A 72089-nucleotide genomic window follows, 5' to 3' on the forward strand; every position below is an offset into this window, starting at 1 on the left:
ACACCACACAAAATGTATGTCAATCGAAAGAGGAGATTCTAATGAATCTCTAGGTATATAAAAAGTGACCAATTTGAGTTCAAATTTTAGAGAAATCACGCTAACAAAATCGCGTAAACCCACCGACACGAGGGGGAGTTTGAAAAATGACAAAAAAGATGTGAGTTTCATTACCATATACTGAACAACTGAGATTTTTGAGGAACCAACTATGTTCTACGAAAATAATAATAAAGTTAACGAAAAAAAACTAAAATTTGAATTTAGAGAATCGATCCATTGGTAAGCGAGATACAGCAATGCAAAGCCAAAATTGGGTGACTTTTTTGAAGTAAGATTTTTTTCTACCGGAAGTTCCGGAATAGCGGCCAAAACTTCCTTTGGATCACCAAAACTTTATACATCCATGGATAGGTTTATGCTTGACAATTCCAAATATTATAAAATCAGCGCAATATTTGGAACCTGTCTCAAGTTATAGGCATTCTAAAAAGAGCTCTTTTTCGGGACTTTTTTCATTCGGAATCAGCTGCTGGCGATTTCGTAAAATATTTCGACTTTATTTTTCAATATTGAGAAACTAGAATAAATTATCTATACAATGAATTAAAATTCATCGAAATCGGTCAATATTTGCGGCCAGGAGAACGTACGTAAACTGCAGGTCAAATTTATCAAAAATAGATTTGTACGGAAATTTTGCGAACGGCTTTGGAAGGTTAAACTTGAAAACACAATTTTTTAAGAAACATCTGGTAGCAGAAATTTGGACAATTTCAGTAGTTTTGATATTATAACCCAACCAAAAATCCGGGTCTATATGACCCTAACCGGCTATTTTTTTTGCTAGGTGACTCTGGTAACCCTATTCAAAAATCTAAAATAAGAAAGTGTAGATCTCATTTCAGGAAAACAGAAATATCCCTTCGAGAAAGCACAGTTCGGGTCATATAGACCCTAACCGCAAAGGAAGGTTAATTACCTAAATCAACTTCAATGACGACATGACATTTTGCAGGATCAGTGATGGAGTGGCTACGTTCGGCATATGTTGGTCGGTGTTAATTTTCAACCCCCTTTTCCGATATTTTTTTTTTCAAGAGACTCCAACGGGTCGAGTAGCTACGAACCAATGGATGATGAGAAATTTTGCGAATTCATACACAAATGCATCATTCTTTGACGTTTTTATCAGCTGAAGATCTTACCTTCATAGGCGTCCAGATCTGAACAAATCTTTAACTCCTTTTCAAACCTTTTTCTTCGAAAAACCATTTGCTAGTATCGTTTACAGGAAATTATTTCATAACCAAGGACACACTTTCGGACGCTTTAGTTCAACTGAACCAGAAGCATTGTTGTTTAACCATGTAATAATATCATCATTTATTTTTTTCAACAACATCTTACGCCGTACTCTGATTATATACAAATCAGTTACATACATTACACATGTAACTTCCCAATTTGACAGCTACAACTGCTGTTATTTTTCTCATTTTCATTATCCTTGAAGTAACTTGAAGGGTATGGTGTTTGATTGAGCTTATTCTACCATCAACCTATTACACATTAGTAGGTTTCGACGAAAGAATTGAACGAACACAAAGCTATAACACTTTTTACAATAATATTCTCGTCGGGGGATCCTTCGATCCTTAATAAATTATAATGGGCTGGTTAGGTTTTTGTTTTGAAGATCAATAAATAAGATATAGGAGATGGCGGATGCGTTTGAGATAGAAAAGTTTAGGTTGATAGGAGAAGATATTTCTTTCAAAAGGGATAGGGATGGGGTCTTTCATGAGAGAAACACGCAAATACACAGACAGAAGAGTAACAATCGAGTCACACAAACGCACATTACCATACAACATGAGTGAACTTGGGATGAACTGGAGTGATTAAGGTGATAACGATTGTGTTTTGTGGTGGTGGAATTTAAGCGTATTTCGGATTCGAAATTTCCATTTTTTTAAGGGGAGGTGTTTCATTTCTGAATGCTAGCTTCGATTTGGGCTTGGATTTGTTTGACCGCAGAACTACCACCGATGGTGCTTCCGGTCGATCGCTTCAGGTAGGAGTTGATGGACTTCATCGAGCGGTTTTCGACGGCTTCCACCGAGTCCCAGTCGACGGAAAGGCTTCGAACCTTCATGGTGTTTTTCAGATTGTTGGTCGATTCGGTTTCCGTGTGATGGCTCATCATGCTGTGAACGCTGTTTTTGTGGACCTTCTTGACGATGAGGTCATCCTTGGGTAGGGTCGTGAAGCGGGACTCGGTGGAGATTAGTCTGTTCTGTTCGAGGTATCGCTTGGCCACGTTGTTCATCGCAACCGGAACATCTCGACTGCTCATTTGATTGACGCGGAACTTGGTTCGCTTGACGGTGGCCGTTTCTTGGGAAAGTTGTGGCTGTACGGTGGCTGAAGTCGTTTTGGGTTTCGGAGGCTTGGTCTTGCCGTCGGAGGAGGATTCTTCTTCGGTGATCTTTTTCTGTTTTACTATGGTTTTCCGAACTGTAACGGTTTTCGTGCCATCTGGGCCGATTTTGCTACTCTTGGTCGTCTTGGTGACGATCACTTTGGTACCTTCCGAGATTTGCTGAGTCTTCGACGAGCTGGTGCTGGTCGTTATTTCTTGTTGCATCTGTTGCTGGGTTTTTTCGGATGTTGTCGACGACTCTGCGATGACCCCACCGCAGGACTCGGCTGATGGCGATGATGGATCTTGAAGGTGGGAGGGTGTTTGAATTGCATTTCGATCACAAAACTTGGTGTAGTTTTCTTTAAATACGGAATCGTCGTTACAGAGGCTGATCGATTTGGGCAGGAACTTGAAGGTCGGAACCTTGAAGGTTTCGTTTGATAGGAAGTCCGGCTGCTGTGCTAGCTCGTTTAGCTTGTCCTGTGCCTTGGACGTTTTGAACTTGACTTTCGACTTGAGACTCTCGAGGTCCGAGTCCAGATCGGCAGTGCTCAGAGTTGGACTCAGGGGTGTTTGGGGCTGTGGGGATCCACTCGGGATGCTGTTGTTTTTCAGTGTACTGGTGGTGTTGTTGTTGTTGGTGGTGGTATTGTGCTGAGGGACTTGTGAAGGTTGTTGCGTGTCGTACTTTGTTGGATCCTCCTTGTTTTGGATTGTGGTAGACAGTTTTAGTAAGTCGGATAGCATTCGTAATTCATCACATACCTTCGTTTTGGATGATTTAAGCAACTCGGTGGTCGGCTCGCCTGGCCGATTACCGACAACGGACGGTCCGGGCTGAACTTGGAGTTGAAGTTGCGAATGATCTGAGAAGAATGAACGAGAATGATCAAATGGTGACGGCGCAATGACTGATGACGTTCGCTCAAAGCTTCTGTTGATGAGTTCGCTACTAGTATCACTAAAATGACTGGCAATGGCAATGGAAGTGCTAGTGCTATTGTTACTGCTATCATGATAGAAGCCATTCTTGTTGCAGTTACTGTTGTTATTGGAAACTAATTCTAGGGGTGCTAGTGCAGGTCGCAATGCAGTGACAGTTGCCGTGAAATTCTCACTGTTGTTGTTCGACTGACTTTCGTTTTGGTTAGTGCTAGTAGCGGCCACTTCCGATGATGATTGGTGGGGATTGGACGAGATCGACGAACAACAGGACGTTGTCGTGGATGATGGGGACAGTAGCAACGGTTCATCGTCGCCTGCGAAAAACGAGAAACGGAAATACCAATGGATTTTAGAGATTTTGATCTGCCAATTATCGGTTGTTGATGAATGTTTTGAATGTTGTTTTTTTTGTGATGGTGGGAAAATTTCGTTCTGCTTCGTGTGTTTCTTCAGGTTCCCGCTAGACTTGTCCTCTTCTTGTAAGCTTCAGTTCAGAGGGTTATCAGCAGATTAGTGGTGTTGTTTGCAGGGTTAGAAAGGGCCAACAGGAGCATAAAATAGAAAGAAAACATGTTAGTTCTTCTTCATTCGTTAGTCTCATCTGTTTTATTTCGCTCATAATTAACCACCTATTTGCGCACTTCTTTTAGCCATAGATTTTAAGTTTTTTTTTACATTTGTACACTAGAAAGTCTACCGATATCGGTGAACTTTCTCTAAACCTTAAATGTAATAATACTAGTGAGGTTGTGATATACGCTAAACATTTTAGGAAAAGGTTTCGCAAAATTTAAAGTACACTGCTCAGTAGAAGTTAGGCTGTTCGTTCAGGTCGGGTAGTTGTAGTTGCAGTTTCAATAATTCGACGATGTTGACGTCCGAGACACGTGCAAATATTCCGGAAGGATATGCAATTAATAGTAAAAAATATTTACGAGTTATTACTGAAGCCTTACAAGAATGAATAAAACTGGATTAAAAACAAACACTGGCTTCATGCCTTGTTGTACCAAGCAATGATTGTTGTAAGTAACACAAACTATTTATGAAAATAAATGATTTTTTTAAAGTTTATTTATACACAGTAAATTATTGCCTCAATTTCCAGCAAAAAAATTGCTGGAAGTTCCAAATTTTTGAAAACATGATTAAAAAAACCGCGGGACAAAAACCAGCAAAATTTTGCTGGTTTCCAGCTATAAACCATTTGCTGTGTAGGTATGGAAAGATATCGGAATACTGTGATGTGCTTATCATGTGCTTATGAATGATTCTAATCCTGATTCTAATTTTGATTTTCACCATATTTCTTAAAACAGTCATCATCCATTTTTGATCCAAAAACTGATCTTGAGATCTTGATCTTGTGTCTGATATTGATATTGTTCTTTAAGGTTATCCTGAATCTGAAACAGGATAAGGATTATTACAAGGATCATTGTAATAATCCTTATCCTGTTCCAGATTATAATTTTGAACCTGAATCTGAACCTGGCTCTAATCCTGATCGTGATTATCATACATATCCAATTCTTGATAATGATGCTTATTCTGATTCCTATTCTGTTTTCATAAATTCTTCACAAAAAAGTTCATTTTTTTCGAAAAGAAACGGTAATAAAAGCTTCCATTTACACTTCAAGAACTGCATACTAACTTAATTTAAACGCCTGAATGTTGGCAACAGTAAAAACGTCCTAAAGTTATTTCACAAAAGGTTTATAAATTTATGACAAAAATGACTATTTGTTCAAAGTCAAGCGCGAAACACAAATAAGCAAATAATAGCAGACAGAGCTTGAAGTAAAAAAAAAGTTAACTCTACTGTGAGGCTTTTTTGCAAGTACTACTCTCTGGAGCCACTACCAGAAATAACTTATCGAACCTTTCATCGGTGATTCGTACTTTGGCTGAACATTTTTTAACTTAAGCTGTATGAATATTCAGAGTCTTAAACATAAACATAGAATTTACGAAGATTTCGTGTTGTTCGCTAGAGTAGAGACGCTATTTACAGTAGAGTCCTTAAAATACTGATATCATTTCTGGCAGCCTTTCAATTTTTACATGCTGCCTACTCTCATTCAGTTAACTCCCGCTGCCAAGACTGTCCTATATGTAAAAACAACGAATCGAGAAAAACGGCTTTAAATATTTTTATAAAGTTTCGTGATATTAAGATAATTGTTGTAAAATATCGTCCATTGTTTTTTTTTGCTTTTGAATGTGCTGATGCAGAGGAGAAAATGGGCCTTATTCTGCGAGGCGAATGAAGTGACTCGTAGTCACATTAGTCGTAGTCACATGACTCTAGCCGGGGTATTCCGAGAGGCGACTCACTCACGGTGACTAGTTCATTGCCTCGATGGCTTGATGTTCATTTTGACGTTCCAGAGGCAATGAACCAGTTTCATCGGGTTCACCATGCGAACTGTCAAACATGTAAGGAACATTCAAAGCAGGTAGTGTGATATTCAAATTCTTGGATGACGTCACATTCATGAAGAATTTGAATATAACAAATGCATGAAAAAAAATCAAACCAATCTTTTTCGAGTATGCCCGTAAATCCCTTAGCGGAATTGAAATTGTCTTCCGCTCTAGTACATGATGAGAATTGAGATTTTCATTTTTGTGCGTGATAAATTTTCAGATTTAGATTTAAAAAATAAGAATTAAAAAGTAAAATAGCTATAGAGAATTCCAAATTCAAAGATCCAATTCAGATTGAAAACTGAAATTTCATTCTATATTATCGATTGTCAGGTTTATGTTAATGTTTATTTCTATATTAAGAAAAGGATTTTTTTTAAGGATTCAGTTCTTTTAAAGACTGAATTTCATTTTTTATTTAATTGTTTGTTTGAAATTTAAACTTTTAATCTGAAATATGTTTTATGAAGGTTTTTGTATTTGGAATTAGTTCTCTGTGGAATTAGCATGACGTTTAATCGAAAAATTCCTTTTCTTAATATAGAAATAAACATATGCAATTGTTCTGTCTCAATAACTTGAACAAATTAACATATATGTAGGTAAAATAGAAATTTATTTCTTAACATAATAGTTTTCAATAAAATAACCTCCTAGCCTTGAACATTTACAAATGAATAAGAACACCAACAATCTTTGAAAATTGTGTAATTTTACATCTTTAAACTTCTATTTCTCAAAAAACAGGAAATCTACGAAAAATATACATTTTTGGTTTTTAACAAGGATATGAATTTAAATAACAAATGAACTGAAATTTCAATTTCGGATTTGAACATGTTGAAATTTGTTTTTTTTTTAATTATTTGAACATGAAAACCTTTTCTATGCTGTATGAGGCCAGAACAAAGTTAAAATACTCGGAGATGAAACATTAAAAATAATAACCTAAGCAACCAAAAGTCGCGTTTTTACTTAACTCCGAACTCTGAAGTTCACATTTGGCTGAAAAAATGTATTACGGGAACTTCAGGTGACTCTTGTCGCGTAAAAGTTACTCAGGAACTTCCATCGCTCTTTGAAAGGTTAAACTATCGATAACGGAACTTCTAAGCGCTTTTAATGGAACTTCTTTCAAGAAGGTCGATAACGTTCGCGTAACATTCCAAAACGAACCATTAAGATACTTGAAGGTGTTTTCAAGAACCTATATGGGAAATCTAAGCGACATGTCAAAAATGTTTTTCAAGAAGGTCGATAACGTTCGCGTAACATTCTAAAGCGCACGATTAAGATACTTGAAGGTGTTTTAAAGAACCTATATGGGAATTCTAAGCGACATGTCAAAAATGTTTTTCAAGAAGGTCGATAACGTTCGCGTAACATTCTAAAGCGCACCATTAAGGTACTTCAAGGTGTTTTAAAGTACCTATATGGGAATTCTAAGCGACATGTCAAAAATGTCTGTCAATTTCTTGTCATGGTATTTGTTTTGTTTATATCTGTACTGATATTTACAAATGGAATTCAAGATTTTGTCGAATTTTTCTTATAAATGTTAAATAAGATATTCGAGTAAATTTTTGATGATGCGAATTTTTGTTATGATTCTTTTTGTTATGATATATTATGATATGTTATGTTATGTTATGTTATGATATGATGTTATGTTATGTTATGATATGTTATGTTATAATTTTGTTATGATATTGTGTACTGAAAGTCCTTTGAACGAAATAAGGTACCTTCTTATTGACCAACCCACTCAATCATCTCAAATGACATTAAGTTGAAAATCGGATGATACAAAAAAGGGTCGTTTATTTAACTTTTTGATATTTTTGCCATTATTTTATTTTTATGCCTCTGAAAATGACGTAGATTCGTACTCCTTTTTTGACGGATAAACAATTTCTATTCTATTCAATTCTGAAATATGAAATTAATTAAATTAATAAAATAAATGAAATTAATAAAAACTGTTAACGAAAGATTTCAATAATTATATTACTATAAAAATTCAGTTTTTAATCATTATAACTAACACATGTGCAAGCGCTAGAATCTTGTACCTTAGAAATCTGGCTATCTTATTGGACTGACATTATTTCGAAATTCATCAGAGATGAATTTTGCCTAAGATGCGTATATACTCAGGTGATGCAAATCTGATCGATTTCTTGCAAAATTATGTATATTAAATTAAACATTTTTAGTACAGTCGTGTTTTGATTTGTTTGCTTATTTTTTTATTGTGTTTCAAATTGTTGAAAATGTATGTTCCGACATTAAAAAAAAGTATCTTTAGTCTGTTTTGGTTGCCACAAAATTTTAACATAAAAATAAGCATCACCTTCTCTTGTATTTCATTTGGATTAACCACTGAGTTCATTCGTAAATGCGAGAAAAATTCATCCGAGCTGTCAAAAATCGTTACCGAAAACAAAATTGGAGGCCTCAAGATAGGTAATTTTCTTAAATTGATTTGAATTTATGTTTTTCATGCTAATTTTATTTCAGAACGCAATGGCTGGTACCCTGTACACTTATCTGGATAACTTCCGCGTCTACAAGGCCCTGATTGCTGCCTTGCTGCCCAGTTCTCTGGTTTCGCCAAATTTCGTGTTCGGCGAAACGAACAAGAGTGCCGACTTCTTGAAGAAGTTCCCACTTGGAAAGGTTCCGGCTTTCGAAACCGCCGATGGCAAGGTCCTGACCGAGAGCAACGCTATCGCGTATTACGTTTGGAACGAGCAGCTGCGATTCTGTCGTTCCTGTCGTTCGCGGACAATGAGCTGCTGCCAGCGGTGCATGCCAGGGATTTCCCGTTCATCGGAATAATCCAGTTCCAGAAGAACAATGTGGAACGTGCTAAGCAGGATCTGAAGGCTGCCCTCAATGCCCATTTGATCCATCAAATCTTCCTAGTAGGCGAGAGCCTGATTCTGGCCGACATCGTATTCGCCACCGGTACAAAGAATTCAAATACCCCGAAGACTGTTCACGGTATTCATGAGCTGCAACCTGATCTCCGGCATGTATCAGCGATTGGACAAGATGCGTAAGCGGGCCTTCGCTTCCATGTGTCTGTTCGGTGAGGACAACAACACCACAATCTCCGGCATCTGGGTCTGGCGCGGACAGGAGCTGGCTTGTGTTTTCTGGCCAGTACAGCAGCAAAGATGTGCTTATAGAAAGGGAAAAGAAATCAAACACGAATCCCAACCCAAACCAAGGACAAAATTTAAAATTAAATTTAGAAAAATGAAATAAAAAACGTATTTATAATCCTATTATTTTGAGTCACCAACAAAATTCGAATCTCCTCAATCGTTGGACAAATGACAGCTTAGACCGATCGAATCAGTTAAGAAATTTTTGCTTGAGTGACATAGGCTCGGTTGTGCCAAGATAAATCTTTAAAAAAAATATAGATTTTTCAACGTTCGTCAATGCTCATGCACATATTTCCAACGGACACTCACACATTTTCAGAAATGTTTAAAATTGCATATAGGAGAAATTCGTTTCAAAAGTAGCTCGAAAACAGTACAGATGTATTTTACTGAATTGTGTTTAATGGAAATGATTCGCAAATTTTTTTATAAAAATTTTTTAAGTAGAATTCCTTTTAAAAACAACATATTTTTTAAATCCATAAAATATTTGCCTCAAAAATTCAGTTTATAAAAAAAAAGATTTAAACTACGAAAATTTACCTTTGTTGTATTTTTTCAAAACCTTTTTCATCGAAAAACATTTACTTTAAAGTTTCTGTAAACAATTTCATTAAAATTTTGTCATATTAAAAATAATAGTTTTTTATTATTTATTTATTGATTTGTCTTTGGTTGAAAATAACCGTACAGACTAGTATCTTTAAAACTAAGGGAATCTGCTTACAGCTAATTTAAAACTACGCTTACTCATGTTAAAATCAAACAGATGGTACACTAAATTGAAACGTTCACAACATTTATCTATCGGATGATTTCTTCCATAAGTAGTACGGTGGTAAGGTATCCAGAGAAATTCACGTTGCCGAAGTGTCCTAGTGGATGCATACATGTTGACCCGTTGTAGAATGTACGCTGAGTCAACGCGGTAGGTCAATACATCGCAAATGAAGGTTTGCTGAAGTTCGGTGCGGCGTTTTTCGAGTGTGGTTAAGTTTATCAATGCACATCTTTGCTCATAAGGAGGAAGCTGAAGTGGTTCATTCCAAGGGAGGCGTCGTAAAGCGTACCTAACGAAACTTCGCTGAACACGTTCGAGGCGGTAGCATTGTGTGCTCTGAGAGGGAGCCCACACCTGGGCAGCATACTCTAAGATGCTACGTACTGAAGAGCAGTAGACAGCTTTCAGAGCATAAATATCATCGAATTCGTAAGTGTTTCGACGCAGAAATCCGAGAGTAGCGAACCCTTTAGCTGCAGTAAGTGCAATGTGCTCGGAAAATGTAAGTTTGTTATCAATTTTTACACCTAAGTCGAGAATAGACGTCACATTTTCAAGGCTTTCTCCGGAAAGTTGGTATTCGAAACTGATGACACGACGAGCACGGGAAAAATTAACAATCTTACATTTTTTAGCATTTGTTAGCATTCCGTTAAAATGACACCAGTTATCAAGTCTTGCGATATCAGCTTGCAAAGCGAGGCAGTCAATTTCACTGACGACCTTTCTGAAAAGCTTCAGATCGTCGGCGTAAAGGAGCGTATCAGATTGGAGCGTGGCACACAAGTCATTCACGAAAATGATGAACAGCAATGGTCCCAGGTGACTACCTTGAGGTACTCCTGACGGTGTGGAAAAAATCTTCGAGCATGTATTTTTTATTTTCGTGTAAGCGTGGCGGTGCGATAGATATGAGGTAATCCACTCGAGCAACCAGGTTGGAAAGCCAAGTTGATCCATCTTTGCAATTAATATCTTGTGCGGTACACGGTCGAACGCTTTCGCAAAGTCGATGTAAATAGAATCAACTTGACAACCTTTCTCCAGACTATTAGTTAACGAGCTAACATAACACATTAAGTTGGAGACTGTTGACCTTTTTTTCACGAAACCATGTTGAGAATCGGAAATCAAAGGCCTGGCGACAGCGTACAGTCGTCCATGTATCAGAACTTCAAATACTTTGGAGATCGAATTCATTTCTTCCAAGTCACCTGCGGAATAGGTTACGACTTCAAAAGTCACTTGGCACCGACTTGAGTCACGCCATTCGCCTCTGAGAATACGGTGACAGTAAAAAAAGTTCATTCAAGTCACCTAAAGTTCATTCAAGTCACGGCGTTCGCCTGCTAGAATACGGTGACTCTAAAAATCTAAGTCACTTCACGTCACTCGCCTCGCAGAATAAGCCCCAATAATGATGGGACAGCTTTGCGGGTATATTTCGCATGAGTATTAAATGTACCCGCGAAGCTGTCCCATGTTTGGCTATTATTTTGTCATCAATCATTTGATTCTATCTATCTATCTATCTATTTCCCTCTATCTGAGCTATATAGATAAAGATAACGTAAGTTTATCATAAGAATTAAGTAGGTATAAAATAAAACAAACGTTCTATGAATTTAACAACCTGTACCTTCATCTTTTGGAAAGTTTTCCGGTCGATGATTTTTTAGAAAGACTATAAATACAAATTAAATTAATGTTGAATCAGAAACAGCAAAGCTTATTTTTTCTATTTGAAATAATGAGAAAAATTGATTCAATATGACATACGCGTGCGCTACCAGGTACGCGTATTTTGGTTCACAGATTCTATTAAAGCCCAAGCGTCAAGGAACAGAATGACAAAAACTTAAAAAAAGGCTTTGTAGCTGACTATTTTGCATGTTTTACAACGAACAATTCAATAAGCCTCATATGAAGTTTAAAATAAATCAGTATGGTGGAATTTATCCATTAGGTTAAACTTAGCCTGTGCAAGTCATAAAATTGTTATTTTTGATTTAACTGTACTGTTTTATCTAATCTAACTTTCGTAATTTCAATGAATGCTCTTTTTGTCGCACACATTTTTTAAAAATTTGTAAAAAAAAACATTAATATTTTGGAAACAAAGTTATGAAACTTTTAAGCCTGGGTGACCAAACCATGACCATGACCATGACTGGCCTTTTGTGGCCCGGTCTTTCCGGAATAACCATGATCAATTAAATGTGTTTCTTGGTCTAAAATCCTTTGTAAAAAAATGTACCCAAATCTACACAAGCTACATTCGAACAAAAAAATCTGCGAAATCACCTCGACCTGATTGTATATAATGTAATTTTACAAAAAGGTTACCGCTTAATAAAAATTACAATTTTTATGTTCTTAAAATTGAATAATATTTTTTCACACATCATGTGTATTTTCCATCTCATTCTTCACACCATTATTGGTATGGTATGGCACACGTTCGTCGCAAAGCGTCACCCATATCAAAATATGTCCATATTCGAAAAACTTTTGGCATCAACTGGCATCAGTTTGGCGGTTCATCAAGGAGCTGAACTTCGCAGGAGACGTTTTGCTCGTGCTGTAATCTCTTCTGGAACTTCGGTTTCACCTTCATCCGACTTGAGCGATTCATCGTCTGTTAGGAGAGTTGAATTGAAGTGGGGTTCTGCACCATCTTCCGGTTCCGGCACGGCTTGATCGGCTTCAGGTATAGGTCGTTGAGGCTGCGGGTTTTTAAAACCAAATCCATTCATGAAAATCGATAACGGAGAATCGGTTTTGGATTCCTCCTCTTCGGACGGATGTGTGCGAAGCTGATTGGCAAGGGACCTAATGTGACGTTGGGATTCTTGAAGCTGAACGTTGTAATTCACACTGCCAATCCGCTAGATGACCATCCCGGACCAAGAGTTCTGAACTGTTTGAAAATGGCACCATGTTTTCGGTTGAATGTTTCAGTTTGGCGGTTCATCACGGAGCTGGACTTCCATTGAGTTGGCTTCGAAGGAAGTAGAAGTGATGACATTTGAAGGCCATCTTCGAGAGTTTTTCCCCTCGATCGAATCAACTTCTGGCTTAGCATGCTTTCCGTTGAAAATGTTGCGACTTGATTGCAAACCGATTTAAATGGAATAGACTATAGATCGAAAAGTTCTATCCATTCAATGCCGAATAAGTTCAAACCGGAAACCGACGTCACGAAACACCTTGCTTGATGGGTTTAGCCGTTGATTGTTACATCGCAGTTGAAGTCGCCAAGGAGGGTTAGCGTTGGTTTTGAGGAAAAAATGGAAATATCACATGGCAAAATCTATCTGGAGTGACACTGGCTGTCCGTTAACTACTTACTTACTTACTTAATGATCCCGCGCCGATCCTCCGGTGCATAGGGCCGTGGTAAAAGACCTCCACTGTTGACGATCCGGAGCCAGCGTCTTCACCTGGTCCCAGTCAAGATTCTCGTCGACAGTTCGGATTTCAGCGGCTAGGCTTCGCCGCCACGAATTTCTGGGTCTGCCTCTTCTTCGATGACCTTCTGGATTCCAATCTAGCGCCTCTCTGCAAATCTCGTTTTCATCTCTTCGCAGCGTGTGCCCAATCCATCTCCACTTACGTTCCCGAATCTCTATTTCTAGCGCCCTTTGATGACACCGGCGATGTAGTTCCTCATTCGAGATCCAGTTGCCAGGCCACCAAGCGCGGATGATGTTCCGCAGGCAGCGGTTTACAAATACTTGCAGTTTTCGCGTCGTTACCGCATATGTGCACCAAGTTTCGCACCCGTACAGCAATACGGATTTGACGTTTGAGTTGAAGATTCGGATTTTCGTTCGTAGAGAGATCTGGCGTGACCGCCAGATGTTTCGGAGACTCGCAAACGCAAATCGGGCCTTTCTTATCCGGGTTTCGATGTCTTTTCTGGTACCACCATCAGGCGTTATCTGGCTACCAAGATACTGGAAGCACTCCACTTTCTCAACTTGTTGCCCAGCTACTATGAAACTGGGGGGATTTCCTGTGTTGATCTCCATCGACTTGGTCTTTCCGACATTGACTTTGAGACCTGCTGCCTTGGAACTTTCGGTGAGGTCGTCGAGTTTGCTCTGCATATCTGGTTGTGTTTGGGCGAGCAAAACAATATCGTCAGCCAGGTCAAGGTCGTTCAGTTGCTCCATTGTTGAAGGATTCCACGGCAATCCTCGGTTCGGTGCACAGTCAATCGATCCAATCAGAATCTCATCCATTACGATTAGAAAAAGTAGCGGTGATAGAATACATCCTTGTCTCACTCCAGCAGTTACCGGGATTGGTTCGGACAAGACACCGTCGTGCAAAACCTTGCACGAAAATGCCTCATACTTTGCTTCGATGAGATGGACTAGTTTCTCTGGGACCCCTCGTCGCCTTAGAGCCGACCAGATGTTTTCATGGTTAAGTCGGTCGAATGCTTTTTCGAAATCAACGAACACCAGCAGAAGAGAGTCCTGGAATTCGTTGATTTGTTCCAGTATGATTCGTAGCGTTGTGATGTGGTCCACACATGATCGTCCGGATCGGAATCCAGCTTGTTGCCGTCGGAGTGTAGCGTCGATTTTCTCCTGGATCCTGTTCAGAATCACTTTGCAGAGTACTTTGAGGGTTGTACAGATCAACGTTATGCCTCGCCAGTTACCGCACTCTGTCAGGTCTCCTTTCTTCGGGACCTTTACGAGGATACCCTGCATCCAGTCGGCCGGGAATGTTGCAGTATCCCAGATGTCAGCGAAAAGACGGTGCAACATTTGTGCTGACAGGGCAGGGTCGGCTTTCAGCATTTCAGCAGGGATGCAATCGATCCCAGGTGCTTTGTTGGATTTCATGTTTTTGATTGCCGCTTCTATTTCAGCCAGCGAAGGCGCTTCCGAGTTGACGCCATTTATGCGACTTACTGTTGGCGCTTCGAGCTGCCGATTCTGTTGGCCATCGCTATTCGTGACTCGGAAGAGTTGTTCGAAGTGCTCAGTCCATCGTTTGAGCTGATCTGTTCGATCGGTCAATAACTGACCTGCTCGGTCTTTTAGCGGCATTCCTGCATTAGTCCTTGCACCACTGAGGCGGCGAGAAATGTCATAAAGTAATAGTGTCCGTTAACTAGAACTAAAGCAAATTTCCCCTTTTTTGAACATCCCTTTGGTTTCGGCGCTGGAACGCTTCTTTCTTCCGGAGCGCTTCTTGTCATCGGTGTGGTATTGAATGGTGCTCGAGATGTTGGCGGTGCTTTTGTGATTGCAAGAACAGTAACCTTCCTTGTGGCCGGTGCGGTTACAATTATGGCAAAGATGGTTGTTGAATGATGAGCACTCTTTCACAAAGTGCACTGTCACACTACACACTGCCAGCACGGTGACTTCAATAGTTTCGGAGAATTTTGCTGCGACGCGCTCGATGCACTTTTCATGTTTCTGACGGTGTGAACGGATGATTTGAATCATGATTGATGTTCAATCATCGACGTGACATCTTAAAATTGCTTTTATTTCGATCTCATTTGTATTAAGACCAACATAGAAATGACTAAATTTTCACTCCATGTGCTTGATGTCAAAGCCATGGATTGCCTCGATAATCTTTAAGTTTTCATGATTGCTTCGATGCATCACTCTGTATTGTTGTTTTGGTTTTTCGAAGTTAGACGTATTATGTCGTGGGTGACGCTTGGCGATAAACCTTTAAAAAATGATCTGCATCGTTGGGAGCTTTGAGAGCTTTCAAGCGGACATTTTGAGGAGTATAGAAGGTGTCATGAAGAAAGTAAGATCATATCAAACTATCGAATTAAAATCGTTAAAAAAATCACTGAATCAAATTCACGTGATAATAAAGATTATATTTTTACAGTAACTTCCAGGGACGGGTTTTTGTCATATTCATGAGCCAAAAATTGCGACTTGTGACCCATTATTTTCCTCACATGTCGTTAGTTTAGGATTTTATTCGACATGAAAAAAGAAAGAAAGATTTTTCCATTATGTCATTGATCATTGAGATCTCCAATGGTTAAAACTGCTTATGAGATAGATCACAGGCAGCTTCGTTTGCCAAGCTAATTTTCAATATGCTGTACTATAAAAAAGGCTAAATAGCAATAGTATAAATAAATGAAAATAGAGATAAGTGTTTGCTGCGCCTTTTTAAAAGATTCCATTTGGTTCCCAAATTTCATTCATTGCTCACTCTTTTCATACGTGACATTTTGACATCACGTGAATATGAATGGTATTTTCATTCACATTATATGAATATTTCTGTCATGACTGATCCATGACAGATCATATTGGGGTATAGTGACCCGAAATAAATTTCGCCGTCCATATGAATGAATGAAAATTTTCAAGCCTGAACTCCACTATTCACTAGTGCCGTTAGGCCTTCTTTGAAGAACTAACTGTATTAGAACGATTTTTGAGATAAACTGAAAAATGATGAAAATGCATATGGGTCAGTCTTGCGAAAATCGGCAGTAAAGGTTCGTAAGAAGAAGAAAAAAAATCGAAGCTGCTCCCCAAAATTAGCTGTTCCTCAAACTATTTTTTTTTTCTTCAAAAACCTTAACTGACATTATAAAATGCAGTTTTATGGAGCAACCTAAAATTTCTCTCTTTTTACAAGAAGAATTGCGTGAAAATGACTAATTACCGTTACAGAAAGGTTGTGCGAACTACATAATTTCATTGTTTCATGGAGGATTCTGTAGATACCATAGAATGTACTTATTTTCATTTTTTTTTAAATTGTCGCTCAATTTTCTTTTTAAATAATGAGATGAAAAAATACGCTTGAAGAAACATGTAGAACTATAATCCAGTGCAGAAGATTAAATTTTAATTTTGTAAAACAAAAGTGTTATAAAAAAATGGTATGCTTGTTTTATGACAGCAAATGGAAATATGCTTTAACATGCACGAAATGTACATCAAAATTATAACATCAGAGCTAGTAAAAAGTTGGATTAAAAAGTATGAATATGACGAAAATCGTTATTTTGAACATAAGTTAAATGAATTCATGAATTCGATGATTCTGTTACTATTTCAATGCTTCACAAAAAAACGCGGTTAACACATCTCATGTTCATGTTTTTCTCAACGAAAAAGCCTATTTACAGCAGCTCACATCTTTTGGTCAGCAGTCGAAGTTTGTTCTACGTTTCAGGGATAAGTCTTAACCAACAAAGGCAAATGGAGATCCCGAACGCACTCCCGATCTGTTTTGGAGGGAAAATAAAAAAGAACGGCAAAACAAACAAGTCGAAACGATAAAAAATCTGGTAATCTTGTCAGTTTTGTTGAAACAAGTCAAAAACTCCGGATTAGCTGCTCTGTGTTTAGTTAAGTAGTTGGTCTTCATTGTGGTCAGAAATTTTTTTGGGGTTTACGTTTAACGTGTTCTGGATCAATGATTTTGGGAGTATATACAGGGTTCTAGTTATTTCTGGTTTAGTTTTGGCTGAAGCGGCGGCGCAGGCAATTTCGAAAAAGCTTCGGATTTTGTTGAACCATTTTTTGTTTTGTTGTTTAAATTTTGATCTTAATTTCGTGTTGAAATCAACTGTTCTTGTATGTGTGTAGGAAATCTGTACAAGACCACCTACCTCTAGCCAAACTGCCCCTCCGCCCATTGGCATCCTGCACCGAGGGTCTCCGGATTATGACGGTGTCTCCACTGGGGGCGATCACATTTTCCGTGGCCTGTTCGAACGCGTAGCGATTGTTGGGCGTTTCGTTCCACTTGCTCACCAGATCTTTGAGATTTTCCTTGTTGAGTTCGCTTTCAGTCTAAAATAGTGTATTGAAGAACTTTAAATCACAAATCAATCGATTATACTTAAGACAAAGAACCTTGTTGGTGTTCGTTTCTAATAGAATTGGTTTGGTCGAGGGAGTATCCAGCAGGATCGGTGTGAAAATTGGGCTGCTCGATGGTCGATTCGTGGGATAATACTGTGGTTTCCGTTTGATCCATTTGTGTTTGAGGGCTTCTTCGGCTGTTAATCGTTCCCTTGGAAGTAAAATTTAAAAGATTTTAAGGATTCTTTCTTGATATGAAATTATCGCTAGGATCTTACTTTTGATCTTTGACCAAGCAGCGGTTGATGAAGTCGATCGCGTCCTCCGAAACGGTGTCAAATGCCTCATCGAGAAAGTCATACCGACCTATCGTGATGTTGCCCATAGTTTGGATATCATCTTCACCAGCAAAGGGAGATAATCCGGAAACGCTGTGTCGACATTTAGAAAATTACATTAATATGCGTCAAGTCATACATCAGCAACTCAACTTACAGTACATATGCTATAACACCCACGCTCCACATGTCTGTCGCAAAAGAGATCGCTTCGAAATTAACCACTTCCGGTGCGACAAATTCCGGCGTACCGAAAAGCACCTGAAGTTTGTTATCCGGATCGTACTCGCGTGCCAACCCAAAATCAATGATCTTAATTCGATTCCCGCTTTCCGTGATGCACAGAATGTTCTCCGGCTTGAGATCAAGATGGACAATATTGTTTCCATGAATGTAGGCCATCGCATCGCAGATCTGCCGCATAAAAATGGAACAAGCTTTTTCCGTCAAAATAAATTTCTCCTCCAGCACCCGATCGAACAACTCGCCACCTTCCACTCTATTTGACAGGAGAAAAAGAAAACCCGACAACAGCCGGTGTCATTTGTTTGACTTCAGCTTGTTTTCATAAACTAAAACCCACGACTTAACGAAAAACCGAAAACTCACAATTCCATCACCATCCAAATGGTGCGATCGTACTCGTAGGCCGCGTACAGCTGGGCGATCTTCGGGTGGTGCAGAATGTTCATCATCTGCACCTCGCGGTCCACATTTCGCCGGTCGCCCTTCTTCTGGATCTGGATGAACTTGGCCGCGAACCGGGTGGCGGTGGATTTTTCCTTGCAGATGTGCACCACGCCGAATTTTCCTCTGCCGGGGGAAAAAGATAAAGAAAAAAAAATTGAGCACATCAATCACTAGTTGGGTGAATGAACTTCAAAAGTTAATTAAGCCAAATTCTTTACACTATGTAAGTCAATTAAAAGAATTTCGACCAAGTCTCGTGTTCTGGCAGAAATCCATTCGTAAAAACGATTGATTCGTTATCTAAGTATTGGAAGTTTTTAGTTCATGAAAATTTACATTCTAAATTTACATTTTAGAATGGAACCAAAAGTTTAAAATTATACATATGGGAAAATGTGGAATAATACTTTGAATCAAATTATATTCAATACCAAAACTCGAATGAAAAAAATACCAAAAATGACAAAAACTGAATGAAAAAATTTACAAAAATGATAAAAATGATAAAAATGACAAAAATTAATAAAACGACAAAATAACAAAAATGACAAAAATGACAAAAATGACAAGAATGACAAGAATGACAAAAATGACAAAAATGACAAAAATGACAAAAATGACAAAAATGACAAAAATGACAAAAATGACAAAAATGACAAAAATGACAAAAATGACAAAAATGACAAAAATGACAAAAATGACAAAAATGACAGAAATGACAAAAATGACAAAAATGACAAAAATGATAAAAATGACAAAAATGACAAAATTTTGAAATTCTGTCATTTTTTTCTTTTTTTTCCATTTTTGTCTTTCGGTTATTTTTGTTTGTGTCATTATTTGATTTGATATTGAAACATTCCATATAAAGCCACCGTTGTCGTTGACATCCCAGAAAGTTGAATTTCGGCCAAAAATGTTTTTTTTCGAGAAAATACCATCTCGGTACTGGGTGTTGAGTGTTAATCTTAAGTTGTCCAGGTTTATTCAGTCTATAAAGCCTAAATTGGTCAAGAAGATGTATGTCTTTATGCATTTTTATGACGTTTAGTTTGAAAATTTATGTTTCTATTTTTCCGATTTCGTTTGGTCCACCCTAGGTGTTTTAGAGGGTAAAAAATCGAATCTTTGAGCACTTCGGGGCACTCCTAAATCCAGGGCTGGAAAACAAAAAAAAATGAAATAAAAAGTCAAATGTCAAATTGGTCTGATTAAATCACCGATCAGTGAGTAACAATTTTTGTTTTTTGAAAAAAACACCATTATAAAAACTTTTTTTAAGTTTTAAATTAAGTTTTGAATTGAACAGGTTTGCAAATTTGATCAAACTGAGAATGCCTTATACATAAAACAATAGTTTTGTTCATTTCGTTTGGTTCGGGCATAAATATTTATTTTAGGCTTTATTCCGTTCGAAAAGTCGTAGCAATCAAGATTTTGATCATGTCATGACTAAGACATTGTAATCGAATGTCGCTGACCAAAATTTAGTATCGCATGACATAGACATGCAAAACAGTATCAAAGTCGACTGAAATTTGATGTCTGACACTGACCTTTCGCAGCTCTGTCTTACACGACTACAACTCTTTTCGAAAACTGCTCAGTTTTTTGTCGAAAAGTTAAAAAAAAATGCTGCAAAAATTCTGCAGCGAACTTCTATTTTCCTCACCCAGCCATAAATCAAGTTCGATTCAGCTCCTGTTAAAAAAATACACTGTACACAACAAAAATTTCTTTTTAGTCTACGCAACCTAAACGCGAGTGATCTAATTTTTCACCAGTTTCAAATCAGATGTCATTTTAAACTTTTTTTATTCTATTTTTGGTTTGTTGGTATTAAACTAATTTTGTATGATGTAAATTATGTAAGTTTACACGCCCTGATCTAAAAAATATTTCCCAATATACATAAAATTACACCGAAAACAATGTAAAACATGGCAGATCCCTTTTTATCTTGTTTTCGCGTCGTAAGATATTTTGACTCGAGATTATGGTTCATTGTGCGCATAGCAGAAAAATTTTCTTTCGCAGTTAATGTTGTATAGCCCCCCGGACAAAATCTCTCAGTTAGATGAACAGAAAAGTGGTTGGTTGGATAATTGAAATGAAAAAAAGTGGAACTTCAAAATTCTCTTTCGATTGCAGGAACGGTAAATTATTGCAGTTACAAGGAACAAAAATCAAATCAAAGTCGAATTTTCTGGTTTTGAGAGCACCTGAATCCGTGGTCCAAACAGCCCAAATTCCGACCAAAGCAACTAGTTTATTATAGTAGTATTACACCAGTTTCAACCCCCCTTTTTTGATCTGGTAAAGGGATTGGTTCAAAACTGAGCAGATTTGGATCCAACTTTACGCAGTTCTAAACCATTTGTCAGTTAATGGAACACGAATGGGGTTGCCATTTTTTTCACTGCATTGGATCTAATTTTGTTGGTCCAATTCTTGTATAAATTAGACCCAAGAATAGACCACGGGTACAGGTGCTCTTAGCATACAAAAAAAAAAATACCGTAAACAGGGGGAACTTTGATCACGTTTTTCATTTATTTTTGAATATTTTAGAAGGGGTTGCTTTTTTGTAGAGATGTACCGAATATTCGGTTGGCCGAATATTCAACGCGAACATCACCCAAAAACCGTTAAGCCGAATATTCGGCTCACCGAATAGTTGAGCAAAATATTCGGCTGAATAGGCCGAATATTAACTTTTCAAATTTAAACAATAACATTATTGTCAATTTTTTTTTTAATAATTTGGATAATTTATAGGAAAGCCAAAAGTAATGTTGTAAAAGCTACACAATCATCAAAAACTTATGGTTTTAGTTAAGCACCTTAGGTGTATCTGTGTATCTTTCACTGTAGATCGTACAGAAGAATGCTCTTGAAATATCCAGACTTGCCCATAAATCCAATACGGAATTCAAAATTATTCAAATCTGGCCGGGATGCCCAGATATTGGTCAAAACCTCCTGGATTTTGCCCGGCTTTATTGAAATAATTTTCTAAATCAAATAAAAAATTTTGATTTCTCTTTGAAATTTTCAAGATTTTGTGTTTAAAAACGATTTTTAAACAATTTCAAATGAACATAAATGTTTGTTTAATTCTTAGATACGATTTTTATACTGCTGATGCGTTTTAATGAAAACATATAATTTCAAGTTATTTTCTTTCACTTTCATATTGTATGTTTTTTCCTTGATTTTGTTCAGATTTGCCCGTTTTTTTTTTCAAATTTATCATAAAATTGTCCTTATTTACCCAACCGTGTGGTTGAATGTATGGCATGCATAAGGTTAAAGCACAGACTGATAAAAACATCGTACTTTTTAACAATTATTTTGAAGAAATCTTGCTCGAATACCTCTCTCATCTAATTAGATATCAAAGTAATTTAAAATTGCTTGGCACTAGTTTCGACGTGTTTTTTCCCAGATTTCAGAGGAACCCATCACTTTGGTGATAAACGCCCTTGAAGCGACAAGTCATCTGATGTCCTTTCAGTTATTGATAAAATTTTTCAAGTCAGAGAGACCCCTACTTGAAAAAGATCTTGTAATACATCATCTGGTTGAAAATAGTCGAATTAAAAAACATGAGGGGCATTAAGATGGAAGAAATAGAAAGAAATTAAAATAATCGCTTTTGTATTTTTATTAAAAATTCAACAGTATATTCGACCGAATATTCGGATGGACAATGTTGCTGCATACATGTAGGGGTAAAAATTATAAACATTTCTCAATTTTTTTGGCCCCAAAAACAAATGAAATTTTGCCTTCATGTAATTCCCCAGGTTCTCGCCATGTTCCCATGTTCTTTTTTACTTCAAATTTAACCATGTGATATGGTTTTAGCTATTTTGACTATACGGGCTTTCTCATGGAAAATCAACGTTTTTTTCAATATCCAAAAATTATCACCAAATGACCATAAAAATAACTCTTAAACTAAACCTAAAAGTTCAATTTTCACATAAAACAACCCATTTGCTCCTAAATGCCTCAATTTGATCAGGAGAGATGTTTGTTTGTGAGCCTTCGAAAAACCAGATATTTTGAGATTTTCAAATTTCATTTTAAATAATATAAAAAAAACTTCTAATACAAACCAAATTTAGCTTATTCGTAACTCAATATAGGCTTTCAAACGTAGTAAACGTTTTTCAGATATTTTTACTTTTTACTTAGTTAATGATGATTATCTGCAAAAATTTCATGTTGATCACCCAGGTGATCAAAGTTTCCCCAGTTTACGGTACCTACGGGCAGCGCACAGTGGTACGAAAGGGCTGAAAGCGGAACTTTTTTCCTAGTGCATTTGTCTTTCATTTTATCTCTGGCTTCAGAAAATTTCTCGCGTGAGCTTTCATTACGTCGTATAAACGTAACGGCTGTTTAGACCACGGATAAAGGTACTCTAAGAGCACCTGTATCCGTGGTCTATTCTTTGATCTAATTTATACAAGAATCGAACCAACGAAATTAGAGAAAATCCATTGAAAAAAACTGGCAACCCCACTCGTGTTCCATTAACTGTCGAGCTGTTTAGAACTCCGTCAAATTGGGTCCAAATCTCATCAGTTCTGGATCAATCCTTATACCAGTTCTATAAAAAAAAGTTGAGTTGAAACTGGTCTAATGGACCACCAGTGCGGTTGCTTTGGTCGGAATTTGGTTCTAACCCAAACTGGCCAAAACATGGAAAATTTGTGGAGTTTCGGTGGAGTTGGTGCGACCGAGGTTATTTTCACGACCCAAGTTTCCGGTGTTTTGGCTATTTGGCTTTAGAGGAATGGATTCGATTCCAAATAGTCCCTTTCTTTCAATGGAACACCTTATCAGGCTGCTCAGACTTCTGCATTATTTGAACCGAAGATGAAGGAAAAAAACATTTACGGATGTTACATTTCTTGGACCCAAGTTCAAAGCTAATTTCTTTTTTTCTGCTCTTCTTTTTATCGCATTCTAGGATAGTATTTCATGGTATCTCACACACGGAGTTTTGTCTGTTAAAAACAGATTTTAAAATTTGAAATGAAATTTATTAGATGTTTTAGATTTAATAACCACATTATCGCAAGCCCAGATTCAACCCGGATTTATTCAGTTTATTTGGAAATCAAGCAAAAACTCATTGTTATTGTTATTTTTAAACTTGCGTTCGAAAACGATTTTTTTTATAGAAATTGTATCAAAACCAATATGATTTGTTTGTTTCAAAGCCTAAAATAAGATTTTAATCCTGTTGATGTGTTTTGATGAAAATATGTTTGAAGTATTTTTCTTCTCGATTTTTGTTGAGTAATTCTAAGTTAGATATTTTATTTTATGGCAATACTTTGATAGAATTGGTTTTGCGCATCATACTCCAAGATTAAATTTGTAATTTTATTGAATAAATTTTATAAATAGATTAAGAATGTGGCCGATGTGCACCTAATCGCACTAGGAATCGGCCTTGAAAGCTGATGATAGAAACTTTAATAGAAACTTAGAAATTTGAGGAGCATTGCAGCATACGTTTTAAGTGGCCACGTTGCTTACCAAGGTGACATTCCATGCCACATTGTCTTGACCCTCAATAGCCCAACGTGAGATTTGTGGAGAGATGGTGTACAGCCGGTCTCCAATAAAAACAAATTATTACAGGGGCTGCACTTCATCTCCGCTACCGACTTCACGGACTTGGCCGGCGTCGTTGTTGATTTTTTCAAAGTAGGAGATTCTCAAAACTGTACAGTGAGATTGTGCTGCTTTCCAGCACACTTTCATTTCGTTCATTGTGCAATTTTGATTACCTCGAATCAATCACGGAGTTTAACCATTATGCTTTTTGTTTAGAACTGCGTGAAATTGAGTTCAAATCTTCCCGTTTCCCTTACTTAACACATTATTTTTTTTATTTATTTGAGTGATTTCTATACTTTTTTACAGAAGGTTACAAAGAAATTCTTTCGAAATTTTCAAGGTTCATAAGAGCAAAAAAGGGCCACTAATTCAGTTCGGAAAATTGAAAAATAAAGAAAGCGTTAAAAGAGTGCCTAATATACTATATATAATCAATATCTTGAGATTTAATTAACAAAAACTGTTTGAAACGCTCACATTGAAAAAAGGCCTAGGAGAAAGTGTACCTAAATGCGCATATTGAGTAACATGTGCATACAACCGATTGACGAAATGGCTGATCGATGAACATTTCTAACCAGTGCAGTTTGAAGGTATTCCGCTATTGACACATGGCATGAAAAAAAATTAATGTTCTTCAAAGTCAAAAAAATTAAACAAATCGAACAAGATTTTTAACAGTTTTGTTAAAATATATTTAACTTTAATAGTAGTGCGTACAAAATCTGTAAACAAAAATGTTAATGGATTTTTTTTTCAAATTCATCTGGAAATCAGAAATCCTACAAATTGAAACTTTTAGCAAAGTTATAAATGATAAAATATCGGAATCAGAGACAGGTTTGGAATGCCAATATCAGACAGGTAAGATGCCTTTATCAAGAAAAAACAGATTAGCCAAATAAATTTTGACTTTTTCATTCTTTTTTTTTGTTTCGATTATAGTCGTTTTACCATCTTTATGGCATTCGCGACTTTATCAACGTTGCAGTTGGCGGACGGTTATTGAAAAACTTATCCGGTACAACTGTGTTCGATGTTTACTCTTGGGCTCGAACTCACGGACATCGGCTCAGGAAGCAACTGACTTGCCAACTGAGCTATATCGCAAGCCCTGACTTTTTCATTGAAACATTAAAACTACGCTCTAATTACAATCCTGATGTGAAAATAGAAGAGCTGATAAAAATATGATATAAACAAAATATTACCATGAAATATGGCCATATGGCATCCTTGACTATGTTTTATTCAAAAAAGCGTATGCTTAACATCAGTTTCTTACTTAAATTTTACGAAAATATTGCATGTGGAACTGAAATATAGCTAAAAACATAAATATGCGCATTTAGCCCGCCCGGTTTCGGAAATCAAGTATTTTGACTACTTTAATTGTAAAATCATTTTCTCAAACACTGTAAGAAATTTTAACAGAAAAGCGTGTTCTAGCGTATATGAAACAGAAGTCCGCTTATGTGCGTATAGTTTTCAGGCTCCTATCTATTGAATTATGGGAGAAAATGAGTATTCTCCTTAGTATGCGCATTTGCGTATAAAGCCCGTCTCTCCCATACTTGTTTATTTAAGTTTTTTTGTCTTAAAGTCTGAAAAAGATTGGCAATTAGAAAATTTAAACAAAATCTGGACCAAACATTTTAAACCTAAGTTCAATAGCCGTGTCATTGAGTTTAGAAATGGATTTTCACAAATGAAACATGTCTTGACAAATTGCCCAAGGTTTTTCCTAGCTCTTGAACTATTTCTTCATTCAGTGTTCGGCATCGCTAACTGAAAAATTAGTGCCGCTTATTAAATCGCTAACTCATACAAAGTTAGCGATCGCTCATTAAATACGCTAAATGTGTCAAAAAAGTTATCGCTTTAAGCTTAAAGCGCTAATCGCTAATCGCTAACTGTTTACCAACATTACGACCGGAACAAATATCAAATGTTTCATTAGTCACGCACTTTCCCCTTTCGATTTTTCCAACTCCTCAAGGAGGAATTGTTGAAGTTTCAAGTATTTGATTTAAAATTAAATAAATTGATCGTTTTTTCATCAAATTATATGAGCAAAACCAAAACTGTCAAAGATAGGAGTTTTAACGAGTCTCTGTGTTCTATAAATTAAAACACACGATTTTCAAACAATTAAAGAAAGAGCAAAAGAACAGAATATGGAAAATGGGAGCTACATCTCTCTTTTTTAATGTAAATTTTGGTTAAAAATTTACTAGATTCATTGGTTTTGTGCAAAGTAGATAGTATGCAATTTTGTTGCAAATAATCTTCTGTGCAATTATTTTTTTTTGTTTTGGCATTATTTTACATAACCCTCATTTAAAATCTTTAACCTGTTTTCCTCTTTTTCACATTTGCAGGAGCATTGTCAAACGTGAACATTTATACAATTTCTATTTAAACTTAGAACGAAAGCTACAATAGTGATTTTATCTTATTTTTATATGAACTGATTTGTAAAATCTCTTAAAAAACTATATTGTAAAAAGTAAATAGTTCAACCACTTGAATACAAATGCTAATGGAGAGATGTTGAAAATAGTTTTATATTGTTTAACACCTATTATTGTTATCTTCTTCTGTAAAAGTTGCTAAGAAAAGTGCTTAAAGAGAGAAAAATTACACTAAATACATCTTTTCTCTAACTCTAGTACGCATTTCTCCAATGAATCCAACTAAGCAATTAGAATGATGCACAATGTTACTTAGACTTGATTAATGTTTATTCTATCACTAAGAATTCGAGAGATTGATACAGATATATGGGAGTTAGCGATCTTCAATTAGCGGAACCAAAAAATAGCGGAACTTTTCAATTCGCTAAATCAATCCAAACTTAGCGGCAAAATTAAACCGCTAACAAAAAGTTAGCGGACTAACTAGCGATTAGCGCTTTTGTGCCGAACACTGCTTTCATTTCTTTTAAATTGAAATCGTTTTAATCCAACAGAAGGAACCATATGGGAATGGGAGTCAGATGTATAGTTGATAGCTTTCAAAGGGACAACAAAAATCTAACATTGTTGCTAGCCCCTGAAGAAAAGTGTGTTCCCAATTACGGGGCACGTGATGCCCACAGGCCGGTCGTCTTTAAGGTCATCTTTCAGTTCTTTCGTGAATTTCTTCTGAGCACTGCATTCGTAAGCTCATAAGTTATTGGCGGTGACTTTCGTTGCAGCGACCATTTTGCAGAACACGTGACCGGAGAAATCGATACAATACAAAAAAAAACTAACTAATCCGTCAGCAAGTGCCATTGTTCTACTAATTGTAGGGCGCAAAACCAAAAAAAAACAACAAAATTTTCTCACCTGCCAATTTCGGTGCTCAGGTCGAAAAACTGTTTGGGGTCGACGCCACGCTGTATCTCCACCTCACGATAAGGAAATGACGGGGGCGCATCTGCAAAAAAAAGAAAAACAAAAAGATAGTTTGTAATTAATGAACGCCGTCTCTGAGTGATGATCAACATGTGTGTTGTTTGCCGTCGGTTGTGTTTCGCCTCGCCTCTTAAAATGCGCGTCACTACTTAGTTTGCGAAATCCGAAAATCTCAAATCAGGCAGAAGAATTCGCCTTTTACAAACACCCCACAACCAACGGGGGGTGGACACGCGAGGTGGTTCAATTAAATAAACCAAATTTCGGCTCAACCATCGACATGGGGTGGGGTTTTGTATAGAGATTCATTCCTTGCTCTTACCCACCGCCCAAAGAAACCTTCCCGAGAACACCGGAACCCATTCATCGGATTCGAACCGGAAGGGCAGCGAGTTTTCTTGACCGTCAAAATAGCTGATACGTGTTTCTAGGTTTTTTTTGTTCAAATCTTTATCTGATTCATAGAATAAAAGAGAGAGTTTTGGGGAGGCTGGGAGGCTGATCCATCGGACGACCCCTCGGTTTGAGGAAAAGACAAAATTCGATGGGTGGTTGCCAAAAAACATCGAATTGCTTATTCAGTGCTGATCTAAAGCTCGGTTAGACATCTGCTTTCGAAAAAACAGTCGAATGCGCCTTGCAAGTTTACTCAGAAAAAACAAAAAAAAAACAAAATAAATAAACACACAGAAATAGGTTCTATCGCTGCACATGCACTCTGTGAAGTGAATTTTTGGCAAATGGATCTATATTTGGGACAGATTTATTGGCTTCTTCAATAGACATGTTGTTGACGCTGACAATTAGATTCCTTAATGTGTACAAATATTAATGATCCAGAAAGGTTTGTTGAGAGTCGGTTCATGAGAGTACATTCGGGGGTACATAACTATATTTCGTATGGTAACAGGCAAAAAATGACCCTGTCCAAGGATAATCATTTGTCATATTGTGGTTTATATTTATCAGATGTAGGAACCTTCGTTGAAATATTTTTATTACTAGCAAAGCAACCAATCGAACCGAGAAAAAATTGTTTTAAAAATAAAGTCGTAGTTTTACATCAAACCAGTAAAACAATCATAAATTAGTTTTCGCTTTGGACTATAGATGTACCGAATACCGCCGAAAAACCGTTAAGCCGAATATTCGGCTCACCGAATAGTTAAGCTAGGTATTCGGCCGAATACGCCGAATAGGCCGAATAGTTATTTTAAAAAAAATTATACAAAAACAGGCTTCTCAAATTTTCAACTGATGTTGGATAATTTATGAAATATCCAAAAATAATGTTGAAAAGCTTTCAAAATCATCAAAACTTATGATTTTAGTTAAGCATTTTAGATGCATTCGTGTATTTTTCACTGTAGATAGCTTTATACTTTGATTATCGTTTATTATAAATCTATTTGATATATCCAGGCTTGCCCATAAACCAAATAAATAATTCGAGAAAAGCCAAAAGTCGGAATGGACAAATATTTTTTAAAATTTTCCGGATTTTACCCAGGATTATGATGATTTTTTGCTAAATAAAATTAAAAAAAAATCAAATATGTATTTTTTTTGAAGTTTTTTAAATTTTCTGTTACAAAACAATTATAAGAGTAAATTTATTCATTAGATACTATTTGAACACTGCTGTTGTAATTCGATGAAAACATAAAATTTCAAGTAATTTAATTTCTTTTTCGTACTGTATGTTTGAGAATAATGCTTGGTCTCGGTTCAGATTTTCCCTTTTTTTAAAGTTTTTCAAAAAATCGTTCAGACCCGGCAGTGTGGATACGTGTCGTAGAAAGTATTGTATGCTGAAAATTAAAGATCATCGTTCTTTTTGGCAACTAGTTTGATGACATCTAGCAAAAATTAGAAATTCATCTAATTCGATATTAAATAAGCGATTTCAAATATCTTAACACCTGTTTTTACATGTTTTGTCCCAGATTTCATTGGAATCCAATCTCTTTTGTGATAAACGTCCTAGAAGCGATAAGTCATCTGATGTCCTTTCAGCTAATGGTGAAATTTTGAAAATTAAAGAAAACTCTACTTTAAAAAGATGTAATACATCTGGTTGGATATAATCGACTTGAAAACATGAGGGGCATGAGAAAGGCAGAAATAGAAGATTGCTATTGGAAATAGCAGTAGAAAGAGTAGTATTTCTATAGAAAACTCAACAGAATATTCGACCGAATATTCGGCCGAATATTCGGCCGAATATTCGTTTGGCCGAATAGTTGAAACGGTCAATATTCGGTATTCAGCCGTTCGCCGAATACCACTATTCGGTACATCTCTACTTTGGACCCTTATCGAAATAAAACATAATTATCTTAAAAGAGTAAAAAAACATCCATTTAAAAGAAATTCTGAACTACATTTCTAAAAAAGTAGACCTTTCCAAAATAAATTGTAAAAGATCCTACTACGACAACATTCAAATTCAAAATTATATAAAAAAGTCAACTTTATACTCGGAAGATCACAAAACAAATCTGAAATTAACCTGAGAGCTGGTAACTCCTTTCTAGAAAATCAACATGAAGTATGTAAGACCTTCAACAATCATTTCACCAGTATCGGAAAATCTCTCGCGGACAATATTACCGTAGACTCAAGTTCTAACACCTACAGGTATATTGACTGGATTTCTAACTCTTTGTTTTCGCGGCCTGCGTCAGTGAATTAGGTCACTTTAGCAATCGAATTGTTGAATAACAAAAAAAGCAGAGGCCAAGACAATATCTCATCACAGGTACTTAAACATCATAGTATAAATTTCGCAAAAATTTTCTCGGAATGCTTCAACAAGAGTTTAGAGACAGGAACCTACCCTGAATGTCTCAATACAGCTAGAGTTATTCCAATGTTTAAATCTGAAGATACTCTACCGGAGAAAAACTACCGTCCCATATCAACTTTGAGCATTTTTAGTAAGGTTTTCAAAAAGCTTTTAATAACCAGAATGAACAGCTTTCTAAACAAAAATAACGTTTTCTACAATCTTCAATATGGGTTTAAATCTGGAACAAGTACGCTTACAGCCATCTGCGAATTGCTGGATTCTGTAATTGAAAAAATAGATGCCAAAAAATCGTGGGTGGACGTTTTCTAGGCCTTCAACACTCCTAATCATGCTATATTACTGAAAAATTGGAGTGTTATGACATAAAAGGCCTAGCCAACAATCTTATACGCAGCTACTTGGCTAACAGGAATCAATTTGTCATCTTGGGTGAGGCAAAGAGATCGCTAGAGAGCTTGGAAGTTGGTGTCCCACAAGGCAGCAATATAGGACCTTTACTGTTTCTACTATACATCAATGATCTTAGCAAATTACCGCTGCGTGATAAACCTCGTGCTGATTATACAGCCTTATTCTATCCTGAAAACTGTCCTAATGCTGTTATAACCAACATGGAAGAAGATTGAAACTCCATCACAAATATTTTTCAGCTAACTTCCTGACCCTTAATCTTGCTAAAACGAAGTAGTGAAGTGAAGTGATTTTCACTCTCCCAGGAAAAACATCGAACTCAATTGCAATCTCAAACTATCCAATACAACTATAGAGAAGGTTACCAACTTCAAGTGTCTAGGAATAATTCTAGACGAAACTCTATCATGGTTCTGCCACATTGATTAACTACAAAAAAAAAAATTTCATCCCTGAGCGGAGTTTTATGGGAGGTGCAAGGTTAAGTTACGCGTCATATTTTACTTAATTTTTATTTTGCTTTTGTACACTCCCGTTTGTACTAGGGTAAGAACACTTTATATTGAACACCATCTTTTGGATTCAACACATTTGTGGCCAATAAATTAATAACGAAAGGTTTTTTTTTGATAAAATTTTGATAGCGTAGCTTAAGCTTATTTCTCTGCTTTGAATCGATATTTTTTTTTTTCGCGGGAATATGTTTTGAAATTATTTTATTTATTTTATTTACATAGTATTCCGTCTCACGACATAACTTGACGAACATAATTCCTAAAATTCACTCGGTCCATGGCAACCGTTCTCCAATTTCTCGGGCACCCCACGTTCGCCAGATCACGCTCCACTTGGTCTAACCACCTCGCTCGTTGCGCCCCCGCTCGTCTTGTTCCTACCGGATTCGTAGCGAACACCTGTTTTGCAGGACAGTCGTCCGGCATTCTCGCAACATGTCCCGCCCAGCGTATCCGGCCGGCTTTCACCACCTTCTGGATACTGGGTTCGCCGTAGAGTCGCGCGAGCTCGTGGTTCATCCTTCGCCTCCACACTCCGTTCTCCTGTACGCCGCCAAAGATGGTTCTTAGCACTCGTCGCTCGAATACCCCGAGTGTACGCAGGTCCTCCTCGAGCAATATCCATGTCTCGTGCCCGTAGAGAACAACCGGTCTAATAAGCGTCATATACAGGTTACACTTCGTGCGAGGGCAAAGTCTTCTCGACCGCAGTTGCTTGTGGAGTCCATAGTAGGCACGACTTCCGCTGATAATTCGCCTCCGGATCTCACGACTGGTGTCATTGTCTGCGGTCACCAGTGAGCCGAGATAGACAAAGTCTATCCGGATCCGGACCGGACCGGATCCGAGACCGGTTTTGAAATTATTATTTAAGCCTTTTTATTCAAAATTACTTTTGTCCAAATGACTAAACACAATGATTCAAATATTGAACAGGCAATGTTCTAATTATTTAACACATAAACATTGGAAATCATTGCATATATTTAGGGGTATTTCGCTTGATAGTATGCCTTGGAGGGGCGATTTTGGTTGAGCTAGCAACCAAGAAACAGTTTGTTTACATTTCCAAACACCAACCGATGTTTGTTCAATAACTGTGTCGTGTTCCGCGTCTGTTCTGTCTCTTATCACTGATGATCAGGACACCTGTTAAGGAACAAACGTCCAAAGCAAGCGTCAACACTAGAATGACCAGCTTAGCCAAGCTGCTTTCAAATGTGGTGTCATTTTTCTCTTTTTTAGAATGCTCTCTTTTCTTCCTTACCGTCTTCATAATTATTTCTCAATTTACATGAAATGCAGTACTACAAAGATAAACTAAACCGATGATCAATCAACCACTTATTTCAGTTCTGTTTTCAATTTTCATGGTAATAAATTTAATTTAAATTATGTTGCCTTACATGAATATAAGGCATTTCCCCACTTGTCAGACGAACAGCTGATTTCTCATGTTTACTTTTTCTCGGCATATCGTGGTAGGGTAAGCATAACAACAACATTACGCATGTTCAATGACCAGATAGTAACGAGAAGCCAGCGGCTTCGGCGTAGTGGTTAGAGTTCAAGTCATCTACGCCAAAGTTCATGAGATCGAATCCCGGTCATGGCATACATAGTACACTTTCTGTGGTTTGGTGGTTTTAGCATTTGTGAGATGCTAGCCATCATTACTTCGAAAGATGTGCGCTTAGAAAGAGACGAACCAGCCCAAGGCTGAAAGTCTCTATAATAAGAAAAAAAAAAAAAAAAAAAAAAAAAAAAAAAAAAAAAAGATAGTAACGAAATAAAATTGGCAATGCAGTTGTAGTGGTTTTGCAAGCGCACCCAAGTAACCATAAGCACTAAAGCTTTGCATTTTTATAGCTTTACACCAGCATTCAAAGGCTAAATTACACTATATCAGCACATCAAGTGCAATTTTGCATTACAACAGCCCTTCGAGTGCTATGCTGCATCATGTTAGAATTATACCACTCTTTTAAAATGCAACTTGCATTCTATCAGCTTTGCACAATGCTTTTGAAATGCAACATTGCTCTAAATCAGAATAATAAATGCTATATTTTCTAAGCATTAAATTGGCATCACACATGCTTGCTTTAATGCGTTTAAGCACTATGTAAGCACTACAGTGGCATTAGGCCAAAGCACATTAGCATTGATTGGTGCTGAATCAATGCAAATTCAGGGCACCGGTGGCTAGAAATTTGATTCAAATAGGTCTTTTTTTTCAAAGATTTAACGCGGACCTGATAGGTTCACAGGCAGAGTCAATGTAAAATGTCAGAGCCACATATGTCATGAGTTCGATTCCAGGTCATTTTCAGCTGAAAAATAAAAAAAAATATCATGTAGAAAATTCAATCCGAGAGATCTCCTCAATATGCATAAGCGAATATAAAAATAATTACAAATTTAGTATCATGGCCAAAAAATGAACCGAACAAAATTCCAAAATAATTTTTTTTTCGCATGGTCGAACCTCATTCGAACGCCATTTGCATTTTCCCAGCATTTCGCCCGCCAACGCTGTAGCATCAACCAATGCTAAAACAGTGCTTTTATAGGGTTATACCAGTTTCTGCACTAATGCAGCAGTTAATTTCGCCAAACCTGGCTCACAGAGCTAAAATGATGCACAGAATCAAGCACTATAGCTGACGCTAGAGCAGAGTTGATGCTAGATTTTAGTGCTTATGGTTACTTGGGCACCTTGGTGATGAGAACATAAATTCTTGATTAAATGATTTGTAAATTCATAACAAGCTAAGACATGAAGAAATAGTTGTGATTTTAATTAAAGAAGTTTTTCAAAGAAAGCATTGCACAGTGCTTATCATCAAAGATCAAAATGGCGACCAGTTGGTGTTTGTATTTTTCAAAACAAAAACAAAAAGCTACCCTACCACAATCTGTCTCAGGAAATACTCTATTCTCGCTCAATTGGGATTGGGCCTGCTAAAAAGAATAAAGGCTGCTCTTTACTCTTACACAGATTTCCATAAGAATGACAGCTAATCGGAGTGAAATTCGAGTGAAGGCTATTTCTCTCTCTGTTTAACACACGAGGAATCGTATACCTGGACTGCGAGCGCGCCCATCGCCCATCCTGTATAGTTGATTTCAACTGCGTAACCTAAATCTATGTTCGAAACACTGATTCAAATGCTCATGTTTTTCTTTTAACATTTATTAGGGTAACTTTCTATGACACAATATTGATTTACTCATGCATTCCTTATTCACTACATTGACTACATGATTTACTCATGCATTCCTTATTCACTACAAACTGGTACATGCATTTCTTTACGAAACGAGTACTGCAAGATCGAACGTTCAATAATTGAAACATTGGCGTTTTCTGTGATCCAATGATTGAACACTTCAATTTGTTAAATTTTAAGAAAAAAAGATAATAAAGGCTGCCACTCTTCCAGAAATTATTCAAAAAGACTTAGTTGAAGACACTAATACCATTATCTTAGACGTTTATTTGTCTTTTATCCAATTTTTCCCCTAATCAAAAATAGGCTGTTTTCTTCATCCAGTCGAAAAACCAAGCCAAAATTTGAACACATATTCAAGTTTCGGGGATTGTGACTTTAAGAGTCCGAGATTCTTGATAAAAATTTGAACAGAGGTAGAAAATGCTTAAACAGTGGCACAACGAATTTTGATTCATTTTTCTACTGTAAATTAATGTTTTAATTGGTAAATGATTTACTGGTGTTCAATATCTGGTACCTGCTCAATAACTAGTGCTTCTACCCTATTTAATAGCTGTTTGCGGCAGAGCGATCATTGTCCCTTGTTTCTCGTTTACAAATTCTTTAAAAACGTTCTCTGAAAACCTTATTATCAATTCTCCGCTTCTCTGTCCAACCAATTTAATTTATTCGAATAGTTCTCACAATATATTACCTCTCTCCATACTTTGTGATCTACGAACTATAACCTATGTTTTTGATAACTAAAACTCTTCAAACAATAATCAAAACTTGAGATTCAATGCGGGTCATATCACAATACTCGTCAATCTCACCATTTGATGCGCAGTACAAGTTCAAATAGTTTTGGCCAACGTCAAATTTCCTTCATTGGTCCAACAAAATTCAACAGCCTTCCTGAAGAAATTAAAAACAGTTCCAACAGAAATATTTTTAAGACCAAACTTATGCAGTACTACAAAGATAAACTAAACCGATGATCAATCAACCACTTATTTCAGTTCTGTTTTCAATTTTCATGGTAATAAATTTAATTTAAATTATGTTGTTTTAGTCGTATTCTTAGTTTCTTTTTTATGTATGTGTAAGTATGTATGTATGGTTATCCTCGGTAGCAAGGTCCTGCCTATGGCTGTGTGGCTTGGCCTTCGAATTTCTTCTAGGGCTTCCACGGTCCGATGGTTCGTCGAAGGAAGGCATCCAACCCTCAGAAACCTACAATGGCCGGCTACTCGTGCCGCTTGCAAAAATCTGTTTGGGTTATCCCCAGATGCATTCCCTCTGAAATATTGAAACATATTTTAATTTATATAATTAAACACATCTTACCTGTAGGCAACTTATGGGATTCGAACCCAAAAATTTTTCTTGCCGATACCGGGAATCGAACCCAGTACGCCTGGGTTACCAGACTAGCGCCAGCATATCTACTAGACCACATCGGCACTCGTATTCTTAGTTTCTTTTTATATACAAACAATTCTTTTAAATATGAGTTTTTTCATAAGATCAATAATGGATATTGTCGTGTCCGGATGATCAAAGTTTGGTAGATATTTTATTTCGAATAATCCAGAATGTGCTGAGAAGTAGTTTACAGCACGTCCGTCTGTCTCAACAATATTCTATCAACTGACTTTCTTACTGTCCGTTCTTTCTTACAATTCGGAAAAACCGTTTACGAATGATTAATACATATTCATTAGAAATGTGTGAATTTACTAGTGTTAGTAATTTCCCTATGTATTTGTCGAACTGTTTCATTTTTCTTGTCAGTTTACAGACAACGGACAATCTAGTTGTGTTCGTTAAATTTTGTAATTTGAATTCATTTCTCATTCATATCTCTTAAAAGGAATATTTTTCCACTGAGATTCATTTAAACAAATATTGTTATATTTCTCGCGTTAAATAATCACTTTGAAGGTTCTCAGCATTATTAAAACTTTGGTCGCGTTTTCAAGTGTAAAGTTTTTTCTTGTTTTGCTGCCAGACATTCTGAGAACATTTAGCGTCCATTACTATGGGGCTTAAATCGAGCTTTTTGGTGTGGGGGAGTGTGATGGGCCGCTAAGAAAAAAAAAACCAAAATAAAAACAGATTTTTTCACCGTTTCTGAAAAAAAATGTTGGGGATTTGAGGACTAATTTAGGGGTGGAATAATTCCCATAAATACTCCATTGAAAAAGGAATTATAATAGTTAATAGATTTAAATAACAATTCAACGTCCAAAGCTGAGCTAGTGATTTCCTAAAAATAAATTTATTTTGAATTTTGACTATAATTTATCGCTGGGATCTAAACCTTTAAATAAAAGTGATGAAAAATCGCTTCATCGGTTTGAGCAAAAATGGATTTTTTCTCAGAAAACATTTAACACTTTTTTAATGAACCTGTAAAGCCTTCAAAAATTTTCGCTTGCAATAACAAAGGGAAGCAAATCATGTCTCTATTTTGAAGAATTTATGCGAAGGAGTTCGATTCAATTAAAAGTTTCTGATTGTTATAAAATGATAATGATGATTCGAGTGATACTGTGACAAATTTCGGTTTTCCTTAAAAACATCAGTTAATTTTATCTTTTCTTGTTTAGATTTGTTGTGAATTCATTCTCCATACTTTACCGAACGGATCCCGATGATTACTCTAAATAGTTTAGAACATTTTTATTTAAGGAAAAGTGGAAAGTGTCTATTTTTGCCAACTTACTCCTAGATAAAACTTTTATGACTCTACGATATTTTGTTTTGTTTTTCAAACACGGGTTTGCCGAAGACATGGAATCAAAATTCCAAATGTTTTCAATATTTTTTTTCCGAAACTAATCCAAGCGGGATTTACGGCTTATTTTATTGTTTTATCAAACCGATCGTATAGCATTCAGGAGTATAAACTGATATTGTTTATAGAAATATTATTTACATTTTTTGAAGTTTTTAAAATGATTTTCCACTCGGGCTTCCTGAATTTTATTAAATGAAACAAAAACCCTTAAAATTAAAATTTCTGAAACAAACTTATAGTGGAAAAATCTCTTTAAAATTGTTTTCATAATATTACATTAATGGGTCCTGTCAAGAGTAATTCGATTTTAACAACCCTGTGTGAACTGATGGATCCGAGGAAAAGCAAAAAAATGGGATTTGTACCTCTTACCGTGTTTACTTTTTAAGATACCTCAATTGTTTTGAAAACATTTGTCCCAAAATAATTACCACCGATTTAAATGCTTATTATTATCACAGGGCATTGTTGTTGCAAAAAGTAATCACCGCTCGTTTGTATATATCCTGACCTTTTGAAGCGAGCCGACCGGATCAACCTCGCCGATCGCTCGCAAACGGAACCGTCTTGGCTGTTGACTACGTTACGTTACGGTTACCTCCCCCCGAAAAGAACGCGGACATTACGTTTGGTGACCGTGGTCGAGCGGCCATTAAACAGAGTTAATGTAGCGTGGCGAGTGAAAAGGAGAAAACAAATTATATACCCCATTTCATTACGACCAGTCAGTCAGCCAGTATCCGTTTGTTGCTTCCTCCATTTTTTTTCTTGCATCTCTCCCTCGGGTGCGCCAACCATTGAATATGCAAAATCCGGCTCAATGAGAAGGATAAGAATAAGCCGCCCGCCCCGAAAATTGGCGACTGGATTCGCTGAATTTATTTTTCACTTCCAACAGGAAATGCTCTAAAAATATGTGTTATGGCTCGACTTGACTCGAGATTAACGCCACAACGAGGGTGTGTGTGTATGACATGAAATGAAGTTTAACTGGCGAAAGATATGTCTAAATCCATACGAGGTATAATTGGCTGCGCCAAATGTTTTTCCCCGAATTCATATTGATTTGTTTCGAAGTTTGAATTAAATGTTGAACACTCTCGAATCTTGACCAAAAGAGCATGTTGAAGCTTAAGTAGGTAAAACTATTCATTAAAAAATTCTAATATTTACGATTTTTCAAGTAATTTGGGTAAATAATAACGAATAGGAATTTCAAATTGAGATAATCATCGATATTTACAAATCACTCTCTGGAGCCACCACTGAATTTGATCTTTTCATATGTAGTCTCTTTTTTCTGATTGTTTTAAACAATAAGGTACTTATATCAGCTTCCAAAATAAGTATTGTAATTTTAAGGAATCTGATGTGTTTTTTCAAAAATTATCTGCAAATTCTAGCGATGAAATGTGAGAAGTAATTACAGTCGAAAAGCCATGTCGCCAAAACTCTGCTTAATGTGTAAGCCGTTCGCTGCCTATTTAGCCAAATTTACTACCACCCCCTCGCGGACGGGCATTTGCCGAAAGGTGTTCATCGATCTTAGTAGGCGGCGCGGCGACGTGTGTAGGGTTGCTTGCTTGCTTGCTTGTTTAATCGCAGTAGACTGAACAGCAAGCAAATGATCGCGGCGTTGCTGGCTGTCGTGGTTAGACAACTTAAACGCGAGTGAGCTGCGGAAAGGTATTTTAGTAAAAGTGCAAGGTCAGAATCTGGCCTTAGTTGGTTGGTGAGGAGCCGACGGCCGACGCGACGCCACACACGATTCGACGCCGCTGCCGCCGGGATGCTACACGCACCACCACCCGATCAGTATCTTTCCTCAGTAGACACTTTGGCATGAGTACTTTGGCGCGTGTGAATGTGTGTGTATTGGAAAAAAGAATGTTTCGCGGACCATCATGCTTCAGCTAGTTGTTGTAAGTCGACAGCGACTTTTCACCACTCATGGTTTTCCCGTTGCCGCTTCAAGCCTATCTAAAATTGGTACCAAACAGCTAGCTGTTAACCGACGGTAAAAATCAGCATCCCTGTCAGGTTTTACTTAGCCGATGGTATGTGAACCTTGAGATAACTTTTTGTTGGATGATTGAAAGCTCCCACAAATGTTGGGATGCTACAGGTAGCTCGGATAGAAAAAAATCTTGATCTCACCAACATTTAGTTGGACATACCAATGTAAAGAGGCAATGAACAACTTTCAGTAAATCCTCCTGATGAAGTGCCAAACAGACAAAACTGTTTGAGACGAAACTAAACTATCTTCGAAGGATACGTCTTTCGGGAATAGCATCTTCCTCAAACAGAAGGATTAGTCATACACATTTTGTCCTTTAGCATTCAGTTGACCTGAGATCTGCTTGTTTATATCGACTGTTTTAAGTTGTCTTACTTCTTACTTATAACTAACATTTTACTTCATGTTCGACATTTTCCATCTGCAACCACCAATACCAGGTAAGAATTGTTTCAAATAATTTTTACTAATTTGTTGAGAAACTCCGGTTGGCTTGAACCCACAATCTCCTGTATGTAAGTTTTCCGATCGTTCGAAGTCCTGTCCATTTTCCCCCTGTCGATTTTCAAGTGAAAACAAGTATGATTATCTTTATATGATACAACAATAAAACATACAATAAATTTTAAAAATTCAAAAACTTGACAAGCATGTCTACATGTATTAATCGCAATTCTTTTGTCTTTGATCAAAATTTAAATTACAACGTCAAAAAAATGAAGCATTCTAATAATTTTATCGGAGGCATAGAATAGGGCTTTTGCTACCCACACATACAAGAGGTCTGTTGGGCATACATCGACGATTTTTATATGCAGCAAAGGCAAAATTCTACTAAAACTTCGTATTTTCCGTGAATGTATGCGAATTTTCTCTAAAAAAGAGTCATTTGGTATATTTTGGATCATCTGGTAAAAAGTGGAAATGATTTTGTGGATATTTAATAAAAGAATAGTCCAGAAAAAAGCACAGCAAATTTTTAAAAACCTCAACCATCTTTGTAATGCACTAGCAACCGTTACCCCAGATTTTTTGTAGGCAGACTCTGGTCTATCTTATAGAGTTTTCAACCAGTAGGATGAAGGTAAGGGCTTCTGTCGTGAAATTTATCAATAAACTTTAGCAATATTTGGTCTGCCTCCACTGAAATTGATCGAATCCATCACAAAATCTTGATTTTTTCAGCAAACCTCACTCGCAATCCCAAACAAAACTTACAAAAAAGTATACAAATATACTGGTTTCTTCATAATGTGCTGTAAAACATAAAACATTCAATAGTTTTCGTAAATTACTTAAAAAATAACTTTTTTTCCGTAGTTCATTTTACATGGAGCTGTCACTTTTGTTTGCCCAACGGCTTACTAATACTAATGTACTGTGCAAATGCCCTATTGAAAAAAGCAAAACTCATATGGTCGCAGCAAGCTCAGCATTGCCAGACTGCAGTATGGCATTACTATGGATAAGAAAAAAAACCTCCCAATACCGGCGATCGCTACTGTTTACCTTTGTTTCATTTTGAATTTTTATCGATTCTTTTATCATTTCCATAAAAAATTTGATATATTTCACCAAGATTCATTTGAAAACGAAATTGCAGATGGTAATTACGAATAGTGTAAGGAACAAGCTCACCAAAATCTAAGCAGCAAAATCCGCATCAGCTAACAAACACTCCCATTGAGTACCTAAATATCCCACAATTTGAATCAGATCAGATGATCAGAAATGATAGAGAAATTTATCATCGCCAAACATTTTGTGTTCGTCTTCCTTGAATTTTACCAATAAATGTTATAACTTTTTCCACATTTCAAGTGTCCCATGCACCGCACTTTTTTTTGTTTCGTTCAACAGATTCAATATTGAAATTAACGGATGATTCTTGAATAACTGCACTTTTTTTTCATAAAATCTCTCACATTTAACTTTTAAACAAACGATTCATTAACTCATCAACGTCAATTTAATCGAATTTGATAATAATTATAATGGATATCCAATCAATTTCTAAAAACTTTTGAAAATAAATGCAAACGAAAAAAAAACACGTGCTGCCGGTTTAGCACACGCCTACTCCCAATTAAAAATATTTTTGCTGAAATACAGAAAAGAGAGTCATAAAATGTAGAGTGCCTATAAGGAGAGTGACGACATTCTATCCCAAACAAAATAAATGTCTTTGGAAACAATGAAATGTAAAGCTGGTAGCACTGGTTCAGTTTAAGCCTTCAAGTGACTTTTGCGAAATGATGCTTTTGTTTACTTTTCGTTGTACTTTGATTGTAGGTTTAGAGGTTTATTGCGTTCAGTTTTAGTGAGAAAGCATAAGAATTTGTTCGAAACAATGAAGTGTTTTGCTAAATATTGCACAAATAAAAAAACACCGGGATTCAAGAACATTGGGTTCTTTCGATTTCCAGCGGATGAAGACCTGCAATTTGCATGGAAAAAGTTCTGTGGATTCCCAGTTCATTTCGAAATTACAGCTAGTTGTCGAGTGTGCAGCGTAAGTCAAAATCGTTGAAACATAAGGAGCTAACTAAATATTTGCGAAAAACAGTTTCACTTTCTGCAAGAGGTTGTATATTTTGCTTCCGGCAGAAGAAAAATTATGCGGCGACGTACGGCAGTCCCAGTGTACGATTGCGTTCCACAGATGGCCGACTTTACTCTCGAAGAAGATGACCTGAGCAAAATAGACTAGCAGCAGGACAAACTCTTTTCGGCAGTAGTTTGCAAAACATCCTATCAATATCAATCCTTTCAATTATCAATAAAATAATTGGCGATCATAAAAACATTGAAATTATAATGAGTTTACTTACTGTAATCGAGCAAAGGGATAAAAACAGTTACAAACATTTTGCTGTTTTGAAAACACAATGAGCACAATACTCGCAATTTATTTTTCTTCTCAGGCTGAATTTGACAGGTTATTTTTTCGTTTGGAATGACACTGACAGCTCATCCGCTATTCCAATTTTGACATTGACGTCACTCTTCTTATAGGCACTCTAATGAAATGTATTACTTAATCGTTGATTTTTTTTGATAACACTGTTTACCTAAAATCATATCAGGTTATTCACTAAAACCTGTTAATAAATCGCGGCTCATTTCTGACAGTTCTTAATCTTCTTATGTTCCTATTGATATTTGCTATAAGTTCGATAATGGAGTGAGACAACGCCTTCCAATTTTCAATTTCTCTTTCTTTCGATCAAGATCTAACGAAGATAGGTATTAGATGTTGAAAAAAAACTACGAAGTCGCTTCGGATAGCTTCTTTCGTGAATACGTAAACCGCTCTCAAAGCGAACTTAAGGAGAATCCCGCTGCTTTTTGGTCATATATGTCAGTTGATATGACAATCTCCGGCAAGACAGCAGAAACATTTACCGACTTCGCTAACCTGTTTGATGAGTTCTTCCAGTCAGTTTTCCTGAATGACGATGACGAATGACGAATATAAACACCTTGGACTTCCTGAGAGGATAACAAAGTGGTTTGCCTCGTATTTAAACCCCCAACAACTCTTTCTGCTCTTCGAAGTTTTTGATAGCACCCGGTGCTCCCGAAGGCAGTCATATTGGTCCGTTAATATTCATACTGTTCGTTAATGATTTACCGCGGACGACCTCAGGTTTTTCCGACAGGTTTTTCCGACAAATCACCGCTGGACTGTTGTTGTTATGAAATGGTTCGGTTTGAATGGAATGTTGGTGAACGTTAAAAAGTGCAAAAAAAATAGTTTATCAAGATCCCACCACGTGCATCAGTATGACTACACAATGGGTTATACTGTTCTCGAAATTGTTCCTTCGTAGCACGCATATCACTACAATAACCGCCATGGCTTACGCTACGCTTGATTTGCTCCGTCGCAACACAATCCATTTCAACGATGTGTATGCATTTAAAACACTTTATTGTTCGATCGTCAGAAGTACACTTGAATACGCAGCTCCAGTTGGGGCGAAGGTGTCCAGCGAGCGTTTGTTCGCTTTGGTCTTTGGAAACTTAACTAGAATCCCGAACTCACAACTCCCTATTAATATCGTTGTAACCTGATTCATCTTGAAACGCTATTCCGTAGGAGGAAGTTTCTGCAGTGTTTATTCACATTCAACTTACTGAGCGGCCATATTGAAAACAACAATCTCCTGGATTGCATAAATTTGTACGCTACCACAATACTCGCTGCGGAATCAAATGCTTTTTTGGATTCCATCTCGTCGAACCCCGTATGGCTACCACAATCCAATAGACACATGTAGGCGAACATGCTCTGTTATGCCTCACTCAAGCGAACCGCTGATTTGCTATGTATTCCACGTACATTTTGTGGAAAAAAGAGTGTATTCGTTGAAGAAAAGTATTTTTTACTGATGCTTATGATTCTTTTTTACTCAATTTCATTAAATTGTTATAAATACTTGTTTTTTTTAAAGCTTATTCAAAGCCTCAGAACAAAACTACCGTGCAAATACGCGCCTAGCAGCCGAAGACCGAAAACACGCTAATACTTATAGACACTCATTTTCAAGCGGATTTAAGTGTCCTGTCCTGTTATACGTCGTGTGTGACTTACAGACCCCAGCAAACATTTATGAAGGTATAACGCAGGAACAACAGAATTATTCAAACAAATAAACCAGATGAAAAGTTTGTATTAAACTTACCAAAATAGCACATACATAGCTACAAAAGTGGAGGCGATAAATCTACAATGCCAAGATTCCAACGATTCGAGTTCCCCACAAAAAGCAAAATAAACGAAAAAAAAATTTCCCCGACCGAGATTAGAACTTCAGTCCTCCGAGTTCGCTGTCCGATATCATACCACGACGCCAACTCATCAGTTGATATGATCAACGATATAGCTCTATAGGTGAGATATTCATTTTACGAACCGATCAAAGGAAGAGACCGGATAAAGTGTCAAATGAAGGACCGCCCATTTATCGTAAATCAGTTTACTCAAATCATAAATGTTGAATTAGTATATTCTCAACTTTTTGGAGACATATTTACGAATTGACTAACGTTTCAACTTTTTTTGGGCTTGTCGGAAATGAATGATAGAAAAGCACTCAATACCAACGCGTTTACGATGGTTATTGAAAGTGTACTAATTGATTACTAATACTAATCGATTTGGATTATCATTTCTATTACGATTTCATGTAAGCTGGGACACTTCGACTGGAAATAAAATGGACTAATTAAAATAAAAAAAAGTTGATTTTTGGACTGAATTAACACTTTAGAAAGATTTCTAACTTTTAGTTCACTTTCAATGAAAACTTGCCGTTTTGAGAAATGAATCCTTTTTTCAGCACTTTACGATTGGCGCGTTATAACGAGCGTATGGGCCGTGATAAAACAAACCCAGCATATCCTAGCGAGTTCAGTATGATTTTTTAGCATAAAATCATGATTTCAAAGTAGTCGAAGATTCCTTTGAATTCAGCTACAGTATTTGAAAGACCCAAATACTAGTATTTCACTAGCTACTTGCCAGCATCCTCAGTGGGTTATCGACTGAAGAAAGTGTATCATTTCCCTCCCTTAAATTGTCCAAGCTAGGTAGCTCTGAATTATTTGTAGGTAAAAAGGACCTTCGAATGCAAATGTTACCCTTTTCTGGGTGTTGTCAGGTAGATTATTATTGTTACCCGCCCTATTTTGGGCGTTGTCAGGTAAATTATATTTCTTCTTACCTAAGAACTTGTAGGTAGGCTCAAGAAACTGACAACGGCACATTTGCCGAGCATTCGAAGGTTCTTTTTACCTACAAATAATTCAGAGCTACCTAGCTTGGACAATTTAAGGGAGGTAAATGATACACTTTCTTCAGTCGATAACCCACTGAGGATGCTAGCAAGTAGCTAGTGAAATACTAGTATTTGGGTCTTTCAAATACTGTAGATGAATTCAAAGGAATCTTCGACTACTTTGAAATCATATTTTCATTCAGCTAAGAGGTTCTTCAAACCTTTGATTAGTGGCATAAAATCATGATTAAGATTCTCTTCTATCGATGTGTCAGAAAATATTGTCTTATTCATTTTTCTCTGCTTGGGGACGCCTTATTGAAAGTGTTTCAAAATTTACATCAAAATGAAGAAAAACCTAAATTGTGAAATTTTCACGACACAGAGGTAATTTAAGGAAAAATTCATACTTGCCATGGGCGTTATATGAACTTTCTCCCTAACCGTTATTTAAATGAGTGTGCTAAAAAATGTTATATTGGTATGTCATTTAAACATAGGTTATGGCATCTCTTAGAACAATAAGTCTGTGTGAAACAATTTTTTTATTCGAAGACTAAAGAATAAATTATTGAATTAAAATTCATTTGAATATCAAAATGGAGTATATAATGGAAGAACATGAACCGGGGTTCGGGATGAATCATCCAACCGGATGAAAATCCCCGAAAAAAAAGAAGTCATTTATGTCATTTTTGTCATTTTTATCATTTTTATCATTTTTGTCATTTGTGTCGTTTTTATCATTTTTGTCTTTTTTGTAATTTTTGTCATTTTTGTCATTTTTATTATTTTTGTAATTTTTGTCATTTTTGTAATTTTTGTAATTTTGTCGATTTTGATGATTTTGTCGATTTTGTCATTTTTGTCAATTTAGTCAATTTTGTAATTTTTGTAATTTTTGTCGATTTTGTCATTTTTGTAATTTTTGTAATTTTTGTAATTTTTGTAATTTTTGTAATTTTTGTTAATTTCGTAATTTTTGTTAATTATGTAATTTTTGTAAATTTTTGTAAATTTTGTAATTTTTGTAAATTTTGTAATTTTTGATTTACTCCGGTCAAGTAGATTGAAGGCTTGGTTACGACTTAATCTCCCAATGTTAAGGAGTAATTTACACTTCAGCTGTATATTGTATTTCGTGATGATGAATGTTATTGAGATAATTAACGTAACGTAACTTTAGGATTCAAATCTGATCAAATTCAGTACTTACCCCCAACGGGATCTGATTCATCGACCTGAATCATTTTTGGTGCTGATGATTTACCGTCCTAGCTTCTTCACTGATGATCTGATGTTTGCTGACGATGATCGTCCTTTGTCTTGTCTTGAGCTCTTCCTTTTTCCACCAGAGGGGTAAACTAATTCGTCCTAGATTTATCTTCTGACCGTGTTTCGATTTCACCTGCTTGTCGCGGTGCGGTGTTTGCAAAATGGTCCAACGAACAAAGACGATCTATTCTTTCTTCCCGCTTGGAATAAATGAATCCTCTCACTTAGTGGGATGATTTTTGCCAAAAACAGGTACTGCCAACTTGCACTTATTTACTGCTTCTGAACATCGGGTCGAACTGGCGAGATTTGAAAATGATTTGTAAAAACTTTTTTTTTTCAAATAGCACATTCTCTTCAAAGTGGAGTGGAGTTGTTGGAGTCCATAAAAACGCAAACTTACAAATTTTCTTAAGTATCCAGCTTACTCTTTCAGTTCGAAACGAAATCTGAATTAAAACATCTGTGGATTCTGATTGAAAGACCGCTCTCGATTCGTTACACAATTGAACGTTCGTTTGAGTGTAAAACAAATAATTTTTATTGCTAGGTACCCACTCAGAAAGAGAATTCTCAATAGACCCTCTGATAAGACAATGCCTTATCAACAATCGAACAATTTGAACAATTCTACATTCGAGTTGAAAGGAATTTTTTGTTTTTTATGAATGTTACTCCCAAGAAGTTCGTTCATTCTCGGAATTCGCTAACCAAAAAACTTCGGCTCCATCTTTTAAACCTATTTTATTAACCGCCACGAAATCTGCGAATTTTCCAATAACAGAATAAATAACCCTGATTGACTATCTCTCGGCCAGTCATGTAACATTAAAACATTCGTTCACAGTATCGCATAGAGCTATTTTTGGACCAAAAAAACAAGGGGAAAGCTAGACCGCATCGCTCTCTGGTTGGAAGATATTGGATTTTGCACACACATTCGATCGAACGGTAGGAAAAAAACAGCAAATGTTTGGTCGCCATCGTCGTCGTCGTCGTTGTCTGGTCAAGTGGACGAGTGACGACTTTCAAAGCGACACACATGCTTCGTTCCTGTCATCCCAACTGCAAACAGCAGCAAAGCAAGCCGAAATTCCTTTACAGTTTATTTTCGTAAAGCAAAAAACTTTGACAACAAAAACAATCTTCCCATCTCTATGCCCATGGGGACGATCTTAAAGGCGGGGGGTTGATCAGAGTGATGGTCGAATCACCCTACCCTTACCTACTATTAGGATACTTAGTAGTAGTTTACTGTCTTTGTGGATTAATTTTGTGATCGCTTGCCGTTGTTGAGTAATAGCGCAGCAAACCTTGTCAATTTCTGACAACAGGACAGGAGCAGTTCGAATGGTTGTTCAGAAGATTCCTTGCGAGGGAAACGTCATTCTAAATAGTAGGAAGGTATTCGTTCGAAAGCACAACTCAATGGTGAGATAAAACATCGCATTCTTCAATCCCATGGCCAACTGCGCTTCGACCAGTGCGGCATCGACGTCGACCAAACGGCACAGAAAACCAGAAGGAAAATCAACGAGTCCGAAATAGTTTTGATCTGTTCTTTTGCCTTTTGTGGTGAGCCATTTGACCATTTCGACATGGTTGTTGAATGGTGTAGTCTTTTGTGGTTGAATCTGACATTAATCAGGATCACAGTCGTCACACATTAAGTGCTTGTGTGAATATAAATCCAAACGTCAGGTTATTTGAATAGCATCATAATATCAATTGATCGTTTTGAAAACATGCCGGGACCACCACAGGATTCATCAAAATGAATTTTTTGACAGTGCACTCAAATCGATTGGAAAACAACTTTTATTTATCGCATAACAATATAAGTAGTGGAAATAGTGCCACGTTTTATTGGATTTTACATCTTATTTACCCGAAATTCCCTCCAAAAGATTAATTTACCATTCAATTAAATCTTCGTGTGCTGATTTTCGTATTAATCCGATGTTTAAGATAGTATCTCAAAAAAGTGATATGTTATGAACACTTCGTCGAAATATTTAGTCATCGATCTGATGCGTTAACACAATTAAATTGCAAAAACTGTTATTTTATGAAAGCATAAATAGTGAACACTTTTTCGCAGAAAAAAAACATTAAAAATTTATTCATTCTTGGTTCTAGAATTTGCAAATTTCACACTTTTCAGTCATGGATTTGGCCTGCTTTTGCCCCCAATTCTTCATCTGATCAATAATGCTGCTGAATGTACCGCTAATCTCCTACTTCTGCTTTTTTAATTTTACAACACTCCCCAACTAAAAGCAACTTGGAATAGTTTTATAAATCGAGAAATATTATTTTTCTTTTCAAGGAGGTTCTAAATATGATCTTTGTCCCTAGAATAAGAGAAGCTAGAAGATTACCTATGCTTTATCAAGTTTATTCAAGAACGCCATGACAGAATTTTTTGGCCCTTAAATATCTATAATAGAGATGAGGGCATAACGAGCACCTAGGGCGAAGTGAACACGTCTCTTTTTTCTACGGTAGTAGGTATTTTCTTGAATAAATTTTCATGATGAACAGTTTTGTAGTTCCTATAGTATTAATTCTTCAGCAAAAAAGCTAGGGGCGTAATCTAGCCGCTAAAATCCGCACAGTTGACGAAAACCTTGGCTCTGACATAAAGTGAAAAAAACTAATTCAAGTGCCGAAAAATTATAATTTTTGAGCATCGGAAAATAAGCTCTTTATATCGATAAATCATCTTGTGTGTTCTAATTGTTCCTCAAGTTTTAACTTGAAAATTATTTTCTACTTTAACTTGTTGACAGGAGGCGAACAGAGCACCATTAATCGAGGTACGATGAGCATTTTTTGCCGTAGGATCTAGCAGCCAATTCATCTGGATGATTATTACCGGCAAATAATGTTGAGATATGAGATTAAGAAATCTCAGACGAATTTCCGGTGAATTATGTCTCATTGGTTCAAACTAGGTGAGATGCTCAACACAGTATAGCTTTGGTGCAAAGGATTCAATTCTTCGAACATGATGTAACACTATTGTACCGACATTGCTTCCGGACTCTAAGATACGAAATCTTCCCAAGCAGTGTAAATTATCTGCGAACGTAAAAAGTGAAATCAGCTTCACATATCTTCATCTGGTCGATATTATTTTAGTGGGAATCTTCACCACTCTTAACCAAATATATCTCGTAGAATTTTGTGGAATTCACTGTTTTGACTGCTTTTTCGTGTTTATCGTGGCGGAGCCATTCAATTGGAATTATCTAAGATGTGTAAGCAATACATCGGAATACTATACACCTCGCTCAAAAAACTTGAATCATTTAAACCATTACATTTACTGCAGGCGGAGGTCTTCGTCGCGCCAATTCTAGGGTCTTCATCTCGCTAACATGCTTCAAATCATAAGCAATTTAAGTGGTGGTCTTCGAAGTCTTCGTCTCGCTTAAATAATACAAATCATTTACAATTCAGGCGGAGGTCTTCGTTGCGCCAATCGTTCTAGTGGAAGTCTTCATCTCTCTAAAATACTTCAAATAGTTGCACTTTAGGCGGAGGTCTTCATCGCACCAATCATTCTAGCAGAAGTCTTCATCTTGCTACAATACTACAAATCATTTAAGTGATTGCATGTCAAATAAACAGTCAATCCCGCTCTAAGGGTTCAGGCTATCAAATATAATTTAAGGCGGAGGTCATTGTTGCGCCAATAATCAAACGACAAAATAATTTTCCCTTGGCGAAGGCCTTCGTCGTGCCAAACAAAGAATATTTAATAATTATTTAACGTGTGCCGTGACAGGCGCGAGTCCAGGACAAGCTGCTCTCGATCTGGCACACAACGGGCAGGAAAATTCGCGGGCCAAAAATCCTAGGGTTGCCAGCCACGGGGGATAAAGAAGACCGGACAACGGTCGGAGTAGACTGACCCCATCGACGGGGGGCTGTTGAGTAGAGTGCGTCCGACCCCACGGTCTGAGGCTACAAAGATAAGACAATACCTTCTGCGTAGCGGATGCCGTGGGTGCGCCGCGTTCGTGCGTAGGATGCTCCACCTTCGGGGAGTATCCGAGTAGGGCGGTTCTCAACGACAGAAGCTGCGGGGATAAGACATGATCTTCTTCGCAGTGGAAATCGTTGGGAAAGGGTTATTCTACGTTCGGGGAATACCCACGGGTAGAGTGGCTCTCGACGCCGGGTGAGCCATTCGAGTCGGAGTAGGATGACGTCTTCGTCGGGAATCATCCGAGTCGTTGCGTTAAGTCCCGCGCGTGTGCCGTGAAAGGCGCGAGTCTATGATAAGCTGCTCTCGATCTGGAACATAACGGGCAAGGTAGCAAATCTCGAACCCTGAAGATAAGAGGTCGAGCCTTGAGTCGTTAGAGGAGAGGTCAGGCCTCAAATCTTCAGGCGGAGAGGTTTGTGTGGTCAACCCCGAGTGTTTATGATAAGGGGCCGGGTCTCGAGTCGTTAGAGGAGGGATCAGGCCTCTTATCAACAAGAGGAGGGGTACAAGTGGTCACTTCGAGTCATTACGAGGAGAGGTCAGATTTCAAGTCGTTAGAGGAGAGATCGAGCCTTGAATCGTGCAGAGGAGAGGTAAACCTCGAGTCGATGGGAGGAGGGGTCGGATCTCAAGTCGTTAGAGGAGAGATCAGGCCTCAAGTCGCGAGAGGAGAGGTTTGCGTGAGAATCTCGAGTCATTGCGAGGAGATGTCGGTTCTCAAGTCGTTTGAGGAGAGTTTAGGCGTCGAGTCGTAAAGACGAGAGGTTTTGCTGAAAGTGGTCTCGTTAATGAGTATTGCCTTGGAGCGCATTAGCGCGAATAGACCTCCCACTATTGAAGCATAATGTACTAAACAGTTCGAGGTGGGAACCAGGTCTGCGGCCCCAGGTGGAGTTTAGGAAGTAGGGGGCATACACGGAGTATATCACGAGTCTCCCCATTGTACTCATGGACCCAGAATAGCAAACTGGGGGGACGCGGTGGCTCGCCGTGCCTTGGAATACAATCCGTAAACCGGGATTTACCACCTGTGGTTACCAACTAAAAAAAAAGTCAATACACATCCTTGAAGTCCTCCGCAATTCTTTAAAATGAAACTGCTGATTTAGGATTACGCCAAGATCGTTAACGTGGTGCACACGTGCCATGGGCTCGTCTCCAAAGAAGTACTCCACTATTGAAGGCTATCGCTTACTAGTAAAGCTGATGACTGCACATTTGCTGCGGTTTAATGACAGGCAGTATTAATGTCGCACCAACCAGCGAAGATGTTGAACTGACATTGCAGAAAATTTATCTCGGTGTGGTCTTTTATGGTGTGAAACAGTTTTAAGTCATCAGCATAGCAAAGTATGGCGCGGCTGAGAAGTGACAACACGTCGTTGGAATAAATTAGGAAAATCATCGGTCCTAGATGCCTACCTTGAGGCACATCGATTTACGATCAGTTAAGTTACTGCGGAACCAGCCAAGTAGAACACCACAGAATCCTTAGCGTTCGAGTTTTCCGATGGTTCATCTTGTCGAATGCAGCAGACAGATCGCAGATAGCAGATAGCATCAGTTTGAGATTTGGCAGCAAAACTTTTATGCACAGAAGAAGTGAACGTTAGCAAGTTACTTGTCGTAGAGAGTTTGGACATGAACCCGTGCTGATCATTGGAGATGCTATTTTTGCTGGATTTTTGCTACTATCTCCTTTTTATGCACCGGGAACCATTGTAAAGGAAAGGTAGCACTATTAAGCGGAGCTTGAAAATGAGCCGAGTTGGAGTCAACAAAACAGGCATGAAACTTTTTAAAAAGCAACTGGTAGGTATCCCGTCTGAGCCCGTTTAAAATAAATTTTTGAGCTTCGCTGCTGCTTAAGAGATGACTGTTTCCTCGATTTCAACACCATTTGGCCCAATGGCGAAACGTTCCTGACAGCGCTTGCCAAATGTGCTGTGGATATTGAAGATGAAGTAAAGATACTAGGAAATTTTCGGGTGAAGGCATGGCATATTCCACGAACAGAATTCGCCGTAATGCCATCCAGAAACATGCTTCGATGACTTTAAATTCTAGAAAGATAATGAAACATATTCCAACATCCAAGTTTTTCGGTATCAACTAATTGGATGAGGACTTTTCTGGGTGTTTGAAAAATTTAACAAAAGTTTACTCAAAGGTATGAATAGAGCAAAATTTTCATTCCAATCAGTAGAGAATGATATAAACTTCATTTTTCCAAATTTTTATAGCAATAGTGTACCTTAATACATTTCAAACAAATTTTCTATAATATTTTCAATGGATTAATTGAATCCCTAAGAGCACCTCTATCTGTGGTCCAAACAGCCTGTTTTATCTCAAATTCCGACCAAAGCAACCCAAACCTTTCGTGGTCCATTAAACCAGTTTCAACTCACTTTGTTTAGAACCGGTATAAGGATTGGTCCAAAACTGATGAGATTTGGAACCAATTTGACACAGTTCTAAACCTTCTGACAGTTAATGGAACTCTAGTGAGATAGCCGGTTTTTTCACTGATTTGGATCTTATTTCGTTGGTCCAATTCTTGTATAAATTAGACCCAAGAATAAACAACAACAACCGGTTTAGACCCAAAATCCGACCAGAGAAACCACATCCGTTATCCATTATACCGGTTTTAAAAAAAAGTTGAGATGAAACCTCGACTTTTTTTAAAACCGGTATAAGGATTGCTTCAAAACTGATGAACTTTGGAAAAATATAAACTTGGTTCTTTCAATTTTGTAAGTGATAAAAACTTGGGAAATATGATTTGCTATGCGTTTGATCGAAATAACGCCGTCAGAGGAGGCCATGAATCTGAAAACTAGTCAAACTTGTTCATGAAAACGTTGGTGGTAACAAAAATACTTCTTGAATCATTTTCTTAAAAGTGTTAGTTAGGTAAATCATTTAAAATATAAAGTATTTTCAAAACTTCGTTAATTGCTACCTCATGAATGCATCAACATTACTTTTTCGAGTTACGTCAAGGCAACGATCTATATACATGAGAAAACCACGCTTGGTGGTCAGAACTTTGGCATTTAAATTCATTCTAGGCGTCGCAGTCCCCGCTTCCTCAACTTTGTTTTACAATTTTATACGACGAGAGCAGGGAAAGCGCGTTTGCGAAATTAGTCGATCTCCACTCCACTTGGCGAGTTTTGGTTTTTCTTTTTTCCTTCGGTTGCGTGTGTCTGATGCGATCGTGCACGTGTTCTGTTCATGATGGGGCCACAATTTTTCGCCCCCCCCTTGTCAGAGTATAGAAACACAACTCGTCACAACTACAGTTTCACATTTCTTCCTTCTTCGCTCGAATTCGCACTTTCATTCACCGCATATTTTCACTGATCTTTAGAAGATCTGTGCCACTCGCAAATCTGGAGCACAATTTTACCTCGCAATGCTGCCTGAAATTGTGCCGTCTGCTTGTTGCTTTTTTTCTTTCTTGCTCCCCGGGAAAAACTGTCTGGGAAATTGCGCGTTCCGAATCGAATTATGCGATCACCCTCGACACTTTTTTTCCACTTTCACTCCGGGAAACAGTCGAATATTGATAGTTTTCGCCTGCTTGCGTTCAAATCACAGCGCACTGCTTCTTCGTTTTCTTCCTGCCGCGGGGAAACTCGCGATCATTTTCCACCCAAAAATGGTGTTCTTATTATTCACGCGCTTTGCTTAGCTTTTCTTTCTGCGGAACAGTCGCACCCGAGTCGAGAAATTTTCCCTGGCTTGCTACGTCCGTCAGGCAGCAATATCGAATGTTCACTGACTGGGAGATGGCGATGATCACATCAGCAGAGTGGCCAAAAGCAAGGATGATCATCTTTCGTGGACGAGACGATGCGCTAATTCAGCAGTGCTGCCCGAGCGGGAAAATTTTGGCATGGGATTTTCCTTTTGCATTGAATGAGTGAATTTATTTTGGATGTGAGCGTGTGTGCGCGCTGTCAGAAATCCTTGAGAGATTTTCTCGCAGTGCCATTTGAAGGTGCGGAATTTTTCGGGATTGAGTGACGACCTCCTCGAAATGAACTCGAGTGATCGGAAACCATTGATCATGCGGCTCCATCAAAAGTCGCTGTTGTTTACCTTCCGATGGTTCCAGATCACAAAACTAACTATAATAAACAGACCACAAATTAACTCTCGGAAGAATCTTGTACATATTGTGAGGTATTTTCACGTCATCGGGGGGCGGAAATTCTGAGCACCAAAAATATCAACAGGAAACCAGCGAAACGTCATACTTCATTCATAATACCTACTAGTCAGCGTATACAACTGAAGCTTGCTTGGCCGTGACAATCAGATGATGTGCCCCTGACCTTTAAAGGAAATTTTTGGCTGAAACGAGGATGAATCGATCGATCTTTATTTATAAAAAAAATGATGTGGGATAGTAAATCAAAAAATTGTATTCAATCCAAATAACTGTTAACGAAATCTGAGGAAATTTAAAACAAAGTTTGAATCGATTCTCTATTAGATCGAGGCCTTTGTCAATAATCGCAAAAATTATGAAAAATGACAAAAATGAAAAAAAATACAAAAATGACAAAAATGATAAAAATGACAAAAATGACAAAAATGACAAAAATGACAAAAATGTCAAAAATGTCAAAAATGACAAAAATGTCAAAAATGTCAAAAATAAAATGTCAAAAATGTCAAAAATGTCAAAAATGTCAAAAATGACAAAAATGTCAAAAATGTCAAAAATGTCAAACATGTCAAAAATTATAAAAATGACGAAAAAGACAAAAATGACAAAAGTGACAAAAGTTACAAAAATGACAAAAATGACAAAAATGACAAAAATGACAAAAATGACAAAAATGACAAAAATGACAAAAATGACAAAAAATGACAAAAAATGACAAAAATGACAAAAATGACAAAAATGACAAAAATGACAAAAATGACAAAAATGACAAAAATGACAAAAATGACAAAAATGACAAAAATGACAAAAATGACAAAAATGACAAAAATGACAAAAATGACAAAAATGACAAAAATGACAAAAATGACAAAAATGACAAAAATGACAAAAATGACAAAAAATGACAAAAATGACAAAAATGACAAAAATGACAAAAATGACAAAAATAACAAAAATGACAAAAATGACAAAAATGACAAAAATGATAAAAATAACAAAAATGACAAAATTGACAAAAATGACAAACAATGACAAAAATGACAAAAATGACAAAAATGACAAAAATGACAAAAATGACAAAAATGACAAAAATGACAAAAATTACAAAAATTACAAAAATGACAAAAACGACAAAAATGACAAAAATGACAAAAATGACAAAAATGACAAAAATGACAAAAATGACAAAAATGACAAAAATGACAAAAATGACAAAAATGACAAAAATGACAAAAATGACAAAAATGACAAAAATGACAAAAATGACAAAAACGACAAAAATGACAAAAATGACAAAAATGGCAAAAATGACAAAAATGGCAACAATGACAAAAATGCCAATAATAACAAAAATGAAAAAATTGACAAAAATGACAAAAATGACAAAAATGACAAACATGACAAAAATGACAAAAATGACAAAAATGACAAAAATGACAAAAATGACAAAAATGACAAAAATGACAAAATTCACAAAAATGACAAAAATGACAAAAATGACAAAAATGACAAAAATGACAAAAATGACAAAAATGACAAAAATGACAAAAATGACAAAAATGACAAAAATGACAAAAATGACAAAAATGACAAAAATGACAAAAATGACAAAAATGACAAAAATGACAAAAATGACAAAAATGACAAAAATGACAAAAATGACAAAAATGACAAAAATGACAAAAATGACAAAAATGACAAAAATGACAAAAATGACAAAAATTACAAAAATTACAAAAATGACAAAAATGACAAAAATGACAAAAATGACAAAAATGACAAAAATGACAAAAATGACAAAAATGACAAAAATGACAAAAATGACAAAAATGACAAAAATGACAAAAATGACAAAAATGACAAAAATGACAAAAATGACAAAAATGACAAAAATGACAAAAATGACAAAAATGACAAAAATGACAAAAATGACAAAAATGACAAAAATGACAAAAAATGACTAAAATGACTAAAATGACAAAAATGACAAAAATGACAAAAATGACAAAAATGACAAATATGACAAATATGACAAAAATGACAAAAATGACAAAAATGACAAAAATGACAAAAATGACAAAAATGACAAAAATGACAAAAATGACAAAAAATGACAAAAATGACAAAAATGACAAAAATGACAAAAATAACAAAAATGACAAAAATGACAAAAATGACAAAAATGACAAAAATGATAAAAATAACAAAAATGACAAAATTGACAAAAATGACAAACAATGACAAAAATGACAAAAATGACAAAAATGACAAAAATGACAAAAATGACAAAAATGACAAAAATGACAAAAATGACAAAAATGACAAAAATGACAAAAATGACAAAAATGACAAAAATGACAAAAATGACAAAAATGACAAACATGATAAAAATGACAAAAATGACAAAAATGACAAAAATGACAAAAATGACAAAAATGACAAAAATGACAAAAACGACAAAAATGACAAAAATGACAAAAATGACAAAAATGACAAAAATGACAAAAATGACAAAAATGACAAAAATGACAAAAATGACAAAAATGACAAAAATGACAAAAATGACAAAAATGACAAAAATGACAAAAACGACAAAAAATAACAAAAATGACAAAAATGGCAAAAATGACAAAAATGGCAACAATGACAAAAATGCCAATAATAACAAAAATGAAAAAATTGACAAAAATGACAAAAATGACAAAAATGACAAACATGACAAAAATGACAAAAATGACAAAAATGACAAAAATGACAAAATTCACAAAAATGACAAAAATGACAAAAATGACAAAAAATGACAGAAATGACAAAAATGCCCAAAATGCCAAAAATGACAAAAATGACAAAAATGAGAAAAATGAGGAAAATGACAAAAATGATAAAAATGACAAAAATGACAAAAATGGCAAAAATGGCAACAATGACAAAAATGACAAAAATGACAATAATAACAAAAATGACAAAAATGACAAAAATGACAAACATGACAAAAATGACAAAAATGACAAAAATGACAAAAATGACAAAAATTACAAAAATGACAAAAATGACAAAAATGACAAAAATGACAAAAATGACAAAAATGACAAAAATGACAAAAATGACAAAAATGACAAAAATGACAAAAATGACAAAAATGACAAAAATGACAAAAATGACAAAAATGACAAAAATGACAATAATAAAAAAAATGACAAAAATGAAAAAATTGACAAAAATGACAAAAATGACACACACGGAAAAAATGATAAAAATGACAAAAATGACAAAAATGACAAAAATGACAAAAAAAAGACAAAAATGATGAAAATGACAAAAATTTCAAAAATGAAAAATTTGGCTAAAATGACAAAAATGACAAAAATGACAAAAATGACAAAAATGACAAAAATGATAAAAATGATAAAAATGACAAAAATGACAAAAATGACAAAAATGACAAAATTGACAAAATTGACAAAATTGACAAAAATGACAAAAATGACAAAAATGACAAAAATGACAAAAATGACAAAAATGACAAAAATGACAAAAATGATAAAAATGACAAAAATGACAAAAATGACAAAAATGACAAAAATGACAAAAATGACAAAAATGACAAAAATGACAAAAATGACAAAAATGACAAAAATGACAAAAATGACAAAAATGACAAAAATGACAAAAATGACAAAAATGACAAAAATAACAAAAATGACAAAAATGACAAAAATGACAAAAATGACAAAAATGACAAAAATGACAAAAATGACAAAAATGACAAAAATGACAAAAATGACAAAAATGACAAAAATGACAAAAATGACAAAAATGACAAAAATGACAAAAATGACAAAAATGACAAAAATGACAAAAATGACAAAAATGACAAAAATGACAAAAATGACAAAAATGACAAAAATGACAAAAATGACAAAAATGACAAAAATGACAAAAATGACAAAAATGACAAAAATGACAAAAATGACAAAAATGACAAAAATGACAAAAATGACAAAAATGACAAAAATGACAAAAATGACAAAAATGACAAAAATGACAAAAATGACAAAAATGACAAAAATGACAAAAATGACAAAAATGACAAAAGTGACAAAAATGACAAAAATGACAAAAATAACAAAAATGACAAAAATGACAAAAATGACAAAAATGACAAAAATGACAAAAATGACAAAAATGACAAAAATGACAAAAATGACAAAAATGACAAAAATGACAAAAATGACAAAAATGACAAAAATGACAAAAATGACAAAAATGACAAAAATGACAAAAATGACAAAAATGACAAAAATGACAAAAATGACAAAAATGACAAAAATGACAAAAATGACAAAAATGACAAAAATGACAAAAATGACAAAAGTGGCAACAATGACAAAAATGACAATAATAACAAAAATGACAAAAATGACAAAAATGACAAAAATGACAAAAATGACAAAAATGACAAAAATGACAAAAATGACAAAAATGACAAAAATGGCAACAATGACAAAAATGACGATAATAACAAAAATGACAAAAATGAAAAAATTGACAAAAATGACAAAAATGACAAAAATGACAAAATTCACAAAAATGACAAAAATGACAAAAATGACAAAAATGACAAAAATGACAAAAACGACAAAAATGACAAAAATGACAAAAATGACAAAAAATGACAGAAATGACAAAAATGCCCAAAATGCCAAAAATGACAAAAATGACAAAAATGAGAAAAATGAGGAAAATGACAAAAATGATAAAAATGACAAAAATGACAAAAATGGCAAAAATGGCAACAATGACAAAAATGACAAAAATGACAAAAATGAAAAAATTGACAAAAATGACAAAAATGACAAAAATGACAAAAATGACAAACATGACAAAAATGACAAAAATGACAAAAATGACAAAAATGACAAAAATGACAAAAATGACAAAAATGACAAAAATGACAAAAATGACAAAAATTACAAAAATTACAAAAATGACAAAAATGACAAAAATGACAAAAATGACAAAAATGACAAAAATGACAAAAATGACAAAAATGATAAAAATGAAAAAATGAAAAAATGAAAAAATGACAAAAATGACAAAAATGACAAAAAATGACAAAAATGACAATAATGACAAAAATGACAAAAATGACAAAAATTACAAAAATAATAAAAATGACAAAATCATAAATAACAAAAATGACAAAAACTAGAAAAAATATAAAAATTACAAAAATTGTAAAAATGACAAAAATTACAAATATTTAAAAAAAAATAGAAATAATCATATAAATGACAGAAATGATAAAATTGACCAAAATGACAAAAATTGCAAAGAATACAATAATTTCAAAAATGACAAAAATGACAAAAATGACAACAGTGGCAAAATGACAAAAATGAAAGAAAAGATTTTGTGGATAGATGACAAAAATGTTAAAATGAAAAAAAATGAAAAAAAAGTTAAAAATTACGAATTGTTGGGGATGTGGAAGAAACATCTCAAATTAGTACATTTAACTGTTACGACCAGCTCGTACATCTGCAGCAGAGCATATCACATATCCCCAATATCCAGATGTAACATGTTAAGAATACTCCAGCCAGTGTTATGAAAGTGTTATACACTTCAACTTACTTTCATAGGACTGAACTGTGGAATAACATGTCCATTACAGCACATCTCCCTGTCTTTGATGGGTACAGTTACGCGACTCAGCTGGACTACGTGCAGTGTAGAGCTTAAAATAGTCAATTGGCGAGGTGGCGTCTGATAGCCTCGTTGAGTAATAAGCACAAGAACGGCGAAGGAAAATCTAAAATCCTGAAACATGTGCTCTTGCAAAACCACAACAACGGATTTTTCGCACGCTCTAAAACGGTAAAATTGCAACGTGCACTAGAATAGATTTTAGCATTGTACCGTGCACTAGATAATTGTGAGTACATGAGAACTCCTAGTTCGTTTTGGACAAAATACAGACCTATGGTCGTTGAGTAGCTCTCCTAGTACAGTAGGACGATTATGATTGACTACTTCTGTAAGCACTTAAATTGAAAATTTTTGTTTCTTCCGTCTCTAACGTAATAAAGTTCATTTTAAATATTGAAATTGAAAACGAAGGTTAAATCATCCTCATATAAATGTTAGAGATATAAGATTGAAAAAGATTTTTATTCGAAACAACGTTATAATAAAGCGGCATTCCACTGTGTCCCACCATCAGCCTCTTCGGGATCGATGAAATCCTCCGTCGGACGGGGAAAAATAGTCCTATGGAATGCCGGTAAAAAGAAACAACCTGCCATAGGTTTCATCGGCTGAGTCCTCCAGGTGCCTCCAGGTTGTTTATTGGATTAGCGCGTTCTGGCCCGGGCCAGTCCTCGGTAGTCTATAAAACGGAGTGCGACTTAGGTTACCATTTTTGATGGCCACGGTTGGTCACAGTGAACGGTTTTTCGCGACTTTCTCCGGGCTCCGAGCGCGCGTTGGATTCTAGTGCCACAGCGACTCTGGCCTAGTGGTGCGCCTATTCGGTTATTGGTTATCTCCTAGTGGTGATTTCCGAAAGGTATGGTTACGCTTAAGAGGGTATGGGTCTTCATGAGGTGGCGCACTTCTTGATCTCATAAAACGATTCTGAAAGGTGTTATAAAGAAATGTTGAGGTACGGGACATTCAGATAATCACAATTGCCAATTGAAGGACATTTCAAACTGACCATTTAGTGATTAGTGAGTAAAGTGAGTCCTTCCATCAATCATCCTAGCTTTTTAATAGGTTATTGCCGTTGCTATAGAAAAAAACCTAAAATTAAGTGAAAATGCTGGTTTTGAGAACTTTTGAAAGAAGAAAAACAAATAAAAGTGAATTGAAGTGTGGAATATTGATTGAACTGAAACGTAGTTGAAATTAAGTGGATTCGCCTGAAGAATGAGTACATTTAGTGAAATAATAATACAGGTCAAAAAATAGTTCTCCTGGCGTAGTGAATAGCCTTCTAAGCCGATGACCAGTCTCGGTCAAAAAATACATTTTATCGGCTGGTGGTTTTAACATTTGTAAAATGCTAGCCGTCATATCCTAGCAAAGAAGTCTTGTTATAGAGCAAAACAGCAACATTTAATTGGTGTTCACACTAAGTCTGATATAAACAGTTTAACTTAAAAAAAATTCAGGAAAAAAAAATTAAAAACTTACCGGCTCTAGTGGAACTTTCAAGTGCATGTCCAGCTGCTTTGGATAACATTTTGCATTCTAGGCTTTAACTGCCTTTGTAGTCCATACTCGTCTGTGTGAAAAATTTTGTAACCATTCATTTTGTGTCCCTTTTTTTGTTTCATACAGGAACTCCAAACAGATAAAACGAGATCTATCAGGAAGAATTGGAAAATCATACAGAAAATTAATCAATTGTGAATACTGGTAATTTTGTACAAAAATATCTTAACAGCCAAAAGTTCATGAGTTCAAATTAAGCCCCATGCAATCCTCTTGTTAATTTCGGTTCACTTCATTCTGCCAATATTTGTCAAAAAAAAAATTGTAGATACTTCGGCAGTCTGGAATCGCCGAGAACCACCCGGGGAACAACATTACGCCCCACTAGACTAGCTCACTCGCACTAGAACATTTCAGGAAGAGCTGCATCGGCATTCGAGGGCCTAACAGGTTCCAGCTTCTCTATTAGTGGAAACTGCCCTGGGTAATTATACCACTAGGTAGTTACAGAATAACATGAACAGATTACATTTTTCCGACTACTATTTTGACACACGCGGACAAAAATGCATTCGATTCCGTCAACGCCTACTTCACTTCCAGTCTTGCATCGCATGAGGAGAATGTATTCAAGAAATACCAAAAAAATGACATTCTCCAAACAAATTGTCGGATTTCATAATCTCATTTAAAAAATCTGGAAGAAATCTGTGGTTAGTTTTGATCATAGAGGAAACTTTTTTGACTACAAGCGTTTTTGAATTAAAAAAAAGCTGTAATTTGACAAGTATGTTATTTTATTTTATTTACATAGTATACCATCTCACGACATAACTTGACCAACATAATTCCTATAATTCACTCGGTCCATGGCAACCGTTCTCCAATTTCTCGGACACCCCACGTTCGCCAAATCACGCTCCACTTGGTTTAACCACCTCGCTCGTTGCGCCCCCGCTCGTCTTGTTCCTACCGGATTCGTAGCGAACACCTGTTTTGCAGGACAGTCGTCCAGCATTCTCGCAACATGTCCCGCCCAGCGTATCCGTCCAGCTTTCACCACCTTCTGGATACTGGGTTCGCCGTAGAGTCGCGCGAGCTCGTGTTTCAACCTTCGCCTTCACACTCCGTTTTCCTGTACGTCGCCAAAGATGGTTCTTAGCACTTGTCGCTCGAATACTCTGAGTGTACGCAGGTCCTCCTCGAACAATATCCATGTCTCGTGCCCGTAGAGAACAACCGGTCTAATGAGCGTCATATACAGGTTGCACTTCGTGCGAGGGCTAAGTCTTCTCGACCGCAGTTGCTTGTGGAGTCCCGTTGATAATTCGCCTCCGGATCTCACGGCTGCACTATGGGGTTTGAGGCGGCAAAAAGTCAAAAATTAACTTCATCGTAATGATATTTGTCATATACCAGTTTGCAGCTTTATATTTAACTAAGATATCCTCAATTTTTCAGATCATTATCATAAGCACTTATCGTTTCACAGACATCAGACTTAGAAAATTTTGAAAAATATACTTTTGATCCAATAATATTCAAATCATTTTTTCTCCTTTAAATGAAATGCTACACCAGTTCCCAACACATCGTTAGAAAGCTTATTTTCTAAGCTTCTTTTCGAAATATTTTTCATTTTTACACGGTTAACAGAAAAGTGTAGAAAATGAGTAATTTTATGATTTACTCAAAAGGCATAAATATTTTGGTCTCTAAGAAAAAAGCCTTACGTTTCCCAAAACTTTTTTTGACTTTTAAACATAGCTAAAAGTCTAATAATTCGAATGCAAGAAAAAATAGTTGCATATATTTGCATCCTTCAAAGTTATAATAAAAACAAAAAATGGGTAATTTTTAACCATTTTAGAAAAATAGTATGTTTTATGTTAAAGACCATTGAGCAAAAATTGTTCATAACGTGCAAGAAGATAATTGTAATTGATTGTGACCAAAAGCTATGATAGATTTTTGATATCTGTAGAAATATCTGAGATTTTTTAAAAACTACTTATTTCCCAAAAACTATAAAATTTTAATACTGCATTTTTTTGCGTGTACTCTTTAATTCTTCATACAAAACTGAATAATCTTGAACAAAAATACCCTGAGTGGTTTTGCATTAATCTCTCACATTTTTTTTGTGAACACAGAACTTAAAAATATGCACGCGTTTCCGAAATAAGTTTATTTAAACAATTATTGTTTCAAAACTACACTATGCATTTACACGAGTTAATGTTCCAATTTCATTGTCCTTTCTGAGCACATATGTAAAACCAAAGCCGAAAATAGTTTATATTGGGTTTCGAATGTAAACAACTCATTTCATCTTCAAAAAAGTTCATAAATAGTAAAATCATACTTTTTGCCACCTCATTGTATGGGGCTGTCCCATAGTGGGCTGGTGTCATTGTCTGCGGTCACCAGTGAGCCGAGATAGACAAAGTCTTCGACTATCTCCAGCTCGTCGCCGTCAATCGTGACCTTGTTATTACTGGACAAGCGGGTTCGGTCGGTCTCGAATCCGCAGGCCAGCATGTACTTCGTCTTGGACGTATTAATCATCAACCCAATCCTTCCTGCTTCACGTTTCAGTTTGCGGTAGATTTCTTCCACCACCGCAGATGATCTGTCGACTATATCAATGTCATCGGCAAAGCAGATAAGTTGATTGGATCTGTTGAAAATCTTGCCCCGCATTTCGCCCACCGCTCGTCGAATAACACCTTCTAGCGCTTCGTTGAACATCAAGCAGGATAGACCATCACCTTGTCGAAGCCTCCTGCGCGATTCGAATGAACTTGACAATTTACCCGAGGTCCGCACACAGCACTGCGTTCCATCCATTGTCGCCTTGATCAGTCTGATCAGCTTCCCGGAAAAGCCGTTCTCGTCCATGATTTTCCATAGCTCGTTACGGTCGATCGTGTCGTATGCAGCTTTGAAGTCGATGAATAGATGAAGCGTAGGGACTTGGTGTTCACGGCATTTTTAGAGGATTTGCCGCAATGTGAATATCTGGTCCGTCGTAGACCGTCCCTCCATGAAGCCGGCCTGATGACTTCCCACGAATCTGTTTGCTTGTGGCGTTAGGCGGCGGAGTAGGATTCGGGACAACACTTTGTAGGCAGCATCGCTCGGTAGTTCTCACAGTCCAATTTGTCACCCTTCTTGTAGATGGGGCAAATTACCCCCTCCTTCCACTTCTCCGGTAGCTGTTCTATGTCCCAGATCCGGACTATCAACCGGCGTAGGCAATCGGCCAACTTGTCCGGGCCCATTTTGATGAGTTCAGCTGCGATGCCATCCTTCCCAGCCGACTTGTTTCTATTCAGCTGGCGAATGGCTTCCTTAATCTTACTCATTGTTGGGAGCGGCTCCTCTACGTCGTTGGCTACGCCGGCGATGTACCTTCCCCCACCGTCTTGATCTCTTGCATGTGCGCCGTTCAGGTGTTCATCGAAGTGCTGCTTCCACCTTTTGATCACCTCACGATTGTCCGTCAGGATGCCCCCGTCCTTATCTCGGCACATTTCGGCTTGCGGCACGAAGTCTTGCGGGATGCGTTGAGTTTCTGATAGAACTTTCGTGTTTCTTGGGAACGATGCAGCTGCTCCAGCTCCTCGAGCTCCTCCTCCTCCAGGCGGCGCTTTTCCCCTGGAAAATTCGGACTCGCTGCCTCTTCCGCTGTCGGTGATTTTCCACATTTCGACGGGTGCCTCTTTGCACTACTGCCGCCCTCACTACTTCTCTTCGTCCATCACCCTCCTACACTCCTCGTCGAACCAGTCGTTCCGCTCTATATAACCGATGACGTTCTCCGCAGCACTGTTGATAGCTGTCTTGATGTTATCCCAACAGTCCTCGAGAGGGGCTTCATCAAGCTCGCCCTCTGCCGGCAGCGCTGCTTCGACCGATTGCGCGTAGTCTACCGCGACCTCAGGTTGCAGTCGTGCGATATTTAACCGAGGCGGGCGCCGGTTTCGTGTGTTGTTCACTACGGAGAGTTTTGGGCGCATCTTCACCATCCCCAGATAGTGGTCTGACTCGATGTTGGCGCCTCGACAGGATCTGATGTCGATGAAATGAGATCGTATTTAACGATTTTACAGAAAGTTTATAATTCGGCTAAGTTCCTTCTACAGTTCCCCTTGTTGGTCTTTCTGGAAAAGGAATGTTGACAGCTTGTTTGTTAATCTTAGATTGGGCATCACATAGTTAAAGGAATATAAAATGTTGTTGTACATACCTACATAAAAAAAATTAATAAAATTCAACTTTGATCTCGTTCTAAGTTTATTCGAAAACCAAGTATTCAAATATTTGAAGATTGTGATAAGAAGTTATCATGTAATTAATCGTTAATTCTTACAAAATTTGAAACTACAACTTCTTCATTCAAAACTTTTTATTCTTAGTTAAGTAAGATCCCGTACATAAATCCATACAATCTGTTGCTGCTCATTAATGCTGCTGATCAATACGCCAACGTTGGCTCAGTACAGTGTAATCAAACCTTGAAAGTTTAAAGGGCATCTGGATCGGGAAAAATGGCATTAAATACCCTTTACGCTTTGCACAAGAAGAGGAACGTTTTTACTTTGCTTCAGTCAGAACACATTTGGGTATGGGTTGTCGGCATCAAGTAACAGATAACATCTAGGTCTTTTTTCCGGGATGTTAAGCGTCTACGTCTTATTCATCCACTTAACATCTAGGTCCAAGTTGAACTGTCGCACGTCAAAGATTAGCTTCATTTGTCTCCATCTTTTCTGAAAGAGTGGTTGAAAGAATTAGATTTTCAGGATTCAAATACTACCTGCATTTCTGCTCAGGATGATACTGATTTCTCAAATGACGTTTGGCATTTAATAATCGATCTGTTGTAATTTTCCGCCAAATATCACCGGATACCGCCATACGGGTTTAAAAAAACATTCTCAATTCTTTCCACTTTTTTCAAACTGATGAGTTTTCAAGTTGTCACAATAAACAAACAAAATCGCAATGGCTACTGTGATGAAAAATTTTGATTTCTCCAAAACTATAGCAGTGCTATCTGGTGGCGACATTGCCTAGCTACAAATCCGTTTTGCGAAGAATGTAAATAGAGTGTCCTGTCTGTTTGTCTGTGCTTCAACTGTAAACTCCTCTGGTTGAACTTATCAAAATCCTCGTACATGCTATTCTATTCCGGACGTGGCTGCATACCACTGCCGTTGATACCTACAGGCAACACGATAATTGAACGTATTTAGATTACCGTATCTATACCCGTCAGAACTGTTATACGCTATGGTCGATTTAGTCCTTCCCATACGAGATTCTCAGTAATTCAAAACCCTCGGCTTCTGACATGCAGTGATACTCATCACAACATGCGCTTCGAAAGAAGGACGTCACACTGCTTGTCCAGAAAGGCGAATCATCTCCACCTATCAGAGTGAAATCTGAATTTGGGAAGAAGAAACCTAGCTACTTTGCAAGTAAACTCTACATTGATCTACCAGACATCCTAAAACAGTGTTCATCGCCCTCCCGCTTCAAATCCCAACTGTCATCGATTTGCAAGCAAAACATCCAAATTTCTCTATTGGTATCCCTTCACCACATTGCTAAAAAAATGTTATCTTTTACCACTGCCCAAAACCAACTCAACCAGCCTTTCCCACCGATCGCCAAAACACCCCACCACCAAGGTTGCGAAAAAAATCTGTGTTTTGAGGAAACACAAATCTGACTTTTTGTGATTTTACCCAAAAATTCTGCGACGGTTTTCTGTGATGTCTTTTACATAAATTTCATTCAAAAGACATGACAAATTGCGTCTATTTTTTTTAATTTACTTATGACAAATAAATTAACATTACCAATTTTGTCATATTCTTCCAGTTCAAAGATCCAAAATTTATATTGTCATAAAACTGGAATTTTGAACTTTTTAATTCCGTGAAATCTGTGAATATTTTTAAAACTCTGTGTTCTGTGGCACAGATTGTGTGATGAAAATTTGCTCAAAGGCCTGTGAAATTATAGATTTTTCTGTGATTTTGGCAACCTTGCCCACCACCCGTCTCCACCAGAATACTGCCAAACCTACGCTAAAGACAAGTGCAAATATATTCAATATATTTTTACAAAATTTTGAATTGATGAATAAATAACCCCAAGCATTCCTTCAAAGGGTGATAACCTTTTTCACTCACTGGAATGCTCTTATGTTCTGTGAAAACAACATTGTAAACGAATTGTTTAACTGTTTCGATAGGGTTTTGTGCCTGGAGGCTTGCAAGGATCTTTACTCCAGCAGGCTTTCCCTGTCTGAGGAAAAAAAAAACAAATTGTAAGAAAAAAATACAAATAATCAATCTTCAGCAATTTAAAGAATAAATGAAAAAGTCAGTTTTGCGAAATGCACAACGAGCGTTTCAGCTTCTTGTAATTTTGTTAAATGCAGGAAATTGAAATCAAAGATCAAGGAAAGCTCTCAAAACAAATAAACTGTACTTACGTTACTCGAGATGCAAACCTCCTGGAAGGCATTTTGAATCAAATACCTGATATGCAGCACACTCGTCTTGGTCCGCTTCAACTGTTCCATTTTTTTTCATTTTTATGCTGATAAAATCCAGAATAATTAAAATTAAACAGTGGTTAATATAATTAATAACGAATGAAAATTTTACAGCACTTTTCCGGTCAGTTTAAAACACACATGTTTATCAAAAAACACAGCGCCTACTACAATCAGGTTATTCGGACAAGTTTGGTTTTATTTGTCGACTTATTTATGCAACAACGCCGGCTTGACATCAAATGGTTCAAATATTTCTACCAAAAAGTTTAAAATTTCTAAGACGATTGTAAATTTAAAAAAAAGTTGGATTATTGATCTGTTCGATTTCCTGCAATAGAAACGCTCACCTTGGTAATATTTGACTTAATAAAATGTAGAAAACCCGGCGAAGCCTCACTGGAGGGGAACCGTAAGCCGGTCCTGGTTGCACCGTGTGCCCTCTGTATGCATCCGGCTAGCGCTAATTGGATCTGTATCAGACGGCACGTTTAGTATTCACTTTCGCATACGACTTCTTATGGCCCTCATTCATATAATTAGCCACGAAGACACAATACTAACCAACAAACCCTGCAAGTGTAATAATTCCCTGGAACCATTCTGGACTTATTCCGTTCCTATAATTGTTTATAATGACCGTATCGAATCGAAGAAATATTCAAGACATTCATTCGGCAAACGGTGAGATTAATTTCCACCTATAGGAGCGCACCTCATGAATGAAGAAAAACAGATTTCCATACCGGCATAATTGCTGTTTGAATCACACGCCGTTTTGGTTGGGTTTTTGTTTTATTCCAGCGCTCGAATCCGCAGGGACTTGGCCCGGACAACGTGACCCGAAGACAGCTCACGTTACTGGCGTCCAGTGCGGAAACACGACGACACGTTTTCGGAGTGGTTAATTTTGAGACTGACGGAAAACCTTTGCTGAGGATCAACTGTTGGAACAACTGTTACAATGGCCAATGAAAAGAAAGATCCCGGAGGGGTAAGATCGTTCTGTTGAATAGTTGAATAGTTTGATTAATGTTTTTCTGATTTTTCAGTTCGGACTCCAGATTGAGTCCCCATCCCCGGTGCCCTCGAACTCGATCCTGAACATGACCCTCAGCAGCATTACCCTGCCAGTTCCGCTGACTATGGAGGAGAAAAAGTACCTTCTGGCGGTGGAACGTGGTGATCTTGGAACTGTTAAAAGGTATTCTACGCTTAATCAATTGGGACTTCCGGTTAGCTTTACCAAAAAATTTGTTTCAGAATCTTACAACGCGCCCACCGAAAGCGTCACATCAACGTGAATTGTGTCGATTCGCTTGGTCGTGGAGCTCTCACGTTGGCGATCGATGGTGAAAATCTGGAAATGGTCGAACTGCTGATCATTATGCAGGTCGAAACGAAAGATGCCCTCCTGTTGGCCATCAATGCCGAGTTTGTCGAAGCTGTGGAACTGCTGCTGGAACACGAGGAACTGATCCACAAGGATGGGGATCTTTATGTGAGTTAAAAAGCTTCAAATATCATAACATCCGAATAATCGTGCAATGTTTTACTCTCCCACACACAGAGCTGGCAAAAGGTTGACCTCAACACGGCCATGTTTACCCCCGACGTGACACCTCTGATGCTGGCGGCTCACAAAAACAACTACGAAATCCTGAAAATCCTCCTCGATCGTGGTGCCACCCTGCCCATGCCTCACGACGTGAAATGTGGTTGTGAGGAGTGCATCCGAAGATCGTCCGAAGATTCCCTCAGGCACTCGTTGGCTCGCGTCAACGAATATCGAGCCTTGGCCAGCCCCTCGTTGATCGCTCTCAGTTCCCAAGATCCTCTGCTAACAGCTTTCCAACTGTCCTGGGAGTTGCGTAACCTGGCCTTTGCAGAACAAGAGTGCAAATCGGAATATCTAGAACTAAGGCGTCAGTGTCAAACATTTGCCGTCGATCTACTGGATCAATCAAGAAGCTCCCAAGAACTAGCCATCATCCTGAACTACGATCCTGAATCTCCACCCTACATGGATGGAGATCACATGAAACTGACCCGCTTGGAACTGGCCATCGACTACAAGCAGAAGAAGTTCGTCGCTCACCCCAACATTCAACAACTCTTAGCGGCCATGTGGTACGAAGGTGTCCCCGGTTTCCGGCGAAAGTCCGCCATGGAAAAGATCGCGATCATTACAAAAGTGGCAGTCCTATTCCCGTTCTACTGTATGCTCTACATGATGGCACCGAACTGTGAAACCTCAAAATTCATGCGAAAACCATTCATGAAATTCTTGATCCACGCTTCGTCTTATCTGTTCTTCCTGTTTCTCCTGATTCTGGTATCTCAACGAGCGGAAGTCCAGGTAGTGTTACTCTTCGGAACGGACACTATGAAAAGAGCGTTGCAGGAAGAGTTGGCCCGTCAGCGAGGCAATGGGCCAACCTATCTCGAGTGCCTCGTGGTAATCTACGTGATCGGCTTCATCTGGGAGGAAACACAGGAAATTTTCGGTGAAGGACTTCGAAGTTACCTCCGCAACATGTGGAACTTCATAGACTTCTCCCGAAACACCCTATACGTTTTCGTCGTGCTACTTCGGCTCATCGCTTACATTCAACAAACTTCAGAGATAAGCAAGGACCCGAGCACAGCTTACATCGCTCGCGAACATTGGGATGATTTCGATCCGCAGCTCATTGCGGAAGGTTTGTTCGCGGCGGCTAACATCTTCTCGGCGCTGAAGTTGGTCCACCTGTTTTCGATTAATCCACACCTGGGACCGTTGCAGATATCCCTAGGCCGTATGGTTATCGATATCGTCAAGTTCTTCTTTATCTACTCGCTGGTGCTGTTTGCGTTTGCTTGCGGTAAGTACTTGGCCATAATTTCTCCATAAGCTTTAAAAGATCTCTCAGTTCTACTAGTTGATAACTAACGATTGACTTTCAAAAATACGTTTAAACCCTATTTGAAATAATTGCGTGGACTGACTTTCTGGCTGCCGCTGCCGCTGTGGTTAGAAAATGTTGAGAGAACTAAAATCACCAGTAATGAAGAAATTCATTGAAAATTTTAAAGTTTTCCGAAGCATTTTATTAAAAATGCATAATGTCGCAAAAACCATCACGCGGAACCGGTATTTTGCGACCTTTGTTTTGCACGATACTCAAGCGCAGTGCAATATGTCGCAAAAACCAAATTCCACGCGCAAATGAGAAACTCATTAGGGGGAAGTGTTCCTAAATGCGCATGTTGGGTAATATGCGCATACAGCCGAATGACGATATGGCTGGAGATTCATTATATCTAATCAGTGCAGTTTTAGGGTATGTAATACGCTTTTAACACATGGCATGAGAAAATTAAATTGTTATATAAGTCGAAAAAATTTAAAAATTCAAACAAAATTTTTGTCAGTTTTGTTATAATATATTGAACTTTAATTATCGTGCGTACAGATTCTGTGAACAAAAATTTTAATGGTTTTTCTTTCTTATTCATCTGGAAATCAGAAATTCAACAAATTGAAGCTTTTGGCAAAGTTGTAAATGATAAGATATTGAAATAAGAGACAGGTTCTGAATGCCCATATCAAGGCAGGTTAAATGCC

At 36.9% G+C, this 72089-nt stretch overlaps 2 protein-coding genes across 9 annotated transcripts in view; one reads left to right on the forward strand and one right to left on the reverse strand.

Moving 5' to 3' along the window:
• Positions 1-1371: 1371 nt before the first annotated feature.
• LOC129745763 (probable myosin light chain kinase DDB_G0284661) lies at positions 1372-54284 on the reverse strand. 8 transcript variants are annotated; one of them, XM_055739097.1, is made up of 11 exons: positions 53917-54284; positions 46443-46800; positions 27596-27686; positions 18540-18743; positions 18088-18429; positions 17871-18023; positions 17644-17803; positions 17397-17580; positions 3565-3687; positions 3194-3294; positions 1372-3130 (listed from the first exon to the last, which is right to left on the reverse strand). In XM_055739097.1, exons 2-11 carry the CDS (start codon positions 46474-46476, stop codon positions 1991-1993), a joined length of 2532 nt encoding a protein of 843 aa, XP_055595072.1. In that variant the 5' UTR covers positions 46477-46800; positions 53917-54284; the 3' UTR covers positions 1372-1990. The 8 variants fall into 8 exon arrangements, with proteins under 8 accessions (XP_055595072.1, XP_055595074.1, XP_055595071.1 ...); XM_055739099.1 differs by lacking the exon at positions 3565-3687; XM_055739096.1 differs by having other exon boundaries at positions 1372-3294.
• Positions 54285-61094: 6810 nt separating this feature from the next.
• LOC129743785 (transient-receptor-potential-like protein) overlaps positions 61095-72089 on the forward strand; it is a 20792-nt gene continuing 9797 nt past the window's right edge. The window contains exons 1-5 of the mRNA XM_055735972.1: positions 61095-61255; positions 69287-69476; positions 69535-69686; positions 69746-69983; positions 70053-71346. Coding sequence (XP_055591947.1) covers positions 69447-69476; positions 69535-69686; positions 69746-69983; positions 70053-71346 — 1714 coding nt within the window. The 5' untranslated portion in view covers positions 61095-61255; positions 69287-69446. The remainder of the gene's footprint in view (positions 61256-69286; positions 69477-69534; positions 69687-69745; positions 69984-70052; positions 71347-72089) is intronic.

The sequence above is a fragment of the Uranotaenia lowii genome, chromosome 2 (genome assembly GCF_029784155.1).
Source record: "Uranotaenia lowii strain MFRU-FL chromosome 2, ASM2978415v1, whole genome shotgun sequence".
NCBI classification, from domain to species: Eukaryota; Metazoa; Arthropoda; class Insecta; order Diptera; family Culicidae; genus Uranotaenia; species Uranotaenia lowii.

Coding starts and splice junctions, on each gene's coding strand:
- LOC129745763 (XM_055739092.1), bottom strand. CDS start 46,476: ATGATTCAGGTCGATGAATCAGATCCCGTTGGGG. Junction 17,581..17,643: donor TAGAAACGAACACCAACAAG/GTTCTTTGTCTT, acceptor ACACTATTTTAG/ACTGAAAGCGAACTCAACAA. Junction 3,688..17,396: donor GAGGGGCAGTTTGGCTAGAG/GTAGGTGGTCTT, acceptor CGTTTTTCGCAG/GCGACGATGAACCGTTGCTA.